At 46.7% G+C, this 71793-nt stretch overlaps 3 protein-coding genes and 1 pseudogene across 4 annotated transcripts; 3 read left to right on the forward strand and 1 right to left on the reverse strand.

The window, feature by feature from the left end:
* The first annotated feature begins 21193 nt into the window (after window positions 1–21193).
* Window positions 21194–22812, forward strand: LOC123126120 (scopoletin glucosyltransferase-like; annotated as a pseudogene).
* Window positions 22813–31715: 8903 nt separating this feature from the next.
* Window positions 31716–37386, forward strand: LOC123121173 (uncharacterized). The gene is made up of 3 exons (XM_044541099.1): window positions 31716–32823; window positions 36281–36380; window positions 37068–37386. Exons 1-2 carry the CDS (start codon window positions 31716–31718, stop codon window positions 36331–36333), a joined length of 1161 nt encoding a protein of 386 aa, XP_044397034.1. The 3' UTR covers window positions 36334–36380; window positions 37068–37386.
* Window positions 37387–41790: 4404 nt separating this feature from the next.
* On the forward strand, window positions 41791–44586 carry LOC123126121 (uncharacterized). 2 transcript variants are annotated; one of them, XM_044546514.1, is made up of 5 exons: window positions 41791–41860; window positions 41947–42152; window positions 42246–43458; window positions 43668–43767; window positions 44275–44586. In XM_044546514.1, the coding sequence occupies exons 1-4, from the start codon at window positions 41818–41820 to the stop codon at window positions 43718–43720; spliced, it is 1515 nt and encodes a 504-aa protein (XP_044402449.1). In that variant the 5' UTR covers window positions 41791–41817; the 3' UTR covers window positions 43721–43767; window positions 44275–44586. The 2 variants fall into 2 exon arrangements, with proteins under 2 accessions (XP_044402449.1, XP_044402450.1); XM_044546515.1 differs by having other exon boundaries at window positions 41792–41860; window positions 41950–42152.
* A 9982-nt stretch (window positions 44587–54568) lies between these two features.
* Window positions 54569–57145, reverse strand: LOC123126122 (uncharacterized). Its single transcript, XM_044546517.1, has 3 exons — window positions 55872–57145; window positions 55621–55767; window positions 54569–55104 (listed from the first exon to the last, which is right to left on the reverse strand). The coding sequence occupies exons 1-3, from the start codon at window positions 56778–56780 to the stop codon at window positions 54775–54777; spliced, it is 1386 nt and encodes a 461-aa protein (XP_044402452.1). The 5' UTR covers window positions 56781–57145; the 3' UTR covers window positions 54569–54774.
* Between the last annotated feature and the right edge of the window lie 14648 nt (window positions 57146–71793).

Raw genomic sequence — 71793 nt, forward strand, 5'->3', positions numbered from 1 at the left:
GGGGTCCTAATGGAATCTAAGAGATATTAAGGCCTCCTTTTAATAGAGAACCGGACCAAAGCATTAGCACTTAGTGAATACATGAACTCCTCAAACTACGGTCATCACCGAGAAGTATCCTGATTATTGTCACTTCGGGGTTGTCGGATCATAACACATAATAGGCGACTATAGACTTGTAAGATAGGATCAAGAACTCACATATATTCATGAAAACGTAATAGGTTCAGCTCTGAAATCATTGCACTCGGGCCCTAGTGACAAGCATTAAGCATAGCAAAGTCATAGCACCATCAATCTCAGAACATAGTGGATACTAGGGATCAAACCCTAACAAAACTAACTCGATTACATGATAAATCGCATCCAACCCATCACCGTCCAGCAAGCCTACGATGGAATTACTCACGCACGACGGTGAGCATCATGAAATTGGTCATAGAGGATGGTTGATGATGACGACGGCGACGAATCCCCCTCTCCGGAGCCCCGAACGGACTCCAGACTAGCCCTCCCGAGAGAGATTAGGGCTTGGCGGCGCCTGCGTATCGTAAAACGCGACGAAACTTTCTCTCTGATTTTTTTCTCCGTGAAACGGAATATATAGAGTTGGAGTTGAGATCGGTGGACATCCAGGGGGCCCACGAGATAGGGGGCGCACAAAGGGGGAGGGGGCGCGCCCCCACCCTCGTGGACAGGGTGTGGGCCCCTGGCCTTGATTCTTTTGCCAGTATTTTTCTTATTTTCCAAAAATAATCTCTGTGGATTTTCAGGTCTTTCCGAGAACTTTTGTTTCTGCACAAAGATAACATCATGGCAATTCTGCTGAAAACAGCGTCAGTCCGGATTAGTTTCATTCAAATTATGCAAGTTAGAGTCCAAAACAAGGGCAAAAGTGTTTGGAAAAGTAGATACGTTGAAGACGTATCACGCGCCTCGGAGAGCATACAGACCAGCTTCTGGAAGTCTCTGTTTGCGTGCCTACCTGGTTGCAAGAAGTCAAAGCTGGGTATGCCAATGAGCCCCAGTGCACTCGTATCCTTGCTGCTGCTGCCGTTCAGGCACATGTGAAATCGCCTTTCACTATGTGAGATGGACTCATTCGCTACAAAGGGCACGTTTGGATCGGCCATAACAATGAAGTGCAGCAACGTCTCGGTCATTTAGGAGTGCAAGCCACATACAGTCGCCTGATCAAATTGTTTGCCTGGCCTCGATTGAAACAGACCGTGAAGCAGTTCTTGGCTCGCTATGAGGTATGCAAGCAAGCAAAACCTGAGCACGTTAGATACCCCGAACTGCTGCAACCTCTGCCGGTACCGGAGCAAGTTTGCAAATAGTGACTCTTGATTTTGTTGAAGGATTATCCAAGTCTCATGGATATGACTCAATTCTGGTGGTGGTGGACAAGGTTACTCTGTACGCACACTTTATTCCTTTGAAGCACCCATTCTCTGCGATGGACGTGGCAAAAGCATATGTGGACTTTGTCTTCAAGTTGCATGGGCCTCCTGATGCCTTGCTCTCGGACTGGGACAATTTTTTTACCAATAAAGTGTGGAGAGAGCTCTGCCGTCTAACTCATACTACTCTTCACATCTCTTCTGCCGGACATCCCCGACAGATGGAACCACTGAGAGGGTAAATCAATGCATGGAGATCTATTTGCGTTGCTTTGTGCACAACTGTCCCCAACGCTGGCAAGAGTGGCTTTCGCCGGCAGAATTCTGGTACAACACGTCCTATCACTCCACTCTCAAAGCTAAGCCATTTGAGGTGTTGTACGGACATCAGCCACGGTTCTTCGGCATTCACAACATGGCAGATGCAGCTGTGACTGATTTGGCGAAATGGACAAAGGACCGAGCCACTGTTCTAGCGCTGTTGTGTCAACACCTCAACCGAGCTCGCCAATATATGAAAGAGAAAGCTGACAAGAAGCGTTCTGATCGGGTTTTTGTCGAAGGAGATGGGTCTATCTGAAGCTTCAACCATACGTACAAACCTCGGTGGCAGCCCGGGCTAATCATAAGTTGGCGTCCCGTTTCTTTGGTCCCTTTCAGGTGCTATAGAAGGTGGGGGAGGTCGCCTACAAGTTGGCTCTGCCGGAGTACGCCAAGATTCACCCGGTGATTCATGTTTCTCAATTGCGTGCGGCTCTTCCTCCGTCGAGAAGTTATGCCAGAGTTGCCCGTCTTGGATGAGGACCTGCGTCCACTTCAAGTTCCTACATCGATCCTCGAGAAACGGCTGCTGCAACGTGGACATCGTCAAGTGCAGCAGGGCAAGATCCAGTTGTCCGGGTTTCCGGCGTCCTTGGCCACCTGGGAAGACCTGGTACCTCTTCGGGCGCGTTTTCCCCGGGCATTGGCTTGGGGGCAAGCCAAAGCTAAACGGCGGGGAAATGTCACAGGAATGGACAAACGCCGTGATTACTCCAAGGCCCAGGCCGAGCCCAACCGGCCTGGGAGAAAGCGGCAGGCCAACTCACGCTGCCAAGAGCCGATGTGGACCAACTGAGTATATGTAGGTGTGCGTGGGTAGTGGGTGAGGATCGATTAAGATAAGACTGGAACCGGCCGCCTGTGGCGTTCTCCTCTCCCACCCTTGGCTCTTCTCTTATCCCCATTCTTGCTATGAACCCTAGCTACCTGTATCTTGTTCCAGCAAATTGAGATAGTGATTCCTATCATAGCTAGTTATACCGTGCCATTTACTTTAATATTCAACACTTCATATGCCTTGTAGATGCATTCAAATATGTGAGCCACAGTTTATTACAGATGACAAGTTTTCATGGAACTTCTTTTTAGAGAACAACAAGCCCCTAATACTCCGCACTCTACTGATTATTGATTCCCTCATCCTCCTCCTGTTGTTGCTGGTTCTAGTAGGATTTGCTAACTCATTTGTCTTTCTTAGCGCTGTTGCACCAATTTACCAACAAGTCATTCACGTGAGAGCGGAAAACTAACCATTACACAACTGTAACTATGGGAAGCCCTGGCATTCTAACTTGCATGTGTTCACATATTTAATCTTCGGCTATACCCACATCCTGGCATTTGCTCGTACCATAACTAATATTAATTAACTAGTTTATTTGTACAAGGGAGAAAAATAAATTTCTTGATATTCTAGGCTATACATTTAAATGTAAACAGTCAAGGTTTTGTTTATTGCTAGAGTTTGGACTTATATATAGTTGGTCAATATGGCACCGTTAAAAGGTGATTTGCTTACGAGTAAACATACTATTAAAAAAACGAGACCCATCCGGGCTAGACTAACGTGTTGGCATTTTTTTTATAAAAGAAAACTCCGTAAGCACCAAACACTCAAGTCGTGACTTGAACCCTGATGGGCTGGCTGCGAACTTCCGCGCCTTGCCAACTGGCCTACGCTCAGTTCTCAGTAAACATGCTATTGAGGAACCCCAATATGGTTGTATCCTGGCACCAATTCATATTGTACTGTCCTTGTTGCCTTGTTCTGGTATTAGATAATGTATTCTTGCTGACCCGCGAGACTTGATAAATTAAGGAACCAAAGTGACCAATAGTCCACCTTTTGGTTTTTTGCATAATACTCCCTCTGTCCCAAAATAAGTGACTCAATTTTGTATTAACTTTAGTACAAAGTTGAGTCACTTATTTTGGGACGGAAGGAGCATATAACAACCAATCAGTGAGTCAATGCTGAACTATTTTCTCTTTCAGTTTAAGCAACTAAACTCTAATGTCTGGACTATGGATGTTGCCTTCTCACTGGCTTGAGCTTTGTGTTATGTTGAGAACTTGTGATATAGAGTGGTTACTTGGTTTCTTAATTATATAGTACCCATTCTTCGTTCTGCAGTGTAGTAAAACGCGTTCATTCTGGTCTAACTTTGCTCTCATGCATGTGCATAAAAAAATTAAATATAAATTAATGCGCTGGTATTTTGCTGGACTTCTAACAACGAATGGGATCACACCAGAACAATTTTAAAAATGCTTCATGGTCAGGTAAAATACTGAGCATTGTATCCTTCATTTTGAGGTAGACACTGTCTTTATGAATTATTTAGATCTTGCAATACATGTCATTTGTTAGTTGTTCCTTGTAGCAAAATCTAATATTTTGTGCAAGGTGAGATATATAACAATCGCTTCATTTAAGTGTCACCACATTTTATCTGTTTTGTGCTTGCCAACAACCGTCACTAGTTTATTGACTCGTTCTTCTCATAGGAATTGCCCTTGGCAGTCGAAATGATCAAGCTGAACTGTTGAGCATCAGTTGAGATGATTGTGCTATTACGCCTGCTGACACGCTTTGTTGGTTAAAGAGGTGATATGACATCTTCTTGACAATGCGTCTATTATTTTGTTTGCAGTCAATGGATTGATATTCTGTAAAGGTAAAGAAAATTACTTAATCGGCTAGTTTGACCATATTCGTATTTTCTCTTGGATCTGTGAAACACTTCCTCCTGGATCTGCACAGTAGTTCATTATACTGATGTGCTACCACAATGCAGTTTATTATGCCATGAAATTTTATATCATTTTTTCGATGGGCAGTGCTTCGGTACAACCCCCCTAAAACGTATAATGGATAGGATGGTCATTTCACATTGGGTATAGGAATACCCCCGATGCAGTACGTCCGCCCGCGTATATGCCGCACCCGTCGCCGTACGCCCGAACGCGTATGCCGCACGTGTCGCCGTACGTCGCCGCCGTACGCCCACACGTCTCCACGTTGGTGTCGACAGTTATGAAAAAAAAACGTCACGGGAGCCGCCGACGCCCGTCGTCGTAACCCTAATCCCTAAACACATCCATGCCATCTCCACGTCGCCCCCGTCTCCACGTAGTCCCCGTCGCCCTCCACAACGCTCGGGTCGCCGCCCAAACAGGCTGCCGCGCGTCCCCCGGCGCCGTTGCTGCTGCCACCGCGTTCCTTTGCCATCGCCGAGATGGCCGCCCAACCGTGATCTTCGTCGCCGCCTTCCTCCCCGGACTCCGCTTGTACCACCGGCCATCATCGCTGACGGCGGGCGCTGACGGCGACCAGTGTGGGTGACGGCGGGCGATGCTGTCGGGCGGGGAACGACCAGTGTGGGCGGCGGCGGCCGATGCGGCTTCAGGGATCAGATCGGGCGCGTCGTCGACACGTAGGAGGCAAAAGTGCATGCACGACGTGATTGGGCACCAATGTCCGTGATTGTCGGGAATATTCCCTCAGATAGCAACGAGTCGTGGAGATATTTTTGGCGTCAGGCCCGCGGCGATTAGTTTGCAATCAATAAACGCGACGTGATATAACCGTCGGTCGTGCTTTAGTCCCACACCGGTCGACGTCGACGTCATTGACTTATTTATATATTTTCGTAATCCTATTTTACTGAGCGTCTGTCTCCAATGAACTTTATTTGGAGGAGATGTAGGGTCATTAGGAGTCTTCGCCGGTCTCAAACTAGCGAAGAGTCCTACTGACAGTGCATCTTCTTCAAAAAGATCACATTGATGATAGTCGTATTTATTCATTTACAATCAACATTTATCGAATAGAGAAAATGGATCATTGTGATAATTTTTTCTATTTCGCATCCACCAAACAGGCACATTTTTTTTCCACGTGCTACAGTGACCATGCAGGGCATGCATGCCACATTTTGTCGCGTTTCGAGACTATACGGATTTTCTACGATTTTCCGGGCCGAAAACCCCTAAAATACTATCCGGACGTGACGCAACGTGCGTTCGTTGTCGGATTTCGTTCATTTTTGGCGTGGGGTACCCGGGTGGGGCCCCACACGCGCTGCCAATAGTTGGGTGCATTCCGTGAAACCACCCAGGTACTTGGTGTGGAAGGCGGTGGTTTCGGTATGGGCGGAGGGGACACTCGATCGTACGTCTCTCCTTCGCATCCGGCAAACGGGCTCATTTTTTTCCATGTGCTACAGTGACCATGCATGGCACGCACCCCAAATTTTGTCGCATTTCGAGGCTCTACGGATTTTCTACGATTTTCCGGGCAGAAAACCCCTAAAATACTGCCCGGACGTAACGCAACGTGTGTTCGTTGTTGGATTTCGTTCATTTTTGGCGTTGGGTACCCGGGTGGGGCCCCACACGCGCTGACAAAAGTTGGGTGCATTCCATGAAACCACCCAGGTACTTGGTGTGGAAGGCCGTGGTTTCGGTATGGGCGGAGGGGACTCTCGGTCGTACGTATCTCCTTCGCATCCGTCAAACGGGCTCATTTTTTTCCATGTGCTATAGTGACCATGCAGGGCACGCACGCCACATTTTGTCGTGTTTCGAGGCTCTACAGATTTTCTACGATTTTTCGGGCCGAAAACCCCTAAAATACTGCCTGGACGTGACGCAACGTGCGTTCGTTGTCGGATTTCGTTCATTTTTGCGTGAGGTACCCGGGTGAGGCCCCACACGCGCTGTCAAAAGTTGGGTGCATTCCATGAAACTACCCAGGTACTTGGAGTGGAAGGCGGTTGTTTTGGTGTGGAAGGGTCTTTCTGGGAGACCCTTTTTCCTGTACCCTTCAAACATGCCCAAATTTTTTGTATCGCCTTGTATCTATATGAGAATCATGCTTGCCAATTTTCAGTGCATTTTGGGACTGTTTGCATTTTCTACTATTTTTGCCGTCGACAGTCCTAAAACACTGTTATTAATAAAAATTATTTCGTACTAACTTTTCCAAAATAATTACGAATTCCCTCTTCTAATTTAATTTTTTTCCTCTTCCTTTCTTCCTCTCTTCTTCTTTTCTTTTATATCATTTTTATTCTTCTTTCAATTTTCCCGACAAACTTGTAAATTTTAATTTCTTTCAGCTAACTTTTATTTTATAAAATGATTCAAAATTCAAAAACTTTTCCACAATACTTCATAATAATTTTCATCTAAAATTCATTCGAACATAACGATAGTGCTTTAAACCTTATGATAAACGGTTCATTTTACATTGGAACATAAAGAAACTTAATTAAATAGGACCTAATCGAAATTAATCAAACATAATAGGACCTAATCTACTCGTCGTCGGAGGCGGCGAGGTCCACGATCTCGCCCGCACCGCCGTCACCGTCGTCGTCGTCGCTGCTCTTGCCGCCGGCGTCCCAGTCGACGGCGTCGTCCTCCACCGGATCCGTCTGCGGCGGCGCCTGCACCGTACCCATACCCGCCGACGCATCCAGTGCGGCCTGCAGCTCGGCGGCCTTTGCTGCCGCCGCCATAGCCACCGCAGTGTCTAGTGCGGCCTGCAGCTCGGCGGCCTCTCTGGCCTCCGCCGCCGCCGCCGCTTCTGCCTACGACGCCCGTAGGGCGATGAGGTAGCCGGGGCAGTCGTCGGGGTCGCCATCCTCGCGCAGCGCGAACTGCTCCGGCGGAATCTCGACGGCGGGAGGGGAGGCGGGCCCGGCGAGCGTGGGTACCGGACGGCGGGAGGAGCTTGAAGACGGCGTGGCCGCCGGAGGGCGACGGCGTGGCCGCCGGAGGGCGACGGCGGGGCCGGCGCGGGGCAGACGACGAGCCGCCCGTCTCCCACTCCCGACGAGCCTGCCCGACGACCTTCCAGAAATCTTTTCCCCTCCAAAACCTAATGCGTCCGACGATATTCCAGCAGCCGCCCTCGTGCCGGCGGAGCTCATCCGGCGTCGCGCCGGGCCCCCTCGTCGGGTATCCGTCGGCGGTGATGCGGAAGATGTGCGGCAGACGGCAGCCCGGCGGCACCATCAGCCTGAGCCGGATGAGCTCGTTGGTGTCCGGCGTGCCCAGGCTCGTCGGACACGAGCCGCTACTGCCGTCAGTGCCGCCGTTGCCGCCGGATGCCATGGATGCCGCCGGGAAGGGAACGCGTCGTTGGTGGAGTGAGGGCGCGTCTGGTGGAGGGCGTCGGTGGGTGAGGTGAGTGGGGGTGGGGGAGGCACACGGGAGGTGGGTTGTTTTAAGGACGGGTGGGGACGGCGGTAGGTGACCGATGCACCGGCTTAACGCCGGCCTTAATGGCGCATCGGGGGTGGCGGCCGCCTCGGGAACTATTTCTTGACCGACGCCACGCAACCGTCCGTCCACACGTCACGTAGTATTTTATTTTCTCCTTTTTTTTCTTTGACCGAAGCCATGACGCCACGCAACCGTCCCTCCAGAGGTTGCGTCGTCTTTATTTTATTTTTTTCTTTGACCACGACTGAACGTCGTCGTGCGTAGACGGGCGGGCGCGTGTACGAGCAGTCGACGTACAGGACCCGACGTGGGTACAGCCCCGTCGCGCAGGCGGCGCTTTTTTGTGATGAGACGATCCGTTGTTGTATTTAGGGGGTTGTACCGAAGAAGGAGTGCAATATCCTTTTGCTTTATAGTTGCATCAGTCATGAGCTGCAGTCTGCATATGATAAAACACAATGACTGGAAGGTTTCAGTTCAATCCTTCGAATATGAACTCATGTTCCAATTGTGTGGATTCAATAAATCTCAACTTCTGCTACTAATCATCTTGAGCCAAAAGTATTACTAGAAATCAAATGTTGCCCATGACTGATAATCTTGGCAATATAGTGTTCTACTTGTTCTTTCTCTGTTGAGATGTGCAAAGAGACGAGAGACCAAATTTAACTGCTAGAAACCGTTTTCCTAGTGCTGTTTGAACTTATAGATATTGTTTTCTCTGTATTTCCTCTCTCGTGAGTATCCAAAATCATCTCCGCTGATGAGGTTGTTTGCTGTAGGTTCTGTTCTTTCTTCTTTGTTGCCGTGACGCAGGCACAAGTTACTCATGCTGGATGTTCAATCTTTGGTTGGTGATGCCTTAAAATGTGGGGCGGTCAATGTGTCATTAACTTCCAACACGGCAGAAATTAATCGTGTGATGTTGTCTTGAGTAATCTCTTTTAATGTTGATCTCTATCCTGTGAAATATTGTTGGTGACAAGAGCCTGTTCTCTTCAAGTTTTATTGCCCTTTGGTTGGCCATTTATTGTGCCTTCAATAATGCACTGTAGCACATTCGTGTAGAACCCGTTAGGTTTCTGTTTTTTGACAAGGTGTTATGCTTTGTTTGGAGATCACATCATGTTCTTTTCTTTTGGTACCTTCCTCCACCATGCATAATCCTGAGTTGAAGGACTACCTGGACATGGAGCCAACGGCCTCCATCGGCACCAGCACTCCCTCTAGTGTCGAGGTCCTCGTTCCTCCATTGACTACCGCCCTGACGTCGACCCCAAGGCCGGCGTGCAGGAGCTCGATGCCTTCTCTGTCAACAACTGCACCCCAGTGATGAGTGAGGCAGCCCATGGTGTCAATAGCTCCAATGCTCACCTCGTGTAGGAGGCAAACCCCTTTGATGTCTATGCTCAGCTCAGTTGTGATTCCCTCACCTCCTATGACCATAGTCGACACTTTCCTTGAGCACTCAACTCCATTGTGCAACAACACAGAGAACATCCTCGCATTTGCGTTTTCTGAAGAAGAATTGCAACTGAAAGTGCGACAGTCAAAACCATGTCCATCACCAGTGGGGGGCCATACACATGGGGCACGTGTTCAGGCCTAGGCCATGGCCATTGTTCAAGCATCATTCGGATGCAGGCTACCAAGAGGAGTCATGTTAAGGTATACATACTGTTGGGGAACGTACTAATTTCAAAAAAATTCCTACGATCACGCAAGATCTATCTATCTGATGCATAGCAATGAGAGGGGGAGTGTAACTTCATACCCTTGAAGATCGCTAAGCTGAAGCGTTTTATCAACGCAGTTGATGTAGTTGTACACATTCACGATCCGCCCCGATCAAGTACCGAACGTACGACACCTCCGCGTTCAGCACACGTTCAGCTCGATGACGTCCTCGCCTTCTTGATCCAGCAAGACGGGCGAAGTAGTAGATGAGTTCCGGCAGCACGACGGCGTGCTGACGGTGTTGGTGAAGAACAATCCCCGCAGGGCTTCGCCTAAGCACTACAGAAACTATGACGGAGGATAAACTAGAGGGGACGGGGTTGCCGTCACACGGCTTGGTCTTTCTTGATGTCTCTTTGGTGCTAGCCCTACCCCTCTATTTATATGTTGAGCGTTGGGGCCGAAACTTGGAGTAAAAGCCTCCACAAAGTTGGTTTCAACCGAAAGGCAAGAGTCCTTCTCGGACTCCAGGGCCAGAGGCCAGGGTTCCCGCGTCTGGCCCCAGACGCCAGGGACCCTAGCGTCTGGCCCCGGGACTCCGCAAAACTTCCTTTTGCGCTTTCCAAAAAACTTCTGGGCTTTCCCCTTTGGCCCAAATAAAGTGTTCTCGTACCCAAACATTTCAGGAAACATCCGGAACCCCTTCCGATGAATTCCGGAACCCTTCCGGAGACCAAACACTATTATCCCATATATCAATCTTTATCTCCGGACCATTCCGGAGTTCCTCGTCATGTCCGTGATCATATCCGGGACTCCGAACAACATTCGGTCACCAACATACATGACTCATATAATACTATATCGTCAACGAACGTTAAGCGTGCGGACCCTACGGGTTCGAGAACTATGTAGACATGACCGAGACACCTCTCTGGTCAATAACCAATAGCGGAACCTGGATGCCCATATTGGCTCCTACATATTTTACGAAGATCTTTATCGGTCGAACCGCATAACAACATATGTTGTTCCTTTTGTCATCGCTATGTTACTTGCCCGAGATTCGATCGTCGGTATCTCAATACCTAGCTCAATCTCGTTACCGACAAGTCTCTTTACTCGTTATGTAATGCATCATCCCGCAACTAAATCATTAGTCACATTGCTTGCAAGGCTTATAGTGATGTGCATCACCGAGGGGGCCCAGAGATACCTCTCCGACAATCGGAGTGACAAATCCTAATCTCGATTATGCCAACTCAACAAGTACCATCGGAGACACCTGTAGAGCACCTTTATAATCACCCAGTTATGTTGTGACGTTTGATAGCACACAAAGTGTTCCTCCGGTAATCGGGAGTTGCATAATCTCATAGTCGTAGGAACATGTATAAGTCATGAAGAAAGCAATAGCAGTAAACTAAAACGATCAAGTGCTAAGCTAACGGAATGGGTCAAGTCAATCACATAATTCTCCCAATGATGTGATCCCGTTTATCAAATGACAACTCATGTCTATGGTTAGGAAACCTTAACCATCTTTGATCAACGAGCTAGTCAAGTAGAGGCATACTAGTGACACTTTGTTTGTCTATGTATTCACACATGTATTATGTTTCCGGTTAATACAATTATAGCATGAATAATAAACATTTATCATGAATTAAGGAAATAAATAATAACTTTATTATTTCCTCTAGGGCATATTTCCTTTAGTCTCCCACTTGCACTAGAGTCAATAATCTAGATTACACAGTAATGATTCTAATACCCATGGAGTCTTGGTGTTGATCATGTTTTGCTCGTGAGAGAGGCTTAGTCAATGGGTCTGCAACATTTAGATCCGTATGTATCTTGCAAATCTCTATGTCTCCCACCTGGACTTGGTCAGGGATGGAATTGAAGCGTCTCTTGATGTGCTTGGTTCTCTTGTGAAATCTGGATTCGTTTGCCAAGGCAATTGCACCAGTATTGTCACAGAAGATTTTCATTGGACCCGATGCACTAGGTATGACACCTAGATAGGATATGAACTCCTTCATCCAGACTCCTTCATTCGCTGCTTCCGAAGCAGCTATGTACTCCGCTTCACACGTAGATCCCGCCACGACACTTTGTTTAGAACTGCACCAACTAACAGCTCCACCGTTCAATATAAACACGTATCTGCTTTGCGAATTAGAATCGTCCGGATCAGTGTCAAAGCTTGCATCGACGTAACCATTTACGACGAGCTCTTTGTCACCTCCATAAACGAGAAACATATCCTTAGTCCTTTTCAGGTATTTCAGGATGTTATTGGGCGTTGTCCAGTGATCCACTCCTGGATTACTTTGATTCCTCCCTGCTACACTAATAGCAAGGCACACATCAGGTCTGGTACACAGCATTACATACATGATAGAGCCTATGGCTGAAGCATAGGGAACATTTTCCATTTTCTCTCTATCTTCTGCAGTGGTCGGGCATTGAGTCTGACTCAACTTCACACCTTGTAACACAGGCAAGAACCCTTTCTTTGCTTGATCCATTTTGAACTTTTTCAAAACTTTATCAAGGTATGTGCTTTGTGAAAGTCCAATTAAGCGTGTTGATCTATCTCTATAGATCTTGATGCCTAATATATAAGCAGCTTCACCGAGGTCTTTCATTGAAATACTCTTATTCAAGTATCCTTTTATGCTATCCAGAAATTCTGTATCATTTCCAATCAACAATATGTCGTCGACATATAGTATTAGAAATTCTACAGAGCTCCCACTCACTTTCTTGTAAATACAGGCTTCTTCAAAAGTCTGTATAAAACCATATGCTTTGATCACACTATCAGAACGTTTATTCTAACTCCGAGAGGCTTGCACCGGTCCATAAATGGATCGCTGGAGCTTGCACACTTTGTTAGCACCTTTTGGATCGACAAAACCTTCTGGTTGCATCATATACAACTCTTCTTCCTAGAAATCCATTCAGGAATGTAGTTTTGACATCCATTTGCCAAATTTCATAATCATAAAATGCGGCAATTGCTAACATGATTCGGACAGACTTAAGCATCGCTACGGGTGAGAAAGTCTCATCGTAGTCAACCCCTTGAACTTGTCGAAAACCTTTTGCAACAAGTCGCGCTTTGTAGACAGTAACATTACCGTCAGCGTCAGTCTTCTTCTTGAAGTTCCATTTATTCTCGATGGCTTGCCGATCATCGGGCAAGTCAACCAAAGTCCACACTTTGTTCTCATACATGGATCCCATCTCTGATTTCATGGCCTCAAGCCATTTTGCGGAATCTGGGCTCATCACCGCTTCCTCATAGTTCGTAGGTACGCCATGGTCAAGTAACATGACATCCAGAATAGGATTACCGTACCACTCTGGTGCGGATCTTACTCTGTTTGACCTACGAGGTTCGGTAGTAACTTGATCTGAAGTTTCTTGATCAATATCATTAGCTTCCTCACTAATTGGTGTAGGTGTCACAGGAACCGGTTTCTGTGATGAACTACTTTCCGATAAGGGAGCAGGTACAGTTACCTCATCAAGTTCTACTTTCCTCCCACTCACTTCTTTCGAGAGAAACTCCTTCTCTAGAAAGGATCCATTCTTAGCAACAAATGTTTTGCCTTCGGATCTGTGATAGAAGGTGTACCCAACAGTCTCCTTTGGGTATCCTATGAAGACACATTTCTCCGATTTGGGTTCGAGCTTATCAGGTTGAAGTTTTTTCACATAAGCATCGCAGCCCCAAACTTTAAGAAACGACAACTTTGGTTTCTTGCCAAACCATAGTTCATAAGGCGTCGTCTCAACGGATTTCAATGGTGCCCTATTTAACGTGAATGCAGCCGTCTCTAAAGCATAACCCCAAAATGATAGTGGTAATCAGTAAGAGACATCATAGATCGCACCATATCTAGTAAAGTACGATTACGACGTTCAGACACACCATTACGCTGTGATGTTCCTGGTGGCGTGAGTTGCGAAACTATTTCGCATTGTTTCAAATGTAAACCAAACTCATAACTCAAATATTCTCCTCCACGATCAGATCGTAGAAACTTTATTTTCTTGTTATGATGATTTTCCACTTCACTCTGAAATTCTTTGAACTTTTCAAATGTTTTAGACTTATGTTTCATTAAGTAGATATACCCATATCTGCTCAAATCATCTGTGAAGGTGATAAAATAACGATATCCGCCGCGAGCCTCAATATTCATTGGACCACACACATCAGTATGTATGATTTCCAACAAATCTGTTGCTCGCTCCATTGTTTCGGAGAACGGCGTTTTAGTCATCTTGCCCATGAGGCATGGTTCGGAAGTACCAAGTGATTCATAATCAAGTGATTCCAGAGGTCCATCAGTATGGAGTTTCTTCATGCGCTTTACACCAATATGACCCAAACGGCAGTGCCACAAATAAGTTGCACTATCATTATCAACTCTACATCTTTTGGCTTCAACATTATGAATATGTGTATCACTACTATCGAGATTCAAGACAAATAGACCACTCTTTAAGGGTGCATGACCATAAAAGATATTACTCATATAAATAGAACAATCATTATTCTCAGATTTAAATGAATAACCGTCTCGCATCAAACAAGATCCAGATATAGTGTTCATGCTTAACGCTTGCACCAAATAACAATTATTCAGGTCTAAAACTAATCCCGAAGGTAGATGTAGAGGTAGCGTGCCGACGGCGATCATATCGACTTTGGAACCATTTCTCACGCGCATCGTCACCTTGTCCTTAGGCAATCTTCGCTCAATCCGTAGTCCATGTTTCGAGTTGCAAATATTAGCAACAGAACCAGTATCAAATACCCAGGTGCTACTGCGAGCTCTAGTAAGGTACACATCAATAACATGTATATCACATATACCTTTGTTCACCTTGCCATCCTTCTTATCCGCCAAATACTTGGGGCAGATTCGCTTCCATTGGCCAGTCCCTTTGCATTAGAAGCACTCAGTCTCAGGCATAGGTCCAGACTTGGCTTTCTTCTCCTGAGCGGCACCTTGTTTGCCGTTCTTCTTGAAGTTCCCCTTCTTCTTCCCTTTACCCTTTTTCTTGAAACTGGTGGTCTTGTTGACCATCAACACTTGATGCTCCTTCTTGATTTCTACCTCCGCAGCCTTTAGCATCGCGAAGAGCTCGGGAATAGTCTTTTCCATCCCTTGCATATTATAGTTCATCACGAAGCTCTTGTAGCTTGGTGGCAGTGATTGAAGAATTCTGTAAATGACACTATCATCAGGAAGATTAACTCCCAGTTGAATCAAGTGATTATTATACCCAGACATTTTGAGTATATGTTCACTGACAGAACTATTCTCCTCCATCTTGCAGCTATAGAACTTATTGGAGACTTCATATCTCTCAATCCGGGCATTTGCTTGAAATATTAACTTCAACTCCTGGAATATCTCATATGCTCAATGACGTTCAAAACGTCGTTGAAGTCCCGGTTCTAAGCCGTAAAGCATGGCACACTGAACTATCGAGTAGTCGTCAGCTTTGCTCTGCCAGACGTTCACAACGTCCGGCGTTGCTCCTGCAGCGGGTCTTGCACCTAGTGGTGCTTCCAGGGCGTAATTCTTATGTGCAGAAATGAGGATAATCCTCAAGTTACGGACCCAGTCCGTGTAATTGCTACCATCATCTTTTAACTTAGCTTTCTCAAGGAACGCATTAAAATTCAACGGAACAACAGCACGGGCCATCTATCTACAACAACATAGACAAGCAAAATACTATCAGATACTAAGTTCATGATAAATTGAAGTTCAATTAATCATATTACTTAAGAACTCCCACTTAGATAGACATCCCTCTAATCATCTAAGTGATCACGTGATCCAAATCAACTAAACCAAAACCGATCATCACGTGAGATGGAGTAGTTTTCAATGGTGAACATCACTATGTTGATAATATCTACTATATGATTCACATTCGACCTTTCGGTCTCAGTGTTCCGAGGCCATATCTGCATATGCTAGGATCGTCAAGTTTAACCCGAGTATTTCTGCGTGTGCAAAACTGGCTTGCACCCGTTGTAGGTGAACGTTGAGCTTATCACACCCGATCATCACGGGGTGTCTCGGCACGACGAACTTTGGCAACGGTGCATACTCAGGGAGAACACTTATATCTTGAAATTTAGTGAAAGATCATCTTATAATGCTACCGTCAATCAAAGCAAAATAAGATGCATAAAGGATAAACATCACATGCAATCAATATAAGTGATATGATATGGCCATCATCATCTTGTGCCTTTGATCTCCATCTCCAAAGCACCGTCATGATCACCATCATCACCGGCGCGACACCTTGATCTCCATCGTAGCATCGTTGTCGTGTCGCCAACTATTGCTTCTACAACTATCGCTACCGCTTAGTGATAAAGTAAAGCAATTACAGGGTGATTGCATTGCATACAATAGAACGACAACCATATGGCTCCTGCCAGTTGCCGATAACTCTGTTACAAAACATGATCATCTCATACAATAAAATTTAGCATCATGTCTTGACCATATCACATCACTCTGCAAAAACAAGTTAGACGTCCTCTACTTTGTAGTTGCAAGTTTTACGTGGCTGCTACGGGCTGAGCAAGAACCGTTCTTACCTACGCATCAAAACCACAACGATATTTCGTCAAGTTAGTGCTGTTTTAACCTTCAACAAGGACCGGGCGTAACCACACTCGATTTAACTAAAGTTGGAGAATCTGGCACCCGCCAGCCACCTATGTGCAAAGCACGTCGGTAGAACCAGTCTGGTGTAAGCGTACACGTAATGTCGGTCCGGGCCGCTTCATCCAACAATACCGCCGAATCAAAGTATGACATTCTGGTAAGCAGTATGACTTGTATCGCCCAAAACTCACTTGTGTTCTACTCGTGCATATAACATCTACGCATAAACCTGGCTCTGATGCCACTATTGGGGAACGTAGTAATTTCAAAAAAATTCCTACGATCACGCAAGATCTATCTATGTGATGCATAGCAACGAGAGGGGGAGTGTATCTTCATACCCTTGAAGATCGCTAAGCGGAAGAGTTTTATCAACGCGGTTGATGTAGTCGTACACCTTCACGATCCGCCCCGATCAAGTACCAAACGTACGGCACCTCTGCATTCAGCACACGTTCAGCTCGATGACGTCCTCGCCTTCTTGATCCATCAAGACGGGCAAGGTAGTAGATGAGTTCCGGCAGCACGACGGCGTGGTGACGGTGTTGGTGAAGAACAATCTCCGCAGGGCTTCGCCTAAGCACTACGGAAACTATGACAGAGGATAAACTAGAGGGGACGGGATTGCCGGCACACGGCTTGGTGTTTCTTGATGTCTCTTTGGTGCTAGCCCTGCCCCTCTATTTATATGTTGAGCCTTGGGGTCGAAACTTGGAGTAAAAGCCTCCCAAAGTCGGTTTCAACCGAAAGGCAAGCGTCCTTCTCGGACTCTAGGGCCAGATGCCAGGGTTCCCGGCGTCTGGACCAAGACGCCAGGGACCCTAGCGTCTGGCCCCTGGACTTCGCAAAACTTCCTTTTGCGCTTTCCATAAACCTTGTGGGCTTTCCCCTTTGGCCCAAATAAAGTGTTCTCGTACCCAAACATTTCGGGAAACATCCGGAACCCCTTCCGGTGAATTCCGGAACCCTTCCCGAGACCAAACACTATTATCCCATATATCAATCTTTATCTCCGGACCATTCCGGAGTTTCTCGTCATGTCCGTGATCATATCCGGGACTCCGATCAACATTCGGTCACCAACATACATGACTCATATAATACTATATCGTCAACGAACGTTAAGCGTGCGGACCCTATGGGTTCGAGAACTATGTATGACCGAGACACCTCTCTGGTCAATAACCAATAGCGGAACCTGGATGCCCATATTGGCTCCTACATATTCTACGAAGATCTTTATCGGTCGAACCGCATAACAACATACGTTGTTCCTTTTGTCATCGGTATGTTACTTGCCCGAGATTCGATCGTTGGTATCTCAATACCTAGCTCAATCTCGTTACCGGCAAGTCTCTTTACTCGTTATGTAATGCATCATCCCGCAACTAACTCATTAGTCACATTGCTTGCAAGGCTTATAGTGATGTGCATTACCGAGAGGGCCCAGAGATACCTCTCCGACAATCGGAGTGATAAATCCTAATCTCGATCTATGCCAACTCAACAAGTACCATCGGAGACGTTTGGTAGCACACAAAGTGTTCCTCCGGTAATCGGGAGTTGCATAATGTCATAGTCGTAGGAACATGTATAAGTCATGAAGAAAGCAATAGCAGTAAACTAAAATGATCAAGTGCTAAGCTAACGGAATGGGTCAAGTCAATCACATCATTCTCCCAATGATGTGATCCCGTTTATCAAAAGACAACTCATGTCTATGGTTAGGAAACCTTAACCATCTTTGATCAACGAGCTAGTCAAGTAGAGGCATACTAGTGACACTCTGTTTGTCTATGTATGCACACATGTATTATGTTTCCGGTTAATAAAATTATAGCATGAATAATAAACATTTAGCATGAATTAAGGAAATAAATAATAACTTTATTATTGCCTCTAGGGCATATTTCCTTCACATACTCAGCCATACGATAATTCATGGTTCAGTTCTGGGATCGTTATCTTATTCGGAGATGAGGATTTTATTCCAAATTCTTGTTGTGAGCTTACTCCCTTGGAAGAGGCTTTCAGTTTACAAGCTGTTGAGATTGGCAATATATAGATGAACATGATGATCCAAGGTTGCCCCTGTGGCCACCAACTAGTCCAGAAAAATGTGGCAATAGAGTGGTGAAGGAAAAATTAGGCAATGGAGGTTACACCGTGCATCTGGCAGTCGAGGCTAGTGATGAAAATACAACCCACTGAAAAATTATTCTTCCTCCTACCACCTGCCAAGCCAACTGAACATCAGCCAAGGATATGGCGGAAATTGCAAGAACAGATGCTTCATGCTCAGTTGCAGACCCTGATTGTCACTTTAATTAGTGGAGTTGCAACCATGGCCTTCTTGGAAGTTTCAACTACTAATCCTTTCGGTAATGGCCAGTGCTTTGAAGAAATGTGACCGTCAGCATCTTATGTCAGTTGAGGCTTGTAACCTATTGCTGGACAAGGGAAACCTCAAGTGTCATATAGTTCATAGAGAAATTGATTCGAAAATGCTGCAACCATCAGCAGGAATCGCTGATTCTGACACTTTGTCTCTGTCTAACTGCAGTATGGTCTGAATTACCTACTGTTGAGCTCCTTACTGACCACTACTATGCTACTGTTAGTAATATGGGTCAGCATGTGCCGATCTCTGTTAAAGACTTTGGTTCAGTAAAATTTATTGAGCATCAGTTTCTAGTTGTTAAGGAGCAAGTCAGGCAGTGGGCTGGGTGTTTATGTCTTGAGAAATTGTGGAGCATTAGATATCTTGCATGTAAAAGCCAGGAGCAAGGGAAATTATATGAGCATGAAGTACATGAGCCTGCTACTGTATGTAGTACTCATAGGCCTGAAATATTGTGAAGGATCGACACTTCCGATCAGGAGCATGAGTGCATGACGGTGCAATTGTCGTTTTTTATCCTAGGGAAATTTCAGAGGAATCCCTGTCACTTTCTGATGTGTTTGGTGGTTCAACCTATTTGCTGTTGTGAATTGATTCCAATGGAGGAGCCTTTAGTTATCTGCAAGGTTCACAACACCGGACCGGATCAAGTACTAGATAGGTCTGAACATGCAAAGAAGGGTCCTTATTTAATAGATGCAGCGCAAGCAAATTACAAGGCCCCGCAATCTCATTCCTGCTACTATATGATGCAGCAACTGGAAGGCTTAGGAATGGCTACCAATTTCAGCACTATGAAACTACAGATGCCCAGGACTGAAGCTTCAGAAACTTGTGAGTGTCCAACATTTTATACCAACCAAGGCTTATCATCAGTTGGGGGACTACTTTGAAGTTGATTCTGGTACAACGTACCCAGCATCGGATGTGGTGCAATCTTATAAAATTCGTGTTGCTACTGTTCACATATGTGAGCAGAGATCTCCTCAGAACTACAAGAGCTTGCGTCTTACTTTCAGAGATGACTTTTCCCTTCTAGCCTTGTTTGACTACGAGATTAGTAGCAGGTTTTGAATTTCAGTTTCAGAAAAAAATTCAGCAACAAAATCACCGAAATTTAGTGAATTTTAGTTTGCGTTTCGGCAAAAAGGCTGAAATATTCACCTGAAGTCATTTAAATATTGGAATTTTTTTAAATCGTTTTTGAAAATTATTTGAATTCATGTGTAGTACTGAAATTGCTGAAATAGTTTGGCCGAAAGGTAATTATTTCAGTGACTACTGAAATTAATGAAATTCAGTGTATTTCATCAAAATCTCACTGAAAGTGAAAACCACACTCTTTCGATGAAAAGACACATGGGGATCCCTCCGGGAGGTGATACATGTTATGGTGAGTACGAAATTATCACTCCTAGTTGCCCTCGATTTCGACTTCAGCAACATGAAGCTAACTGAGACTCTGCTATCAGTCCTAGTCCAGCTTTGCATACAAGTAGCTCTTGTCCTAGTCCAGCTTTGCATACAAGTAGCTCTTGTCCTGATTTCCATTCACCAGTTCTTCATGAGATGCAGTTTTGTACTTGGAGCATCCTGGCATGAGGGAAGATGCGGCGCGTGAAGGATGGATCCGCCCTGCCGCCACCCTCCCGAGGCGTGGTGGGGCTTCGCCGGCCGGCCCGGCGTAGCGGTAGCGGGCCGAGGAGGGCCTTCCCAGTTGTGGCGGCTAGGATTTCCCCGTGTCGCCAGAGAAGGGCGATGCGGGGGACGCAGGGTCACTCCAACTGCTCCTTAGGACATGACCTGTCTAGATGACGAATTGGATGGTGTTTTCTAACTCGGGACGTATCTGTTGGCGAAGGTGTTGTGCAACCAGACAGTGACCTTACACTAATTTACTTATTCAAACCATGCATTGTTCTACGGCATGTTTTCTAAATATACTTAATAATTCCATATAAAGATCAGGAACAAGACAATACTCCCTCCGTCACACAGTATAAGATTGTTTTTCAAGCTAAACCATGCATTGTTCTACGGCATGTTTTCTAAATATACTTAATAATTCCATATAAAGATCAGGAACAAGACAATACTCACTCCGTCCAACAATATAAGATCGTTTTTCAAGCTAACGTGGCTTGAAAAACAATCTTATACTGTGTGACGGAGGGAGTATTTGATTGAGCAAAGTCCATGGCTTACGAAGAGTAACGAAATTTACCTTGTTTTCAATTTTTAACTAGATCGATCACACTCAAATAAGTTACACCGAGACAAGTGTTCAAACTCTTGCATGCGAAGGCATCGAAAAAGTCAGAATCAAGCCTCTTAATAACTAGAGCAAAGTGGACTCTCGAGGACGGAGATCACCAACAACTTGCCCTTTTGAAATACAGTACTGATTGCTCCTGCTCTGTGCCGGCAAGCAGACACGCAGCTACCCTGCCATGGCTGTCAAAGGCGAGCAGCAGCCACCGCCGCACATCCTCTTCTTCCCGTTCCTCGCCCCCGGCCACCTCATACCGATCGCCGACATGACCGCGCTCTTCGCCGCCCGCGGCATCAGGTGCACCATCCTCACCACGCCCGTCAACGCTGCCATCATCCGCTCCACCGTCGACCGTGCCAACGACGCGTCCCGTACCACCGGCTGCCCAGCGATCGATATCTCCGTTGTGCCTTTCCCTGACATCGGGGGCCTCCAGCTGGGCGTCGAGAACGGCATGGCCCTTACATCCGACGTCGACCGCGAAAGGTTCTTCGAAGCGCCGCAGCTGCTCCACGAGCCCTTCGAGCGGTTCTTGGCTGACAACCGCCCCGACGCCGTCGTGTCCGACAGCTTTTGGCACTGGTCCGCGGACGCCGCCTGGCGTTCCTCGGCACCAGCATGCTGGCGCGGTCCTGCACCGAAAGCATGCTTCGCAATAACCCGCTGGAGACCGTCCCCGACGACCCCGATGCTCTCGTTCTGCTGCCGGGGTTGCCACACCGCGTCGAGCTGAGGAGGAGCAAAATGATGATCGACCCGGCGAAGCGGCCTGACCACTGGGTGCTCTTCCAGAGCATCAACGCCGCGGACCAGCGGAGCTTCGGCGAGGTGTTCAACAGCTTCCACGCGCTGGAGCAGGACTACGCCGAGCACTATCACAAGACGCTCGGCCGCCGAGCGTGGCTCGACGGGCCCGTTGCGCTCGCCAGCAAGGACATGGCTGGGAGGGGCACGGACGCGCTCTCACCGGACGCGAACAGCTGCCTACGGTGGCTGGACACGAAGCCCGCCGGCTCGGTGGTGTACGTCTCCTTCGGCACGCTGACCACTACCTCGCCGGCGGAGATGCACCAGCTCACTCGTGGCCTCGCCCTCTCAGGAGTGGATTTCGTGTGGGTGATCGGCGCCGCAGGCGCTGCCCCAGATACTTCAGAGTGGATGCCAGAAGGCTTCGCCGAGCTGATGGGCTTCATCATCCGAGGCTGGGCGTCGCAGTTGCTCATCCTGGACCACCCTGCCGTCGGTGGGTTCTTGACGCACTGTGGTTGGAACTCAACTCTGGAGGCCGTGAGCGCCGGTGTGCCGATGGTCACGTGGCCGCGGTATGCAGATCAGCTCCACAACGAGCAGCTCGTCGTGGAGATGCTTGGAGTGGGTGTCAGCATCACCGGCGGCAAGGACTACGCGTCTTCTGGGGAGGCGATCGCTGAATCAATTGTTAGACTGATGGGCAACAGCGAGGAGGGCGAAGCGATACGAGAGAAGGCCAAGGACCTCGGCATGAAAGCAATGTGCGCGGTGGAGAACGGTGGATCTTCGTACAATGACGTGGGCAGTCTGATGAACGAGCTGATGGCCCGTAGGACGGCGTAGGAGCTTCGCCGGTGGAAGAACTTCAATTTTGTCTGATTAAACCACATCTTCTTTGCAAATGAGCCTCGGACCCTGTGGCGGAGCTTGCAAGAAAAGGCTGGGCGGGCCAGACTAAAGAAGAGCATAATTTTAACCCCCTCCCCCAATTCTCAAAACAAAATGTAAAGAACAATTGAGCACTCAATTGAATGAAAAAATCAGCCTACGTAATGAAGCAATTGTAAGCAAATCAAGTCTTCTATGAGTGTGAGTAGCTGGCTACCAACATTGTAATTTGTATAAATGTACTCCTCCGTCCGGTGAAGAGTGTACATTTGACTTTAAAATTTATCCACAAAAGAGTGTACTTCTATCTTCCCAGAATCCCAGTTCCTAGTCACGGTTGCCATGGATGGCCACCGGGGGGTCACCCGCGTCGTGCGTCGCCGACCAGCCGCAAGCGCCCGACCGGGCAGCTGGCAAGGGAGGCCGCCCGTGAACCGGAGCGCCAGAAGCAGATCTGGGCACCCTCACGCGTTGCAGCCGCCACCACTACCAGCCTCCAGCCCGCACCACCTCTGCACGCGCGTCGCATCGCCGTCACACGCCACCGTCGTTGGCCCACTTCGGAGCGCTGCCAAGCTGCCGCATCCGGCCCGCGCCACATCCCCCGCGCGCGGAGACGAGAGAGCCCCGCCACCGCCAGCACCGAGCGGGCTTTGCCAGGTCGCGCCCCCCGGCGGCGGCGAGGGAGGAGGAAGAACCAGCGGTGGCGCTAGGGTTTGGCCTCCCGGACGGTCGCATGAGAAGCCCTGTTTTTCTCTACTCCCGATCTTTCATACGTACACTTTTCACTGAACAGAGGGAGTAAGGAACAATATTTTGAGTGACAAAAGAATCAAGCACCCTGTAGGACGTTGAACAAACTTCATTATTTTGATTTTGTTGAACTTTATTATTTTCTTTCTTCTGAAACGGTAATACCAATGCCATGAATTCATTCTTTCATATAAAACTTTATTATTTTGATTTTGTTTAGTTGTTATTATATTTTTTGATTTTTTTATAGTTTTCATATTCTTTTCTTTTGTAAGGATAATACCGATGTCACTAATCCGTTACTTTTTAGAAAACACTTCTTTTTGCAAAAAAATCACTAGTATATGCTTATTTAGAACCTTCCATAAGGTCAATAGACCAGTGCCATTAATTCATCCCTTCTTAGAAACCTTTGTTCTTGCAAAAATTCCAGTATTTATATGCTTATTCTTGTATATTATTAAAAAAATGCAATTTTTTGTGTAAATTGAGTATAATTTTTTACATTTTTATTTTTAAATATTGCTGCATGTTTTTTTAAAATCTGATCAAGTTTAAACAGCGCAATTTTAAATCACAAGGCAAGATTTGCTTAGGTACGCACATGCACGTAGGATCACCCAGCATACATACAAGAAACTACAGTGTGTAGGGTTCGAATTTTCACAGAATTTTGTGCTTTTATACATGGGTAATTGGGAATTCACCAGATGTTGACAACTGTTTTTCTACAGTAACAAGATTTCTTCGTTTCTGTGCTGTTTATATGGCAGACGCCCCCCCCCCCCACACCGCCCGAAATATCTCGATCTGGGTTCACCGCTTGCCGCTTATCCTCTTCCTGTCGCACCTTCCTCTACTGATTCCCATGTAAAATTTGCACGGCACCGTCTCCTCCTCTCCTCTCCATCCCATTCACCTCTCTTCTCCCTTCCGTCCTGTGCCCCGATGGGGTAGGTCGCCTTAGTCTCCGACGTGGCCGCGTCACACACAACCCCCTAATCTTCTACGCTCTACTGCTGGCGGAACTCCACCCCTTCTCCTCTTTCTGACCCCATCAAGCCCACCGGTGAACATGAGAGGAGGAGCACAAGAGGAAGAGCTGGTCCTCCGGTCCTGCAAAAAACAAAAATCAGAAAGTAACATTAGCATCAAGCAAAAATACCAACATAACAAATAAAACTAAATTACACTACAATACAGCTAAAAATACACCCAGAATTGCAATGTGAACTCAAATACAACCGCGACATAATCAAGACAATCTCTTGTTCCTAAAATGACATATCCAAACCTGAGAAAATCTAAACACACATACGGGGCAGCACAATTTTACATCAAAGCCCACACGGATGCGAAATCGAACACCGAACTAGCACATACAGGTACAACAGAGGAAAAGCAAGAGCACTTACATGCTAAACAAATAAGAATTGCAAAATACACTAAGAATTACAGTGTAAAACGCCTAAGAATTACACTGTAAAACTCCTATGAAATACACTGTAAATCCATTGAGCATTACACTGTACAATCCACTATAAATTACAGTGTAAAACCCCTAAGAAAATACACGACAAATCTACTAGGAATTACAGTGTAAATCCACTAAAAATTACACCGTAAAAGAATGGGAAATACACTGTGAATCCATTCCAAATTACAGCAAAACATCAACTGACAAAGAACAGAACCACAATAAATTCAGAAACACAACAACTTCTACTCACTCATTCCTATAGTCCTGTATCCACATGTAGGTGGATGTGTGTGAACTGTATTGCAAAAACTACAACCACGCAACCAAGTGGATGTCAGCCTAGGGGAAACCTACATGCACAACCTAGGGATAGATCACTATCGCATACTACTACAACTAAACAAGCCAATCTAATCAAACAACCAGCCGAATACATAACAACACCGCAGTTACTGATCAATCAAACTATCAGTGAAACCCCCTCGTGGAGCACCCTTGCAGTCACCTCGCCCCGCCATGGACTAGGACAAGCGGCCTTTGAATGTCAAACTAGAACTACCTCCCCCCCTACCATAGGCCACTCCGCCGCCGAAATCCGCCATGGAAAATGAGAATCAAACCCAGAAAATGGCGCAACCTCACACATCTACACGAATGGCTGCAGGGGAAATACACACAACAACACAATTTGACTATCAAGATCCTAAAACCTACCATTCAAATATGCGGAAGAAGAGAAAATCGACAAAAATACTGAACCAGGCGAACAAAATCGACGGGAGGGGAAACATTGGGGCCGAGATATCCTATAGACAACCGACGGGAGGTCGAGCGGGGCGCGGAGGCAATGTGGGGAGCGGGACAAAGAGCGCAGGCAAGTCACCACCAACAACCGCGTCGATCGCCGAGAGGGAGATCCAAATCACCATGGCTATTTCTCTAAGCCTCTGTTCCGGGGGATGCCTGTGTGAAATGACAAAGAGGAAATCACGAGGATGGGAAGAGAGAAAGGAAGCATGGGACGCGGGATAGAGGGGAACGTAACGGGTCAGATAGAAAATTTGAGATTTGAGCGGCCAGATAAGACAAATCAGCGCCTAAAGAGGACCCAAAAAAAAAACATGAATCACAACGCATAGAACGCACGTCTCAGAAAACAGATGAAAGCGAATAATTTTCATACGGATGAAAATTAGCAATTCCGTAAGCTTAAACCAAATCTATGACCAAACCTCCCTCACTACGAAAAAAACAAGCGCGCGTGCTGTGGAGCGAACGTTCGCTCTTTACAATTTCCCATGTAAATCAGCTTCGCCCAAATCGACACTGAAACTGTTGACCCCTGAAATAGTTTAGGAAGGTTTGCCACGATTGGACTTTTCCATTGCATGTTAATATATAGAAAAATATTACAATCCTAACCATAAATGGGAGATCACAATAACAACAATTCTCCTCAATTTAGCTTATTAGGAGATATGTCACGATACGTGACATATTAGTCTAACAGTCCCGCGCAGTCACAATGGGAGGAGAGCGGACGTTGAGACTGGACCGAAAATCCAGAAACAACGGCGATGGTAATCCCTTTGTTAAGATGTCAATGAACTGGCAAGACGAGGGAACATGTAGCACGCGGACTTGACCAATGGTGACACGATCGCGAATGAAGTGGAGGTCGATCTCCATATGTTTGGTGCGCTGATGCTGAACAGGGTTTGTGGATATGTAGACTGCGCTGACGTTGTTGCAAAACACAACTGTTGCAGGAGGGGACGGTCGGTGATGCTCGTGGAGAAGTTGCCGAATCTAACTGGCCTCAGTGACAGCGTTGGCCATGGCGCGGTACTCAGCTTCGGCGCTGGAGCGAGAGACCGTGTGTTGCCGCTTGGACGACCAAGAGACGAGGTTGTCACCGAGGTAGACACAGAAGCCTGATGTAGAGCTTCGAATATCGGGGCCACCAGCCCAGTCGGCGTCGGTGTAGGTGACCATGGAGCTCGGCAAGGACGAGTAGAGCTGGAGTCCATGAGACAACGTGCCCTTGACGTAGTGTAAGATGCATTTGATGGCCGCAAGGTGCTGCTTACGAGGGTCGTGCATGTGAAGACACACCTGCTGAACGGCATACGCTATGTCGGGGCGCGTGAAGGTGAGGTACTGTAGAACCCTAGAGAGACTTCGGTACTCAGTGGGATCGGCCACGGGAGGGCTTGCGGTGGCAGCAAGCTTGGGCGACGTGTCGACTGGTGTCGCGGCGGACTTGCAGGCAGTCATGCCAGCCCTATCCAGAATCTCCGCGGGGTACTTGTCTGTGAAAAGTGACAAAACTGACCCTTATGACAAAGTTTAGCACAAAATAAACCCATTTTTCTAAAAGTTTCACAAAATGACCATTTTGCACTACGCCCGGTCCCAAACAGCACGACGCCCTAGAAAATGGCGCCATGCGTTAGAGTTCAACGTGCCACGCCGGCGGTCGTATGACGCCCCAGATGAGGGCGCCATGCTTTCGCCCAAGGCGCCATGCCTGCATGCAAAAAAGGGAACGCAGACTTGCTTATTAGTAGCTAGCTCGAAGTGTGCAAACGTATGGGAACAAGCTGCTCGGTGCAATTTTTTTTAACATAGTACAGACGCGAGCGCTCATATACACACGCATACACTCATCCCTATGAACGTGTATACGCACACCCTACCTCTAAGAGCACCTCCGAAAGACTGTGCTCGGTGCATTTTCCGGCCGTTCCTCTGAGCCTCGTGATCCGGTATAGTCCATCAAATTTGCAAAGTACAAGTACTAGTACATTTGGTATAGTCCATCAAGTAAAGGAGAAGATGGCAGCTGGTTGGGTCTAGAGGGTAAATAAGAGAGAACAACGTGAGGTCAAAGGGAAAGGTCATCTCATCGAAAACAACGTGACGAGAGATGATGATGCGGTGGGTGGTGAGATCCATGCACCGATACCCCTTATGGTGAGAGGAATAGCTGAGAAAGACACAGGCACTCGAACGATCCGAAAGTTTATGTGGCACAGTGGAGGCGGTGTTAGGATAGCAAAGGCATCCAAAAACGCGAAGCGACGAGTAATCGGGATGGATGTTGTGTAGGGCAAAGTAGGGAGAGGGTGCGCTGATGGTTTTTGTGGACACACGGTGTAGGACGTGAGTGGCGGTGTGGAGTGCTTCGACCCAAAAACGAGATGGTAAGGTAGCCTAAAATAAAAGAGAGCGCACGATGTCATTGACTGTGCGAATGATGCGTTCAGCTTTACCATTTTCTTGGGAGGTGTATGGGCAAGAAAAGCGAATATGAATACCGTGCATGGCAACGAGAGAGTGGAGTTTGTTATTGTCGAACTGACGACCATTAACGCATTGTATGGACACGAGAGGCAAACCAAATTGAGTAAGAGCGAACGCACGAAAAGCAGAGAGCGAGGCGTCGGCGTCAAACTTTTGGTGGAGTGGGAATGGTCCTAAAAAATGCGTGAAATCATCAAGAATTGCTAGAAAATATTTATTTCCAGAGGCACTCAAAATCGGTGAAGTCCAAAGATCACAATGAACTAACTCTGAATGGATGGGTGGTACGACTAGATGAAGAAGAAAAAGGCAAACGTACATGTCGTCCTAGCTGACACGCATGACACAATGTACTGTTATTTACTTGTTTAATACAAGGAAGAGAAATATGCCGCGAGAGACGACGGTAAGCATCATGTCCCGGATGACCAAGGCGACGGTGCCAAACATCGTGAGGGACAGTGAGCATGGTGAGGGCTCCAGGTGTCGGAGGACATGAGAACGTGTAAAGCTCCCCCATACTATTGCACCGAAGAATCTCGATCCGGGAAAAAAGGTCCTTCACAGAAAAACTAAAAGGGTCAAAAGCGACAATGCAATGATTATAGGTAGTGAATTGACGAACAAAAACGAGATTTTTGATGATATGCAGAGTGACTAAGACATGGCGTAAATGAAGAGGTCGATTAGAAAAAAGAGAGGGAAGGGAAGAATGTCCGGACGTGGTGACGGGGACGGTGGAACCGTCGCCAATAACAACATGATGGTACATAGGATGAGGAGAAAGAGAGGAGAGGATACCGGCATCGGAGGAGAGATGAGCGACCACGTCGCTACCCATGACCCGCTCAGGGGTGGGCTGCTGTAGCGTCATGTTGGTGAAGTGTTGAGCGAGGGCGGAGGTGTCCCATGACGGCACCGTTGCAGAGGATGCAGCGGCACCATAGGGGGTGCCATATGGGACGGTGTCATAGGGGACGCCATGGGTAGCTGAAGAGACGGCCACGTAGGCGTGGGCACGAGGGGCCGGACCCCGTGCAAGGAGGCCACCGGTGCTGTTGGCGCCATGCTGCATGGGCCACATCTGGATGGCACCGGTCCAAGGGTCGTATGGCGTTGGCATAGGAGGAGCACTGCTTGCATGCTTGTAGCCCTTATTTTTGCCCTTGCCCTTGCCATAACTAGTGACGTGGGGTTGTGATGATTGGCAGTAGGCCGCCACGGCTGACCACCACCGACAGCTTGAGGATGGCTGCCCCTGCCTCGGAGGACTAACTGCCTTTTGTGGGAGGAGTGGAGGCGGGCCCCTTGGCGGTGTAGAAAGCGGAGGCGGAGGTGCTGTTGGAGCGCCGAGTCACCTTCATCTCTTGGAGCAGCAACATGTTGCGGAAGGTGAGGAAGGAAGGGAATGGCGTGAGGAGTGGGGTGATGTCGGTGACGCTGTCGAAGCGCTCACGAAGGCCCTTGGTGACGTTGGTGACGAGTTCCGCGTCGAACACGGGTGCGCCGACCTCCGCAAGGGCATGAGCCGCCGTCTTTTGCAGGTGAAGATAATCCGCAACGAAAAGTTCCTTCCTAGCTCGAGCTGTGTGGCACCCCGTATCCTCACCGTCCTTTTTACTTCGTGATCTGTGCCTACTCTTGCTGTGGACAGAAGTAGTGTCAGATAATTATCAGAGGGTGTTGTACTTGTCTCGGGTGTGGACTCCTGCACGCATGCAGCTCTGACGCACTCTTTCTCTCTCTTTGTCTCTCACATGCAGCTCTGACAAAGAAGTGACATTCTCTTGTCTTATTTTTCCAAAAAAAGGCAGATTTCTTGTGTCTCGTCCTCTCTCACGGCTCTCTCTTTATTTTCTTTCAGAAAAAAATAATCAGATAACTCTCACTCATTCTCTCTTCAGCTTCTCAAAAACGATTCCTCTCTCTCTCTCTGCACAGTGCTCTGAGATTCAAAGGGAGACAGGTGATGTTTGTGAAAGAGGATAGGAACAGAGAGAGGTGCTGCGTGACTGTGTGAAAGAGAAAAGAAAAGATACAGAGGGGTTGTGAACAGTGACCGAAGATGCGGTGTGCGCTGTCTCCTCTCAACTCTGCATGCAACTTGTTCTTTCTCTCCATATTTAAATCTCTCTATGAACTCTGCATGCACACTGCAGCTCCTTCTCTCCATATTTAAATCTTAAAAGTAGGACAAGACGTTGTCACAGGCCTTCAGGCGGAAGATGCAAACAAAATTGGTCGGCTTCAGATTTGCAACAAATCACTCTGACGGCCTGCAAAACTGGTCAGCTTTTGCACGAATCTCTAGAAACAGGGTATGTGGAGATAGAAGGTACCACGGAGCTCGTCCTACAAAAAAACATGCTCAATCCGCAATGGACCGATCCTCCTGCTTGATGCTGTGGAACTCCTGAGCGAGATAAATCTCACGGCTCTTCTTGTTGTCGTTGAAGAGCTCGAGGACGGAGGTCCAGACCTTGTAGGCGGTGGCGGTGGCAGGGTCCGTGGGGAAGACGATGTCCATGGCCATGGAGTCGTAGAGCGAGCGAAGCACCATGACGTCGAGGCGGAGCCACGTGGGGTCGGAGGAGGCCGTCGCCGTGGTGAGGTCATCCTCAAGGGCATAGGTGGTGAAGGCGATGGTGAAGAAGGTCCTCCACTTGGGGAAGACAACGCTCTTATACTCGAGGACGACGGGGACGAGGGACCAGATGCTCTGAATGGCAGTGGCCTGCGCCCAAAGGGCGACGTGAGGGTGGGGCTCGGTCGACGGCATTGGGAAGAGGAGGAAGATGGGCGCCGGCGGCGCTGGGGTTGGAGAAGGGGTGGTGGCGGCGCTGGGAGGAGAAGTGCGGAAGCGAGAGAATCGCTAGGCTGATATCATGAAGGAGTTTAGGAAGGTTTGTCACGATTGGGCTTTTCCATTGCATGTGATGTATGGGGCGCGAGATCAGCCGGGCGCGAGATCAGCCGGGCGCGAGCCGCCATATTTGACGCATCAAGAGACCGAGTGTTACCCTCCACCATTGCAACATATCCCTTATTGCGATTATTTTTTGCAATAGACATCTTGTTTCAAAATTTTCAGCAACATACGTCTTGTTGTAGTTTTTTTTTCTGTAATAAACGTCTTGTTGTGGATTTCTTTTTAGATTTTTTTGCAACAACCGTCTTGTTAAGGATTTATTTTTTTTCAACCGAGGACTTGTTGCAGGATTCTATTTGTATAAAACGAAGCCGCATCGCATCGTAGTAGTTGTTCATCGCCAAGATTTGTAACAAGTGATTGCACTTGCTTTTATTCCGAGGACGCATGCCATGCAACAGAGGCGACAGATGCACCGTGATTATCAGCCGACTGATCGCAATCGTTTCCCTTAATATATAGATAAATATTACAATCCTAACCATAAATGAAAGATCACAATAATAACAATTCTCCATGATTTGGGGATATGTCACGATACTTGACATATTAGTCTAACAACCCCCACACGCAAGTCCCATGGACAAGCTCGCCGTCGACTGCCGCAACGCAGATCCGCCACCTCCGCTTCCCCCGGACGACCTCCTCCTGGAGATCCTAGTCCGCCTCCCGCCCGAGCCGATCCACCTCTTTCGCGCTTCCTTCGTCTGCAAGCACTGGCGCGGCCTCGTCCACGACGCCTGCTTCCTTCGCCGCTTCCGGGATTTCCACGGTGGCACGCCTCCCGTGCTCGGCTTCTTCAACGAGGAAGGGCCTCCCTTCTTCGTCCCTACCTCCGGCGGCTTCGCGCCCTCCGCAGCCACCGTGTCCCCCGGTGACTGGTGGGCCCTCGACTGCCGCCACGGCCGCGCCCTCCTGGACATCTGCAGCATCGGGACGCTGCTCGTCTGGGAACCCATGACCGGCGACAAGCGCTACCTGTCGCCCCCCGCGCAGGTCTCTCATGGGAGCTTCGAGTACAATACCGCAGTTCTGTGCGCAGCTAGCCACACCGACCACGGCGACTGCCATTCCTGCCCTTTTCTCGTGGCGTTCGTGTTCAGTGACGACAAAGATTTCATCACTTACGCATGCGTCTTCTCGTCCGAGACCAGTGTCTGGGGTGAGATCGCTTCCATTGTTATACCAGATGCATTAGTTCAGCGAAGGCAGACAGCTCTGGTTGGAAACACAATCTACTTCGTGTTGGATGACGATGTCATCATTAAGTTTGATTTGGATAAGCATAGGCTGGGCCTAACTGAGGACTTCCCATCTGACACTCTAGAAAGCTACTATCGACAGGTTGTCATCATGCCGACAGAGGATGGATGGCTTGGTTTGGCTGGAATCGAAGGATTCAATCTCCATCTATGGTCAAAGGTGTCGAGCGTTGACGGGGTGGTAACATGGACACATCAAAGGGTCATTGATCTCAAAAAGCTTCTTCCGCCGGAAATAGTGGTGGCATGTATGGTTCGAGATCTTGGAGCGGAGGCAGTTGCCTATGCGGAAGATGCTGATGTGATCTTCATTGTTGTGTGTCGTACCATATACATGATCCATCTCAAGTCGATGAAGGTCAAGAAGATCTCAGAGAGATTGATCAACACAAACATTTTTCCTTACACAAGTTTCTATGCTCCAGGTACCGCCATTACTTCCAATGTCAGAGTTCACTTTACTATTCCAAACTGTATCCGCCTTGTAGATGCTTTCAAATATATGAGCCATATTTCATTTACAGATGACACATTTTCATGGGACTTCTTGTGAAAGAACTGCTTATTAAATGATGAGCCATTAATACTCTGCACTCTACTGATTATTGATTCCCGCATCCTCCTCCTGTTGCTGCTCGTTCTAGTAGGATTTGCTCATTCATTTGGTTTCCTATCACTGTTGCACCAATTTCCCAACAAGTGATTCACGCGAGAGCAGAAAATAACCCTTTCACAACAAAAAGATTTATGGGAAGCCCTGGCATTCTTAATTCCATGTACTTCAATTTTTTACTCTTCATCCAGACCCACATCCTGCCATTTGCTTGTATAACTAATACTAACGAACTGTATATTAGTACAGTTGAGGAATCAATTTACTGATTTGTACAGTGGAGAAATCAATTTCTTGATGTTCAGCTGGGCTATATATTTAGATGTAACAGTCAGGATTATGTGTATTTCTTACCAGTAATGTACTTGAGGAACAATATAGTTGTATGACTGTATCGTGGCACCAATTTATAATTGGTCTGTCCCTGTTGCCTTGTTGTGGTATTGGATAGTATAATCTCACTGGCCCAAGAGAGATGATAATTAAGGAACCAAAGTGACCAATAGTCCGACTTCCGTTTGTGTTGCCTAATACTCCCTTCCTAAAGAGATATAAGAGCGTTTAGATCACTATTTCAGTGATCTAAACGCTCTTATCTTTCCTACTTATAAATGTTTGAGCTGGTGGTGAGTTCACATGTGGGGCCACATAATAAAAAAAATACACTCCTCTCTCCAGTAGAACTAGCAATCTTCAAGACATATATAAATAATTGTACTATACTCGCAAGTGGGATCTGACACAAATAAACAAATATAATACTCCCTCCGGCTCATAATATAAGATGCTTTTGCAAGCTAACATAGCTTGCAAAAACGTCTTACATTATGGGACGGAGGGAGTACTACTTTAACATGAAACCAACACTCATGTAGAAGCCACAAATAACAAATGCAAAAATGTGATTTCAACTCAAAGTTGTGATTTTGTTTTAATTTCCCTTCCCAACCAATTTTCCAAGTCCTATATCATATCACAAGAGAGCGAACAAATTGTAATGCCCATTCTCCCGTGTTTCAAAATCATGCAAAGGATCCACAACGGTCAATTCAAATTCTCCGACACCTACCGTGTCCCTCTTGCCGTATTTTTGCTCTTTTTTAATATCAAATTGTGCAAGACACTAACCTTTTTCGTAGATGGCCTTAACTCCTCACCTTTTTATGTCTCGGTAGCAACGCACGGGTACAGTGCTAGTATTTCTTTAGAGCATTTCCAACAGGCGCCCAAAAACTGCTCCGCACGCTAAAATTCAGGTTTTTTGGGCGCCGGACAGCTCCAGCAAAAGCTGTAAAATAATGCGCGCGCAAAAAAGGGTTGGGCGCACGCTGAAAAACGCTATCGCAAGCTGCAAATTTGAGGGGCCGGATTGCGCGGGGCGCGCGTTTTTGGGCATCTGGTAAACCAATGTTGGGTCCGACCCGCTAACAGTGCTACAGTAGCGCGCGAAACTTTTGTGCTCCTGTTGGAGATGATCTTACAAAGGGAGTATATAACAACCAATCAGTGAGTCAATGCTGAACAATTTTCTCTTTCAGTTTAAGCAACTGAACTCTAATCTCTTGACTATGGATGTTGCATTCTCAATTGCTTAAGCTTCGTGTCATGTTGGCAGCCTGGGATTTAGGGTTGTTACTTAGTTTCTTATTTCTCTGGCCGCATCCTTTGTTCTGAAGTGTAGGAAAAGGTGTTCATTCTGGTATTCCTTCTGTCTCATGTGCATACAATACTTAAATACGAATTACCGAAAAAGGGTTTCCCGCCGCTTTGTATTCCAAAGCAACCAACACCGATACATGATCGCTGGGACGAACAACACAACAAGCTCAAAGGAAAAAGAAGAAGAAGCAAATGCCAAAAACGGCAGCTCGACAGAGCGCGGATGAACTGCCACCGCTACGCCCACCAGAGACAAACCACTACAACCCGAGCCTCCGGACCACCGCGTACAAAACATCACCTCCAAGAAGGAAAGCGACGCCGACGACGCTGCTGCCCGGACATGTCCTAGGGTTTCCCCGGCACGCGGAGGGAGGTGGGGGATGGATATCACTGACACCCTCCAGGAAGGAATGGTGGCACCCGCAGGTGTCACTGCATCGGGGCCGGAGACCGGCAAGGATTTCTCCCGTACTCCAATCCCCACCGCCCAACAGACCGGAGCCAACCAGCCAGACCGCCACCCACCACCATGCGCCATCACGGTTGCGCCGTCACCCACGCCGCCTCACTTCGAACACCAACACGAGGCCAAGAGGACCGGAGAGAAGCGCCCCGCAGAGGGAGAAGCAGCACCGAAGCCGAACGGGAGGGAACCACCTCCACCGCCATCGTGCAGGAGGCCAGAGCCTCCGGCACCGTCGCGGTAGCCGTCCGGACGTGGCAGCAGGGCACACCAGGCCACCCCTGGCCCGGCCAGGCCCGCAAAGTCCCAGCCGCCCACGCCGCTCTCCCGCCTCCTGGAGGCCACGCCGCCGGCCCGTCCCGCCGCCGGCCCGCCCAAACCCAGATAGGGCCCGAAGGGCCCGGATCTGGGCCGAGCGGGCTGGTTCAAGCCGCGCCGCCGCGCCACCCCGCCGCCAACGGCGACGCCGTCGCCCAGTCGTCCACCCACGCCGCGCCGGGATCGCCGCCGCCACGTCGGACCGCCGCCGCCGAAGAGCACCTCCCGGCGCACACCGCCCCGCGCCGGGGAGCACCGAGAGGGGAAGGGCTGGAGGCCGCCGCCGCCAGCGACCCAGGGCCAGGCCAGGCCGTGGGTGCCGGCGACGGCGGCGGGGAGGGAGGGAAGGGGGGGCTTAGAGGAGGGGGCGCCGGAGCGCGGCCGGTCGCCCGCGGGGACGACGCGGTCGCGCGAGAGGAGGTTTTCTGCCCTCTATCATACACCCTCTAGAATGCCATTATAGAGATTATAAAAGGAAAAGGCAGAAGTGAAGATCTTAAATATGAATTAACGCACTGTTTTTTTCCTGGACTTATGACAACGAATGGGCTCACACCAAAACACTTCTAAAAATGCTTCCTGGTCAAGTAAATTACTGAATATCGTATCCTTCCATTTGGGTAGATAGCTAGTATTCTACAATGTCTTGATGAATTGTTGAAATCTTGCAATACATGTCATTTCATAATTGTTCCTTCTAGCAATAGCTAGTATTTTCTGCAAGGTGAGATATCTAACGATCGCTCCATTTAAGTGTTGCGACCTTTCATCGGCTGTTTTCTTGTCCACGTTTTTCACTAGTTATTGACTTATTCTCTTCTCATAGGAATTACCATTGGTGCTGGAAATGGTCAAGCTGAACTGTTGAACAACAGTTAAGATGATTGTACTGTTACATCTGCGGACACGCTTTGTTGGTTGAAGAGGTGATATGACATCCTCTGTTACTGTGTGTCTATTATTTTTCTTGCAAGAAATGGATCGATATTTTCTGCACTGCTACGCACAATACAGCTAGAATTTTGAATAATGTGATCTAATTCTGTTTCTGTAGCCCTTATATGTGACCGTATATGGCATAGTTTGACCTTTTTCACCAATTCTCTTGGAGCTGTGAAACACTTATCCTGGATCTTCACACTTCTTAGTTCTTTATGCTGATGTGCTACCATGATGCAGTTTATCATGTCTAACAATTTTATACCATTTCTTCGATATCCCTTTGGTGCATAGTTACATCAGTCACGAGCTGGAATCTGCATTTGAGAAAACACATTGACTGGAAGTTTTCAATTCAATCTTCAGATATGAACTCATGCTCCTGTTGTGGGTTCAACAAATCTCAACTTGCTACTAATCATATTGAGTACTGAGCCAAAAGTATTACTAGAAATCAAATGTTGCCCATGACTGGTAATCTTGGTAGCACAGTGCTTTACATGTTCTCTTCCGGTTGAGATGTGCAAAGAGACGAGAGAACAAATTTAACTGGTCGAAACTGTTGTGCTAGCTAGTTCTCTTTGAACTTGCAGATATCGTTTTCTCTGTAGTTTTTCCCCTCGTGATCACGAGTAGCCAAAATCGGCTCCACTGATGAGTTTGTTGCTATGCAGATTTCAGTCGAGCGCTCAATGTGGCTGTAAGCAAAACGCAAAGAATTAATGAGCAACTGCAACGGTGTTTGGTAAAACATGTACATCATGCTGTGAAATATTGTTGATGAGAAGAGCCTGTTCGAGTTTGATTGGCCTCTGGTTGCCCATTTAAGGCTTCAATAATGTTCGGTAGCACATTCGTGCTGAACCAATATCTTAGGTTTTTCTTCAGAGATTCCTGTGGCCTGTGTGCTCTATGCGCCCCCGGTAAAAATTGTCACACTTTGTTCTTCTCTTTTCGGGGGGGTACCCTCACAATGTTGTCTACTAATGCACAAAGATGAACCCTGCGAATGCGATGGCATCGCAGTATGGCAGCTGCTATATACGTACCTGGGAAGTAGATATGCAATTTTTTTCCTGCAAATTTGAATTCTAGGTTCAGATGAGTGCATATGATTTTTGCTGGCATAAAATCGCCCGGACGCCACGCGCTGTATCTCAGCCATTTTGTTTATGACAGAACCATGTGAAGTCAGGCTTTTAGCCGGACTTTGAGCGTTCGGGTTCATATCTAAGACTAAGGTGCATTCAGCTTCAGAAATACGTCCGACACCTTCACCGCTTGGAAGCAGCTCAACTCCTTCCTCTGCAACGTGGTTCAAGGTGATTTGCAGACGCCCTCGTCAACGCCAGCGAACACGATTAACACAGATGGGCTTTGCCACGTCAAGCAGGTTTGAGTTCAATACCGATTCATACGCTGGCCTGGAATATACATATAGCTTTTGTTTCGTGCAAAACCCTCGACACATCTTTGTTCCTCCCAGCCACCGAACCCATGGAAGCAGGGACGATCTCGCCGGCGGCCGCCGCTGCACTGCTTCTCCCGGACGACCTCCTCCTGGAGATCCTCCTCCGCCTCCCGCCAGAGCCCATCTACCTCTTTCGCGCCTCCTTTGTCTCCAAGCACTGGCGTGGCCTCGTCCACGACGCGGGCTTCCTCCGCCGCTTCCATGAGTTCCACGGAAAGACGCCACCGGTCCTTGGATTCTTCCACAACCAGCCACGGCCTCAACGGTTTGTCCCTGTCTCCGACGGTTTCACGCTCCCCACCGCCACGATGTCCCACAACCACTGGTGGATCCTCAACTGCCGCCACGGCCGCGCCCTCCTTTTTGACTGCGAGGAATTCGAAACGCTCCTCGTCTTGGACCTCGTGACCGGCGACAAGCGCTACCTTCCGCTCCCACCGGCCTATGAAGCTGACCGGCATTGGCACTACAATGGCACGGTTCTCCGCGCACCAACCCACGGCGACCGCCACCCTCGCCCGTTCCTTGTTGCGTTTGTGTTCAATAACCAGGCAGATTTCATCTCCGCCTGCGTGTACTCCTCCGAGACCGGCGTATCGATTCATGTTGTACCATATTCGTTAGTTCAGTTCCGGCCGCCAGCTCTGATTGGAAACAACCTCTACTTGTTGAGTCACAGTAGCATTATTGTGTTTGATTTGGATAACCATAGGTTGGATCAAATTGAGGATGTGCCATTTAGCGAGGAGACTATCATCATGCAAACAAAAGATGGACTTTTTGGTCTTGCCGGACTTGGTGAATTCAAGCTCCATCTGTGGTCAAGGGTAACTAGCACTGATGGGGTGGTATCCATGGTTTTAAATAGCCCGCTATAGCTCCGCTATAGCGTTTATAAGAGGTCCCGCGCTAAGAGTCTTTTGTTCAAACACTTGAGCAAACATTTAAAATAGCTCGCTATAGCTCCGCTATAGCACGCTATAGCATTTAGAAGAGGTCCGCCGCTAAGAGGCTTAGCGCGCTATTTAAAACTTTGGTGGTATCATGGACACATCATAGGGTCGTTGATCTGAAGAGACTTCTTGCAACAGAAGTAGTAGCGGCGGCACCTACGGTTCTAATGAAGCTGATCGGCTATGCTGAAGATGCTGATGTTATTTTCATTGGTGTGTATTGTAGCATCTACATGATCCATCTCAAGTCCATGCAGATTGAGGAGGCGTCGGCCAAGGTGCCCTACGTATATGTTTATCCTTACGCAAGTTTCTACACTCCTGCAGGTACTCCCATTATTTCTGCTGTCACAAAGTTCACTTAATCTTCCAAAGTGTATCTGCTTTGTAGATGCTTTCAAATATACGAGCCATATATTGTGCATTACAGTCACAGACGACATTTTCATGGAACTTCTTTTGAAAGAATTGCTTACTGAATGATGAGCCGGCCATTCAAATTTCAAACTTTGCACTCTACAGATTATAATTGCTACCCACATCGTCCCGCTGCTGATTTGTTTATCGACTTGTTCTTATCATAGGAATCACCACTTGTGCTGGAGATGATCAAGCTCAATTGTGAATGGCACTTGAGATGATTGTGATGTCATAACTGCTATCACCCCTTGTTCGTTCAAGAGGTGAAGCAACATTAGTATTATCTTTTAGTACATGTGCATATATTTGTAGAGTAACGGATCAACATTATCAGCATTCTTTCTATTATCTTTTAGTGCTATACAGAATGCAGTTTGAACGTATACTGATGCAGATTCTGTCCTATGTGCGCATCAACTATCCGCTAAATGTGATGTTAACTCGTGGCCGAAATAATCATTGTATGCTATCTTGATTTGTATACATGTTAATGAACTGCAATGGTGCTTTGTCAAATTTACATCACCATGAAGGCGTGAAATATTTGTTGTTAGAAGGGCCCGTTCAAGTCCCGTTGCCTGAAGTGGTTCATATATATGTGCCCTGAACAACATTGTGCTGAATTCACCAAGTTCTTTTACAAAGGAACTGATGATACAAAATAAATTAGCAAATTAAAATTATAGCTTCCTGTGCTTTCACTATGCAGTGCAAAAGACCAAATTTTCAGATATTCTTGAAGACATGTGATGTTTCTTTGTTTTCGAGAGAATTCTTCTTTTAAGGTACTGCACCATTTGACTTCAGATAGTAGCATGTTTCGTCATGGTTGATCATGAGCCACTAAACCAATTTTGTGAGGCTTCTCATTGAGACTCATTTGTTGGGCCAAAGCCGTCGGCTCTGGTTGGAACACACTCTACTGGGTGTTTGATAGCGATGAAATCATCGAGTTTGACTTGGACAATCATAGTTTTGGTCTAACTGAAAGGCTTCTGAATGAAGCGTGTTGCAGTTACCAAAGATGTATTGTCATCATGCCAACAGAGGATGGATGGCTTGGTATGGCGGGAGTCGAGGATTCAATCTCCTTCTATGGTCAAAGGTGTTGAGCATTGACGGGGTGGTAACATGGACACATCAAAGGGTCATAGATCTCAAGAAGTTTATTGCACTGGAAATTATTGTGTTTATTGAGTTTTGAACCCTGAACCTCTTGGTTGCAAGCTTATGCACCTAACCAGTTCACCCATCAGACCGATCAGATGGAAGAGACCAGGCACCCTCCTAAACATGGACCGAAAGTGAGTTGCAATTTAATTTCGCCAGCCAGGTCTTGAACTCAAGATCTCTTGACTCTGATACCATGTTCGAAGGGATTGGTGGAATAGATTGATTATATTATTTGAGCCTCGCCGCCCCGAGGTCCTCCCCGCCGTCGCCCCGACCTGCGCTCTATCGCTGCGTTGCCCCTTCGGGCCATAGCGCCGTGGCACGCGGTCTACTTCGCCGTCCATGAGCGTCGACTTCTGTGTGGCATGCGCCGCGCCGCCTCCCTAGGTGCCGGAACGCCACTGTCCGCGTCGGTCTTCGTCACGCTGTTGGGTTCTTCCTCGCCTACTTCGACCACCGCCGTCGCGCTCCTAACCTAGCGGCCGCTGCCGCCGCTCTTCTTCTAGGTCCACGGCGACTTCCTCGACACCGGCTACCCCAACTTGACATCGACCATGGCGTCCCTCGCACGACTACATCATCCTAGGCTCTCGGCTACCTCGACATCGGCACAAAGGGCTACCGCCTTGCTTAAGTAATCTCGTCGATTTTCGCTCAGCCACAACTTCCGTGATGCATCGACCGTTACGACTGGGGGGGGGGGGGGGGGGGGGGTCTGTCGGTTTACCTTCGGATTCTTCTCTAGTCTCACCGTCTGTATCGCTACCGTTGTGACTGGGGGAGGATGTTGAGTATCGTGATTAGATTGGAAACATATGAAACATATGATAGACTAGGAAGTATTCTAGCTTGTCTTGTACTTCAAAAAGATCATGTACTCGTATATATATGCCTACAAGGCTCAAGCAATATAACCAATCGATTCCACCAATCCCTTCTAACACTTTTTGATTTTGTTGTTACCAAGATGGGCTCAAAGTTTCCGTTGGGCTTGTCAGCTGGTGACTGAACACACCCGTGTTTTTTTTATCAGGCCCATCGTGTTCACGCGTGTGGGGTCTTGATTTGTATAACGAAATGGATTAAAAGCCACATGGAGATGGAGGGCGTGAGAGATGGTCAAACAAGATGAATAGCTAGCTCTCGTCAGCCTGCACACTATCTTTGCTTCTTTTATTATTTTCGATTTTGTGATGCGCGCTCAATAGTGCAGTTGTGTATATATAATACTCTATCATCATTTGAGTAGTCGGTGCAAATTGGCAATCATGCAGGCAAGTCAATGCTGCAGCTTCTAAACAAGCGTATCTGTAGATATGTTTACGTATTATATACTACTATTAGATATTATCTCATTCTCAAGCAAGCTCAAAAGGACTCTCGTCTCACCGGGGCAGGGCAAAGGGGATGGACTCCGATCAGACATCGCAACCGCCGCCGCCGCCGCAAGGTCTGTCATCTGTCTCTGTCTCTCTCTCCCATCGATTCCCAAGCCAATTCGATTGCTGACCAAGCCTGCCTGGAACTTGGTAGCAGCAGCAACACCAGATGCCGGCGGCGGTGAGAAGCAGCTGGCCTTGGAGGCGCCGCCACAGCCGGCGAGAGAGGACTACGTCCAGAATGCCGTCAAGTTCCTCTCCCACCCCGAGGTCAGGGGCTCTACTGTCGTCTACCGCCATTCCTTCCTCCAGAACAAGGGCCTCACCAATGATGAGATCGACGAGGCCTTCCGACGAGTGCGAGTACACAATATATCTCGATCCGCTTGTTCTTCTTCCGATCCCCAATCTCCATGCCTGTTCTAGCTACTTAACTTGATCTGCTCCACTCTGCAGGATCCACAGCTCACCACCGCTTCGCCTTCCACACACAACCTTGACCGATGTTACTACTACAAGGGAGTAACAAGAAACCGGATGAAACCGTTGACCTCCCACCCACCCGCGGACACACTTCCGCCCCCGGCACCCATGGACGAGCTCGCCATCGATCCGCCTCCTCCGCTCCCACTGGACGACATGCTCATGGAGATCTTCCTCCGCCTCCCACCGGAGCCCATTCACCTCTTCTGCGCCTCCTTTGTCTCCAAGCACTGGCGCGGCCTCATCCATGATGCCCGTTTCCTCCGCCGCTTCAGTGAGTTCCACGGCAAGACGCCTCCCATCCTCGGCTTCTTCACCAACGAGACACGCACACCCCTCTTCGCCCCCACCTCCGACGGCTTCACGCTCTCCACCTCCACCATGTCCCACAGGGACTGGTGGGTGCTCGACTGCCGCCGCGGCCGTGCCCTCGTGGACAACCTGCGCACGGGGACGCTCCTTGTCTGGGACCTCATGACCGGCCACAAGCGCTTCGTGACACTCCCCACGCAGGCCTGTCACGGGCAGTTAAGGTGCAGCGGCACGGTTCTCTGCGCCGCTGGCCATGCCGACCACGACTGTCATTCGTGCCCGTTCCTTGTGGCGTTCCTGAGGAGTGACTACACAGATTCCATCACCTCCGCCTGGCTCTACTCTTCCGAGACCGGCATTTGGGGTGAGATCACTTCAATTCATACACAAAATTCATATGTTTATGCAGAGCAGACGGCTCTGGTTGGAAACACACTCTACTACCTGTTGAATCATGGTGGGATCATTGGATTTGATTTCGATAAAAATAGCTTGGATTTAGTTGAGGCCGTGCCATATAGCTACTCTAAGATTATCATCATGCCAGCAGAGGATGGACTTCTTGGTTTGGCCGGAGTTGATGGATTTAGTCTCCATTTGTGGTCAAGGGTAGTAGCTAGCATTGATGGGGCAGTATCGTGGACACGTTGTAGGGTCATTGATCTGGAGAAGCTTATTGCGCCGGAAATACTGGCAGCGTGTATTGTGCCAGTGGAGCCAGCTGCCTATGCTGAAGATGCTCATGTGATCTTCATTTATGTGAACCATGGCATGCGCATGTACATGATACACCTCAGGTCCATGCGGATCGAGGAAGTGTCACGGAAAGGGGCCTGCCGGTCAGGTTTTCCTTACACAAGTTTCTACACTCCAGGTATTTCCATTGTTTTGATGTTGCATAGTTTACTTTAACCTCCCAAACTATATCTGTCTTGATGGTGCATATGGTGTACAATGTCTTGATCAGTTATTTAATTTTGTGCTACATGTGATTCCTTAACTGTTCATAGTCTTGCAGCAAAAGCTCTTCAGTTGTTTATTGCCCACAATTCCCATTGGTTTGTTGACTCATTCTTCTCACAGGAATCACCACTGGTGGTGGAGATGATCAAGCCGAACTGCTGAACATCAGTTGAGATGATTGTGATATTATGTCTATTGACACGCTTTGTTGGTTGAAGAGGTGATATGACATCCTCTGTTACTATGTTTCTATTGTTTTGTTGCAAGCAATCGATCGATATTCTCTGCAGTGGTAAAGAAACTGCAGTGCTGCGCACAATACAGCTAAAAGATAGAATAATGTGGCCTAGTTTGACCTTATTCGTCTTTTCACTTGGATCGATGAAACACTTCCTCCTGGAGGTGCGCAGTCATATGAGCTAGAGTCTGCATGAGAAAACACAATGAGAAAAATCAGTTAGGTTTCAGTTCAATCTTCACATATATGAAATCAACTGGCTACTAATCATGTTGAGCCAATAGTATAACTAGAAATCAAATGTTGCTCATGATTGTTTTACATGTTTTTTTTTCTTTATTCAGAAGAACAAAGAGACGAAAGAACAAGTTTAACTTGTAGAAACTGTTTTGCTAGTGCTGCTTGAACTTGCGGGTATTGTTTTGTCTGTATTTTAGCTCCTCATGGTAGCCGAAACCAGCTCCGCTCATGAGACTGCTTTCTGTGCAGGTTCTGTTCTTGGTTGCCGTGATGCAGGAACGACTTTCTCATGCTGGCGGGGCAGTAATATGTCGAGGGCTCAATGTGGCTGTCGACAAACTTCTACTCCTTGACTAATGTGTCGCTTGCCCTCAAGACGCGTGGAATTAATCACATGCTCTTGTTGTCTCCAATGATCTCTGTAGTCGTTGACCAACTGCAATGGTGCTTTGTAAAATGTAGTAATGTACGTCATCCTCTGAAGTATTGCCCATTTGTATCTTTAATAATGCTTCCTAGCACATTCATGCTTAACCAGCCCGTTAGGTTTTTCTTCAGATATTTCTATGGCTTGTGTGCTATGATCCCCCGTAAAAAAAAAGTGACATTCTGTTCTCTCTTTTCTTTTGGTACTAAGGCCACATGTTGTGTCATGCGTTAAGTTGAACTCTGCTAGCGTGATGGCATGACAGTATGGCAGCTGCTATTCGCCATACCTGGGAAGTACTACTGATTAATTCTAGCTTTAGAAGGATATATGTTTCTTGCCGGCACAGAGTAGAGTAGAAAGCAAAAATCTTCAGATATTCTTGAGGATTCAGACTTGTGAACCACACGATGTCTTTCTGTAAGAGAGAAGTAATGTTTCAGGCTTTTAGCCTGAGAGTTTTCGTCCAACTTCTGTTTGAACCATTATCAAACCAAAGCTACATGTCCACTTTATGCAATTTATATACAAGATCAGGTGTTAATATTATTGCCGGCTAATTAACTGCATTCAGGTTCAGTTCAGCTATATATGTGTTTGTTCCGCTAAATTTCTGATGCTAAGCTACCAACATAAATAGGAAATCAGTTCCTAGGGCTAATTACAAATGGATTTAACCATGTTTCCGCATGTTTTCCTTCCCTAATCCTAAGCGACTAGGGCAAACTCTCCTCTCCAGGCTTTACCGGCGAGCCTGTGGATTTGCCTCCCCATTGCCCACCGTTCCGGCGGCCGTTGGCGGGGAGAGGAATCACGGTGTCTTTCCTCCTAGGAGTAAAATTTGGTGTAGCCTTCATCTTGTGTTTAAGAAGTTAGGGGGCAGGAAAAAACTCTCGAGATGGAAAGAATTAACTGCCCCCGCGTCGTCCGCTCGGGCGGCGACTAGATCCGTTTTCTCCGGCAGTTTTCCTTGGGTTCTCTCCTCGCCGCCGCCGGTTGGCGCCGTCTGGCTCGCCCGCGTGGCTGACGACGGCAGTTGCGTTCCTTCCTCCTGGAAGGTTGGGCGGCATGTGGGCATGTGGCGAGGTGCAGGCAGCGGCCGGATGCTGTGAAGGTCGGAGTTGCAGCGATGGCGGCGCTCCACGCGTAGCTGGATCCGAAGGAAGGATGGCTGTAGGTGGCCATGGCCAGATCGGCACTATGCTGCTTGCCGCCACCAGCCCATCATTCATGGGCACGCCATATTTCAATGGAAGTAGCCACTCGGTGCGCTGTTAATTCCTTGGGAAGAGCGTGGGAACTGATCCTCTCTTCCCCGCCATGGAGTGGAGGTTGAGGCGGTGGCCATGCGCAGTTGTCGCGGCTGTCGCCCACGTCTTCACTAGGAAGCGCGGTCATGGTGGTCTTTTGCTCTGGCTCGGGCGAAAAGTCGGGTGGCAACATAATTCTGGCCAACATACTGCTCATCATCGGCCGGACAGTAGTCACCTGAGAAGCTTCAAACTGTATGATCTGCGCCAACAAGTGAGGACAATGGAGCTAGTGGAAGAGAGCAGTGTTGTCGTCTCATGCAGATCAGCCTTGGCTGCCACTTGTGAGGATGGTGCAGGGCCTCCGAAGTTTCCTAAACTCTGGATTTGGCAATGCAGCAATCTGTCCTCCCCGTCAAAGACTTCTTCGGGTTGCGCGAGTGGCTCTTGTAGAGTCTCGTCAGCCAACCTATGCAAACATGGTCATCGCTTGTCATGGGGACCGTGCGCATATGCGACTATTGGGATGGAGGCAAGTGGACGAGACAACATAATTTGACTTTGATTGGGTGGTACTTCTCGAGTAACCACTCTTGAGCTCTGGGGTGAAAACTCTAGTCTGGACCTAGTTGTTTATGCCTAGCAAATGACGACATTCTTGCGTAGTAACCATGATGATGGAATTGCTCGGAGTTTGCTAGGATTGGATCTTCAGGGTGAAAACCCAAGATCCGACCTTCCGTGGTTGGATCCAGCGACGGCGTCGCTTCTATGTCGTTCCCTTTCGGGAGGCACATTTTTTGGAGAACCCTTCTCATACTCCTTGTGTTGTCAAATTTTTGTTGGCGCGCTTGGTCACTGTTGTTCATCGTCAATCGCCGTTCTCATTGCTTCTTTTTTTTCCTTTTCCATCCGCCTAGGCATAGCTTTGGTCTTATATGACTTTGCTCTTTGTCGGCGTGATCTTGTGTGTGTGTGTGTGTTGTGTTGGCTATGTGCATCCTAATTATGCAGAGGTCAGGTGTGTACTCATTATATTTGTATCCCTCGATGCTATGCTATGAGTCAATAGAGAACACCCTTTATCGAAAAAGAAGTTAAGGGGCATGTATCTCCGTATTTGAGAGCACATGATATGCCAATGGGTCCTTGTATAGTGAAGGTTTAATTATCTGATTAATTGGCATTCATTGTTTCTGATTAATTGTACTAATTATTTTCTCAATTAATTGTATAGTACTAATTTTAGCTGTCATATATTCATACAGCCCAATGGAGGATAATTTGGGCACCTTATTAAGAAGACATTTTGAGCATATGCCACACTTATCATGTGGAGGGGTGTGACAGTTGAGGCAATTCATATACCACATGGAACATGTGTGATATGTAAAATATATCGAGAAAGCTAAGTACCTGCCGACTGGTGGTTAGCGACAGGCACGCACACTTCCGTCATCGACTTTGACTATACCCGGTGACCATCTCAGCCAGCCGCATGTTTATGTTTGGAGGTCGGCTAATTTTGTAGATACTTGATTACCGCGAGTAGGCCACTGCTATAGTGCAACCCTCCATCTATAGTGCAGATATGGCGAACATAATTTATCATTTTTTCCCTCTCCAAATCCTTTTGTTCACCAGATCCGATTTTCTTGCTCTCCTCCCGATCCATTTTTCCCCTCTCCAGATCTTTTTTCGTTCGAGATTTTTTCATGCAAAAATTGGTGTGAACAAGAGAGGATTCGATCCTTGCAGCACTAGTGAGCCAACTCAACTAGCCTACCACCTAACCTACGATCCCTTTCTTGAACAAAAGAAAGTAAATGGGCTATTTAACATGTCTCCTCTACTACGTATGCATAAAAACGAGTTAATTTAGTGTTCGATTTTTTCCGCGCTTAGGTACCCCATTCCTGCTAACTTTACCGACCGGGGGGGGGGGGATGAAATATCCTCCGTTAACTTTCGTGTAAATAACATGGTAACTCAAAATTCATAGACCTGATAACTTATGTACCCCGATCCTAAAAACTTTGTCGGCGAGGGTGGGGGTGGGGGAGTTGTTGAAACATACCACGGTAACTTCTGTGCAAATAACATGATAACTCAAACATGACTACCCCGGTCTTGATAACTTGGTCGGCGAGGATGGGGGTGGGGCAAGTCGCTGAAACATGCCATGGTCACTTCTGTGCAAATAACATGATAACTCAAACATGGCGGACCTGATAACTTATGTACCCCGGTCCTGATAACTTGGTCGGCGAGGATGGGGTGGGGCAAGTCGCTGAAACATGCCACGGTAACTTCTGTGCAAATAATATGATAACTCATACATGGTAGACCTGATAACTTTGTCGGAGGGGTCGGGGTGGGGGTGTCGTTGAAACGTACGACGGTAACTTCTATGCAAATAACATGATAACTCACACATCGTAAACATGATAAATTATCTACCAGTCCTGGTAACTTTGTCGGAGGGGCCGAAGTGGGGGAGTCGTTGAAACAAACATACCACGATAACTTCTATGCAAATAATATGATAACTAACACATCATAGACATTAAATTATGTACCCGGTCCTGGTAACTTTGTCGGTGGGGTTGGGGTTGGGGGCGAGTCATTGAAACATACCACGGTAATTTCTATGCAAATAACATGATAAGTCACACATCATAGAAATGATAAATTATGTACCCAATCCTGATAACTTTATCGGCGGGGATAGGGTGGGAGGAGTTGTTGAATCATACCACGATAACTCTTATGCAAATAACATGATAACTCACACATCGCAGACTTGATAATTTATGTACCCGACCCTGGTAAATGTGGCGACTGTGGGGAGGGGTGGGAGGGGGGCAACCCCGGTAATTTATATGTAAATAGCTTGTTAATAGACACATACTAAGCTGATAACTCACATACAAACGCCATTATAATTTTTTGACCTGAATTTTTTTGTTGAAAAATATACACCCGGTAATTTCTATGTAAAAAGCATGATAATGTATACATCACAGATTTGATAACTAATATCTTACATTTTAAACACCATGGTATCTTTCATCCAAGGGAAAAAAGTTTTTTAAACATTTTCATCGGTAATTTATGTGTTAAATTACCATACTTCCTCATGCCTTAACCTTCTCGTACTGTAGTTATCAGCCTTATCATGGTATAGTTATCATGTTGCTCATACCATAGTTATCACGCTGGTCATGCCAAAGTTAGCAAGCCAAACTTTATTTTTTTTCTCATATGGCAGAAATAAGAAAGGTACAAATAACATTGTTTATCTACAATAGACAACAACAAAAGGTGGCTTAGTTGGTTATTAGGCTCAATAGGTATTGCATAGACCTAGGTTTGAATCCTCTTTCAAGCACTTTTATTTTATTTTCATATTATGCGGTGAAAAACCAGAAAAACCCGCCAGCGATTTACCACGGTTTTTGAGAGAAGAAAAAAAAAATCAGTGAAAAGCGAGTGTGGGAAGATAGTGAAGCACAGTCCAAAATATATTTATATGGCCGGTTTGGATGAAAGTCTATGGGCCACCGCCTCGACTGATGGCTAGGCATCCCACACAGTGATAATACTTTGTCTAGCTGCTGGGAAAATAAACACAACTCGGCCTCAACGTGATCAAGTCATATTCGTATGACGTGCATGTGTTATATATGTGCGCACACCTCTTTGGCGGACGGAATTGCAGGCAGAACACAGCTGCAGCGGTGTGGCAATCGTCATCGAGGAAAGACTTGGCTGCACCGGAGGATGTTGTGTTGGCGTGATTGCGCTACCACCAGCATGACATGGCGTATCCTTGCAGGAAGCCAAAAAATGAGATTGGGTGGCCTTGTCACGGTAACATATACAGTTCAGAGCTTGAAGTGTTTGTCGGAATAAATATAGTATAGTCCTCGTCTGCACTGCAGAGGACGTTGCTCTTGTTCGTGAGCGCGCAAGGGACGCGGCTGGCGGTAAGCAGATGACGGCACACGCATTGGCACCGTCATTGGAGGCAAATTTGACAATTTTGATTTGTGGATGAAATCATTTCACAAAATGAACTGCTCCTAAAAAAATTTCACTCAGCTGACCCTTTTTAGTGGCGCCCGACACGAAGGCGCCACACTACACTGTGCAACGCCTCACAGATAGGCGCTACACACCTGGCCAGCGTCGCACCCCGAACTGCCTAAAAATTACTAAGTCAAGATCAAAGCCAGATCCAATTTATTGAAACCCTAACTGCAAGCTCCAACTACAGCTGTACAAGAGGCAGAATCCTCACCCAACTGAACTCTGATGGTCGCCGGGGCAGAGAGTGGAGAAGCCTGAGGCGAGGAATTTGGGAGCGATCCTCGAAGACTCATTTTTTCAAACTCGTTCTCGAAGACGCGTTTGTTTCGCGAGAGGAGGAGAAACCAGAGTGTTTGTGTTCTGTTTTGGAGGCCTTCTACAAATTTTATCGGATGGATGCACGGGGTGTTTTCGCTAAAATGCAAGTTAAGTAACTCGGGTCATTCTTATCCTTAGATTCCATATCGGACGGTCCAAATGGCACAAAGGCAGGCACACCATCACCACCAACTGGCTTTTTTAAGGAGTAGACATATAAAATATATAGACCTATGTCTATTAATTTTTTAACACTAATGATCGTTATCACGGGCGGTTGGCAGCTACTGCAGCCAATGCACTTGATCTCCGGTTGGAATCCGAAATCCATATATTTATCTTTGTTTTTTCTTTCCATCTTCTGCTGACACATGGAACCCATCCACATGTGCTTCCGGCCATCCCGGACCTTTTTGCGCCACATAGGAAATCCCGGTTTGGATAGAACCGCAAGGTTAAAAGCAAACCGGATTAGAGAGGACAGGGTACATATTTCTGGGATTCGGAGGTGAGGGTTCATTCTTGAGGGACTTATAACTTCAAGGTCTAAATCATACTTCACTTCATTTGATTAGCTTTTGGTCTAGCTAGCTAAAAAACATTCCATTGAAATAAAATACAAATGTGATGAAGTGCGCGGGGAGGAGGGGGGCAATAGCCCCCTGCACATAATGTATTAGTGTTGGTATTTTGTTCTGCAAATCAGAACTTACCTTTCTTTTAATCATTGTTTTGTTAGATAGCTCATCATTGACCCCAAATGGTCAAATTTTGTCTTTCTTATCTATGTATATCCAAGAAGACATAACCCGTATGTCATCCAGTTCTAGGTCAGGAGCAACGCATTGGCACAGCAGAGCGCTCCCGTGCTAACTCCAGGCCTCATGCTACCTCATACCTCAGGCAGGTGGTTGCCTGGTGTTTGCCGACGCAGAACTGCCTGAAGGTGGGGTCGATGATGACACCCAACACGGTAGGGGTGGGCATAAAATTCTTCGAACCAAAGACCGAACCGATACTGAAACCAAAAAAACCGAATTTTTGGTTTCTGTCGCTGTTACAGTAAATTTGGTTTTCTAGTATACTAACCGAATTTAATGTGGATTGTCTTGGCATGGTGATTGGGGATAGGGCTGGTGGCGGCAATATACCTGAGCGAGGTGAGGTTGGGGGAGGAGGCATCGGTGAATTGGTGTAGATCAGTACAGGGGCGGAACATCGGTCGGCCTTCAGCTCGAGCTCGCCCCGGGAGGTGGAGGAGGAATTGGTGTTCTGGGATGTAGGGTTGTGAGAATGGGAGGACTGAGAGCATGGGAGGCAAACCTGAGAGTGTAGGGGTGTGTGCTCGATCGGTGGGTGATTGCAGTGAAAGCCGGCGCCGTTGGTTCTTTGGAGACATGGGGGGGGGGGGATCTTCGACGAGGTGGTGGCAAGGGAATGGGTGGAGCACCTTGGACGAAGCACGGCGAGGCGGCGGCAGGAAAATGGGCAGCACGCAAGGGAAGTGAGGAAGGATGGCTAGGCGGCGGATGTCGTTCTTCTTCTTCTCCTCCTCCCGTCTTTGTCGATGAGATTGAGCGAGAGCTTCAATATGTTGAGCCAGTTTTGCCCTCTTGCCGCGCGCGAGAATATTTCCTCTGGTGGAGTAGCAACCACATAGTGGAGGTGGCTGATGAGTTTCTGTTTTGGACTATCATGCATGTATGGGTGTGACCAAGAGACGTTGTGAAAAGGACCTAAAGTAGTTGTTCTAAGCCCGAGCTCATGTGAGCTCGGTAAACAGTAAAATTAACAATAATTGTTATTTTATAAAAACTCTAATTTTTTTGTGTGAAACATTGACAAAATGTTTGTTGGCTTGCAAAATTTCATCACCATATGACATTCGTGCAAATCATGGCCAAAAAAAAATCAATGCCCCAAAATGTTATTTTCAAACAAATTGGAGCATCGATTTTGTTATTTTCCACGATTTTCATGAATGTCATATGATGTTGAAATTTTGCAAGCCAACAAACATTTGTCAATGTTTCACACACCAAAAAATTCATAATTTTTTGAATTTCTTTTCATGTTTTTTGATTTTACTGAGCTCGGGAGTAGAACATTCGCGTTCCCTAAAGTGGGGGAAAGTACGTGTAGGACGTATCCCACACAACTCTGGAGAAATTGAGGGAATGAGCTAGCTCTGCGGTATCCACTACATCGATCAATGATTGATTAATCTTACATTGGACACAACATGAGTATGAATGCACAGATGCAGGGCCCAAAATTCTGAATTACTGTGCGTGGAGCACACTCTCACTTTATTGTATAATTTCAAGTCTGTTTTATTTTGTACAATATTTATGCAAATATCAAATACCAATGCTAAAAACGTAATGGGGTAGTAAAGCAATAAACTAACCTCATGTTCAACCTCTACAGCATTATCATCACAAACATCATTGACATTAACATCTGCAGTTCGATTTTCAGAATCAAGTTGAGAGTCTCTCACAAAGTATCTATCAAGTACACTAGTTTGAGATTTAGCCTCAACTTTCGGTCTTTGTTTCTTCTTACGCTCTTCAGCACCAGAATTATACTTCCTAATTCTAGTAGTCATGATGAAGATTCAGGAAGAAAACCTAACAGAATGCAGGTGATCAAATGAAATGTAATTAGTTTCGAATAGCAAGGATTACCGGATGAGTAGATCATTCAAATACAAGAACATAAATTGAAAAGAAAACCTTGCTCTTGGAGATTAAAACATAATCGGTAGTCCAAGCGTGGGGGTGTTCCTGAATCCTGATTGAAGCAACGAACGGCACTGCGGTCCGTGGCTGTTGCGTCCTCGGGCAGCAATCTGATCAGCCGATGGGATCGGACTGGAGGCAACTGCGGCGACACCATTAAGTAGAAGGAAAAAGTCCAAAACAAACCTTGAATTTCTAGGTGAAAGCTAAATCAAACCTTGAACTCCCAATCCCTGAAATCAGCACACCAAACTCTCTAATCCCGGTCTATTTTGAACCTTGAGAGGATTTAGCTCGTATTTGTTGAACTGGGCCGGCCCAGTAGCGTAGTCGCTCGCGGCGCTCTGCTCTAGTTTTTCTGTTTTATTCACACATGTCTAATTTTACTCAGCACCCAATGTACATTTTTAAGGCACACATGAAATATTTTTTGATAAACTTGGACATTTTAAAATACATTTCGTACATTCTAAAAAATACATGTTTAAAAAAAATCTTAATACATGGTAATATTATTCCAAATAGACATTTTACATTTTCTTAATGCCAATAAGCATTTTATAAAACTACACGAACATTCTTTTCATTGTTCAACATTTTAAAATTGTATACACTTTTTCAAACACATGTGACGTATATATTCTGTTAAGGGCGCGACACATTTTCTTACAACACGCAAACACTTTTTTTTACATTGTACACACTTTTTCTTAAAATCGCATGAACACATTTTTGAAACTCGTGAACATTCTTGAACCGTTACATTTTTTTGAATGTACGAATTTGTTTTTGAACCACACGAATATTATTTTACACTGTATAAACCTTTGTTTGAAATGGCCCGTACATTATTTAAAACTCGTGATATTTTTTAGATGTCATAATTTTTTTATCACACCTTTTTTCAGATTTCAAAATTTGTTCCTATTTTTAAAATATTCAAAAAGCTTTCGCACTTTAAAATTATGTTCAGTTTCAGAAAATGTTTATGTTTCAAAAAGTGTTCTGACTTTAATTTTTTGTTCAGGTTTCAGAAAGTGTTCGAACTTGAAATTTTTGTTCCGGTTTAAAAAAATGTTTATGTTTTAAAAAGTGTTTGCTTTTTTCAAAATTGATTGTTTTTTAAAAAAATATTGGTTCTTCAAAAGGATTCAGAATTTTCAAAAAGTTCTACCACTTTATAAAATGTTAGGGGATTTCAGAAAAGAATACGTTTTCAATACTTCTTTGCCCCTGAAGAATGTTTCCAAAGTTCAACACTTGGGTTCTACTTATGTTTTGTGTAGTGGCTAGCAGAATGAGGTCAACCCTGCCAGATCCTAAGTTCGACTGCACGGAAGTCATCTTTGATTTGGAATTATTACATCACGCGTTAAGAAAAAGAAAGAACTTTTACGCCGCGTGTTAAAAAAAACTCGCTTCCTATCTGGTGGGCCGGCCCAGTGAGCAGCAGACAATCTCGGATTTGAGCTGCCACATGGACAATTTCTGTTTGGAAAAGCCCTCAAGGTTTAAAATAGACCGGAATGTGCTGATTTTAGGGCTTTAAAGTTTAAGGTTTGATTTGGCTTTCGTCTAAAAGTTCAGGGTTTGTTTTGGACTTTTCCCTTCTGAAAAGGGAGAGCCTCAACAAGTCAAAGAGTTTCAGTGATGCCCCCAGCAGATACAAAACAGCATGCAGTAGGTGCACACCAATCAAGTACAACAAGTCATGGCAGGCAATTTTTCGGTAAATTCAAAGAGAGAAACATGCATCCAGAATTCCAGATTGCAGCACACAAATAATTCAGCTACTACATTGCGAGGTTCACACGAACCAAGTATCCTAAGGCCTTTGACAACTAGAATTAAAATTACGACTGAAGGCGTGCAAAAGCCTGTGAGCGCTATGAGACCCATCATTCCTTCACCATATCTTTCAGCGCATTATTATCTCCACGGACGAGGAGGATTCATGGGCAAGTTCCTCCTTAACCCGACGTCTGCTTGCTTCATCCACCTGGGATTTTATTTCACAGTCGGTGCAGTCCTCGCATGGGGGTTCTCCAAGCAGCACGATTTTCTTCAACCCCACAGCTCGTTCCATGACTAGCCTTATATAATTTGTGACCTTGCCTTCCTCCTCGAGCCCTTGAATCTCCAGCCATTTCAAGTTGAAGTGCTTGAAACCATTGGATGGTCCCCACACCACGTTCGTCTTCTCCGCACCTTCCTCGGACACTTTGGCGCATGGTCGAGCTCGAGATAACTTCATGCAAGGACATAGAAAATAAATACGGCGTGTTAATTAAACTTGACACCAACGCATACAGGACGATGTAATAACAATTGATATTAAATATATCTACCATTTATAAATTAGCAACATACTCAATATTAGTATCTAAGTTTGGACGAACTTGCATGAACTAAATCATAGGCCAAGTAAGACATGCGAATATGCTTCAGTTACTCTAAAATGAGGTACGATCTAACATGATATTTTTCCGTCTTGCATGGACATTGTCCCTCTGCAAATCTTAAATGGAGCATCAGAACTACCGTTGGCATTTCACTATAGTTCATATACAATAATAATATCCATGTGTTCAATATATCCCAATTACTATGCGACCTGTATGCACTACTTGCAAGATTTGTGATAGATTAGAGTTGGTGAGTGTTTGTAAATCAGATTAGCTTTGCTGGTGTATTGTTAAAGCTGGTTGTTCGAAAACCCGTCATACTAGACAAATTACAAAAGAAGGTAGAGTAACAGAGTTACATGAAACTTCTGCAGGGCAGGTGCAGCTTCAAGGATAAACAGGGTCCAGCTCAGATCACACTCAGGAAAGATACAGAAAAGCCCCACATCCGTTAGGTTGCTGAATATAACAGCGAGCTGGTTCGGTTGTTCCGGCTGAATCCAAATCTGCAAGAAGAAAAGGAACACAAATATACAACTGAAATTGGTAGAGAAGAACATATGATCTGTGCGTAGAAGAAATTTATATGGGACAAAGAAATTAGCTTTACCATTTGGTGGCAAAAATTGAGATGCAATTTCGACAAGTTCGTTGCACTCCTTGACAAGCACTTGCTCAGCAGGAATGGCGCCTTCCACACCTTGGGCTGACGAGTGAGGCTGACTTCGCAAAGCTCGGGAACATAGCCGAAGCGAACCGGAGGGTTCTTCAAGGACCAGTGGCAGTTCACTTTACTGAGCTTGGGGACAGAGATGAGCTCGATCCTCCTGCACACAAAGTGGATGAACTCGAGCTCCTGGAGCCCAGAAAACGGTGTGTCAATCTTGAGGACAGAGTGGCGATGAACTAGTCTGCAGGATATCAGTGTGAGGCACTTGAGCTTATCGCAAGCTCTAATGAGGTCGTTGACGTCTGAGTCCCCGAAAGCAAGGCCCTTGAGGGATAGCCTTGTGAGGCACCGGAAAGCATCCTGGTAGGCACGGGAGAAGGACATCAATTGCTGCCCGAACTCGGCGAGCTGCGAGGGAGTGTATTCCCCGGGCAGCAGGGATATCAGAAATTCGAGGGATTCGGTCCTGCCGCAGCTGAGGACGTCCTCAACGGTGCGGCCGATGGAGCTCAGGTGAGGGGCCGAAGGGTAGAAGCAGAGGCGGAGGTCCTTGATGGCATAGCTGCGCTGGCATTCGCAGTGGCGCTCGGCCGGAGGGCACACGGAGAGTAAAGCGGCCGCGAACGCGTCCATGGTCTCGGCCAGCGTGGCGCGGCGGAAGTGGCGGATGCCGAGCGCCACGAGCGAGAGCTGGTGAGGGAGGTGCCGCCACCGCGTTGAGACTGCGCCGGCGCGGACGGCGTCGCGCAGGGCGAGGCGCTCGAGCGTCCGGAGGAGGAGTTCGTCGGGGAGCGCGCTGATTCTGTCCTCACCTCGGCCGACGTTGAGCTTCAGCGGCGGCGATTCCATGGTCGGGATTCGGAGGCCGATGGATGGAGAGGCGCGCTCGACGCGGCGGCCTCCTAAGCTCGGCTTCTCACCCCCGGCGTGCGGGCCGTCGGTCTGGACTGCACGGGGAGCGGCACATCCACCACGCGGCCAGATCGATGGATCCTCCTCCTCCTCGTCGACTCCCCCTCCGGCGTGCTGCTGGCGTGCTGCTAGTGGCTCAGAAGCATGGTTAGCTTCGATTTGGTGGTTGCTTGGATCATGGGTGCATTGGATTGGATTGAAGTGTATTTGTGCGGCACTGGATTCCTCTCGGCTGCTGGACTGGCGTGAGAGAAGCGAGGAGCACGGGAGGGTAGCAGACTGAAAACTTCGGAGGCAGTTGGGCTGGTGTCGTCCTGGTTTTCCCGGTGGCGAGCATGCATGGCCGATGCTCTCGGTGGTGGTCGGCAACGAGGTTCCTGGCCAGACGCGTGGTTGGCACTCTTTGTCGTCGTGGCAGTTCGACTCGAAGCTTTTGACGCGTGTTGATGTTGATCTACACGTGTATCTTCGGGGCCTGATTGTTATTTTTCCTTTATTTAAGGTCTGTGGTGTAATTCGAACGGTAATATCAAACCTCTTGGCTTCTGCTTTTTTTGGGTTAACCAAGTTTTATTGCTCAAAATCTACATGGCGTGAGATACATGACGTATCATGCAGTAGACAACCAAACATGCCGGCCCTGATTCAATGAGTGAGAAAGCTTAGCTAACCTATCTGCATATGCAATGGCGTAGGCAGGATATCTCCACGCCCCGGGCCAGCCTCTTTCGCACAGTGTATACTGCAGCTATGGTCACTAGTAGAAAAAGGGCCTATTGTCCCGGTTGGTAAGGGCCTTTTGTCCCGGTTTTTGAACCGGGACTAAAGGGTCGTTACTAATGCCCTAACCCTTTAGTCCCGGTTCTTACACGAACCGGGACAGATGGGCCTCCACGTGGCCGGTGCGGCGAGTCCGGGCAGGAGGGCCTTTGGTCCCGGTTGGTGCCACTAACCAGGACCAATAGGCATCCACGCGTCAGCATTTTAGGGGCTGGGGTTTTTGTTTTTTTTAAGGGGGGAGGGTTGGGGGTTTTGGGGGTTAATTTAGGTGTTTCATATATTGTGTTAGCTAGCTAATTAATAGAGAGAAGTGTCCTCTCTTATCTCCGTGCTTGGTCGACGCTACGTACTATATACGTATACAGAGGACTAGACACGCTAGGTAGTAAGAAAATGATGGAAACAGAAGATCGTCATGAACATATGCATACAGAGAGAAGTGATATCGACCACCTCTCCTTCTCCGAGAGATTGGTCGAACAACAAGTTCTCGTATATCTATCCGACACTATTGGCTACATATATACAATAATTATCTCTTACAATATAATCTCCTAATTATATACGAAGTCAAGGTCCACATGGTATTCTCCGTCTTCACCGATCACGTGGTCAAGGAAGAATGCCGCCAATTCCTCTTGAATTGCTCGCATACGATCTGGTGCTAGGAGTTCATCCCGCTTCCGAAACATCTAATTTGAAGAAGGGGGTCAATACATATATATATATGAATAAACGAAACTCAACACAAATGATGGTAATAAAATATGTGAATATTATTGCTTACGCACTTCATATTGTTCGTCAGAATAGCCCCGCTCACAGGTCGTGTAGCGGATGGACTCGCAAACGTAGTATCCATAGTAATTATTCCCGGATTCCTGCCACAACCACTTTACAAGAAATAGAGGTCAATCAAACTGATAAGCAAGCATGCTAAATGGTATTGATGAAACTAGCGCTTGAATCACTAGGAGATGCGCGGAACATGCTACTATAGTACGTACTTTCGGGTGTTTAAATTGCAGCTTCTTCGGCAGTCCCGGAGCTTTTTTGGTGAATTTTCTCCAAACCCTGCCAGACAAAGAAAACAATTACTTGATATCAGGAAATGAACAAAGTTGCTGATATGGTGGATAATGATCGATTTAACTTACTTCTCGAGCATTTGAGTCATGTCCGCATAGTCCTGGGGATCTTTTCGTCTCGAGTCTAAGACGGTTACTACTCCCTGCTCAAATTTAATCTCTAGGAGAATATAGTGAAAGCTGCGCACGCCTGCATAAGTCATCAATTACATTACTATAACCTGGACTAATAAGGGAAACCGAATATGCACAAGACATTAACACTCACTTGAAGTTGTAAGGAAAGAGTATTATATCTTTGTTTTCATTTATTACCAACGATCGTAGCAAGTTGGCCTCGGTATTTCGGCATGATATTTAACCTCAGTTGCATCTATGAGATTTGTGTTAATGAACCCAATATCATCGATTTGTCTTTTCTTCAATTCGGCGATCTTCAATCTGCATAATATAGTGAAGATAATTATAAATACATGCAATAAAAGAGCTGACCTATATAGAGAGACTTAATGACAGAAGTAGTACTACTTACACACAGTAGCAAGTGATCGTTGATTTATCGAGGGCCTTTTGATTGAAAAACTGGAAGAAGTCCTCAAATGGAACATTCAACAGTTCAATTCCAACGAGGTCATGCTCCGGTTTAACTCTCAGCGTCAAAGTATCCCTCCCCCCAGACTCTCTGCAGGTTTTCATGTACCAATCATGTAATCTTCGCATCATCGTTGTTAGAGATCTTTCATCTTTGACGAGAGGCTTCCCGTAATGGTATTTGTGTTCGTCCACCTCCAAGATATCATAATGTACATCGTCGGGCAGGTAATCTCCAAGATTGCTATAACCGGGCACCATCCTCGGATCATTAGCGACGATGTCGCTAGACACCTTGAGCGGGGGGCACGATTGGTTCGCTTGTTCGCCGAGCTAGGCAATTTTTTTCCCAGCTTGTCGTTCTTTTAACCTTTGATCACTGACAGTACTTCCCGACCGCTCCACTTTGGCAAATGTCTTTCCAATAATGCGCTCATAGTTGCCATTCGGCGGAGACTTTGGTGGTTTTGTCAGGGCAGCCAGAGTGCGCTTCGCTTTCACCGGATCTGCCTTCTCCTCCGGGGGTGGATGTTTATTTGCTTTCACCCCTTCAAAGAAGTTCGTCACTTCGGCTCGCACGATCTTCCTGGTTTCCTCCTCGGTCCTCTCGTATGGTAACTTCTCTGGAGTCTTCAGAGAAGGACCGAATCTGTATTGCCTCCCGCCTCTGGCTGTACTGCTAGACGCCGGCAGAGCAGACAGAGCGGCTGCGGCTGTCTTCTTTCCTTGCTTACGAGGCGGAGGAGAAGGACTACGACGCGCCGGAGCAGCCGGAGCGGCGGCGGGTCTCTTCCGCCCTTGCTGACGAGGCGGAGAAGGAGGAGGCTGGCTGCTCTGGCGCGCCGGCGCAGGCGGAGAAGGAGGCGGAGTGCCGCCACGCGCCGGAGAAGGAGGCTGAGTGCCCTGATCACTCGCCGGAGGAGGAGGCGGAGGAGGAGGCGGAGTGCCGCCACGCGCTGGAGAAGAAGGGTGAGTGCCCTGATCACTCGCCGGAGGAGGAGGCGGAGTGCCCTTACTCGCCAGAGGCGTCCAGTTCGGAAGGTTGATGAGCTCCTTCCGCCATAGGCATGGAGTCTTCAGAGCAGAACCCAGCCGAGTCTCCCCTTCACCGGTAGGGTGGTCAAGCTGGAGGTCCTCAAATCCCTCCGTTATTTCATCCACCATCACCCTAGCATATCCTTCTGGAATCGGCCGGCAGTGGTAGGTTGTGCCGGGTTCAGGAGGTAAAACAGAGCCAACAGCCGCCTTGACTTTAAAGTTCTGCCATTGCGTCATAAGGTGGCAATGTTGAGACTCCGTGATAGCATCCACGGGGTAGCTAGCAGGAGCCGTCAAGACAGGCTCCGGCTGAAGCAGCTCGGTGGAAGCCACGCTGCTTCTCCGCTGAGATGGCGGGGTAGCTTCGGGGGTAGTTTCGGCATGTCGATTGGCGTCTTGTTCCTCTAGCGCTTGAACCCTTTCGTGCAGCTTCTGAATTTGGGTCTGCTCCACTTTTTTCCTCCTCTCCTGGCTTTTGTAACCGCCTGCGTCCGGAAAACCAGCCTTCCATGGAACGGAGCCTGGCGTGCCTCGTGTCCGTCCAGGGTGCTCAGGATTCTCGAGGGCCATTGTGAGCTCATCGTTCTCTCTGTCTGGAACGAACGTCCCTTGCTGTGTTGCATCGATATAGTGCTGAAGCCTCTTGACTGGTATTCTCAAAAGCTCGTCCGTCCAAACGCACTTCCCTGATACAGGGTCCAAGGTTCCGCCAGCCCCGAAGAACCAAGTCCGGAAACGGTCTGGCCAGTTCATTGTCTCTGGTTCGATCCCTTTATCAATTAGATCATTCTCAGCCTTGGCCCACTTAGGCCGGGCTTTGAGGTAGCCACCTGACCCCGTGCGATGGTGAAGCTTCTTCTTCGCAGCATTCTTCTTGTTTGTCGCTGACATCTTCTTACTCTTTTCCGATGTGGGCCACAAATGCCAGCCAGTGATCTCTGATCTTCTCATACCGGCCGATGAATTCTGGTGTCTCTTCTTTGTCGACAAACGTTTTCAGCTCATTCTTCCACCTCCTGAATAGGTCTGCCATCTTCTTAAGAGCATGAGACTTGATTAATTGCTTTTTAACTGGCTTCTCCGGATCCTCCTCTGGCGGTAGGGTGAAATTTGCCTTCAGCTCAGTCCAAAGATCATCTTTCTGCATATCATTTACATAAGACACCTCAGGGTCTTCCTTCTTAGGCTTATACCATTGGTGAATGCTGATCGGGATCTTGTCCCTAACAAGAACCCCGCACTGAGCAGCAAATGCTTCCTTTGTCCGGATGGGTTCAATCGGTTGGCCGTCGTGCGCGATTGCTGTGATCTCAAACCTTTCATCCGAGCGCAACATTCTCTTCGGGCCTCGTCTCTTTACCGAAGTTGTGCTCGATCCGGAGGGCTAGAAAAAAGAAAAAAGACGAGAGTTAATTAATATGTGTACATACCAAAACAATGAATGCATCAATTAGCTAGTCAGCATAGGCTTAACTAATATATTTACCTGGCCGGACTCTGTTCGGTCACCGGAGCCGTCACCACGGGCTCCTTCTTGCACCAGCATTGGGTCACCGGAGCCATCATAATCATGTCTTTCCTCCTCCACTCTTCGATCACCGTAGCCTGCTTCTTCACCCTGTTCTTCCAGACCATCATTGTCGTTAAGATACGACAAGATATCACCTCCGGCTAAGATTATGTCCCCCAACACCTCTTCTGCTTCCTCGTCTCGTCCGTGCTCCATTGTTTCTGCAAATATTACAACATGGCAATTATTACACAAACATGACAGCAGGTGGATATATTAGTGCAAACGTAGACCTAGCTTATTCCGGGTTTGGGGTGGCCTCGGCAACGCTTCAAGGGTAGGGGCGCAGCAGGAGGGGGTAGGAGACCGACATCGTTTTTTCTAGGGTTTGGGTGTCCTCGAGAGTTTTGGTCGAGCGAGAGGGCCGGGGGGTGCTCCCGTGGTATAAGTTATCACGGTCGAAGTTATCCGGGAGGGGGTTATATCGACAACGACATATCCGATAAAAAATAAGAAGACGAAGAAGAAATAAAAAGAGGAGAAGAAGATATTAATAGAGGAGAAGATTGAAGAAAAGAAAAGAAGAAATAGAAAGAGGAGAAGAAGAAAGGAATAGAGGAGAAGATCGAAGAAAAAAAGAAGAAAAAAAAGGAGAAGAAGAAAGGAATAGAGGAGAAGAAGAAAAAATAGATATTTCTATTTTTTCTTCTTTTTTCCTCTTCTTTTTTATTTCTCCTCTTCTTCTCCTTTCTTCCTCTTCTTATTTTCGTTTTTCCTCTCCTTCTTTTTCTTCTTCTTCCTTTCCTAGCTAGATATATAAAACTTTTCTAAAAATGTAACTCTTGCATATATAAAACTTTTGCATGGATCATCATTTCTCATATATATCCATCTATAGCCACATACATATATAAATGGAAAAAAATGCTATGAACAAAAATACATATATACTTGGTAAATATTCTATGAACATCGTTTCTCATATATATCAATGCATACATCCATGGATCATCATTGCTCATATATCCATAGTCATATATAAAAACTTTCTGTATATGAACAAAAAACTTTCTATGAACAAAAAAACATTTTTGACATATTTAGCACATTCTAAATTTTCCTAACTCTTTTACAACCACAAAAATTCACATCATTAACTCTTTTACAACCACAAAAATCTAACCATCATTTTGACATTTTTGACATATTTAGCACATTCTAAATTTTCCTAACTTTGATGTATTTTTTACAAACTTTTCTAAAAATATAACTTTTGCATATATTTATTTTTAAAACATCATTACAATTGAAAAAATACATACATACATACAAAAAACATGTAAAAAATACATACATACATATATGAACATACATAAAAAAATACATATATCTAAAAAATACATCGGGCGAGGGTGCGGCGACGACGATGGGCGCGGGCGACGGCGACGGGCGCGGCGACGGCGAGGGCGCGGGCGACGGCAACGACGGGCGCGGGCGACGGCGAGGGCGCGGGGCAGGGGCGGCGCGCGTCAGGGCAGGGACGGCGCGCGGCGACGACGTCGGGCGAAGGCGTGGCGACGGCGAGGGCGCGGGCGACGGCGACGACGGGCGCGGGCGACGGCGACGGCGGGGGCGGCGGGCGGCGTCGGGGCAGCCTCGCGGCGTCGATGTCGTCGAGGGGTCGTCAGGGGCAACTGCGAGATGAAGATGAAAATTTTCACAAGTGTTGGTTATATACCCAGAGCTTTGGTCCGGTTAGTGCCACCAACCGGTACCAAAGGTGCGCATTGGTCCTGGTTCATGGCACCAACCGGGACCAATGTCCTGCGCCTGCCAAAGCCGCGGTGCGGTGGGATGTTTAGTCCCACCTCGCTAGCCGAGGAGCGGCAGGACCTGTTTATAAGCCCTGCTCCGCCATCTCCATTGAACTCCTGAACTGTAGGCCTCTGGGCCTAATCTTGCACTGCTATGCCTGTGGGCCTGCTGGGCCTTCTGCGGGCCTGGATCCTGGCCCATGGATGGGTTTCTAGTCGTATTCAGGCCGTGGTGGCCAAGTAGGTGGCATTTTTTATTTTTTGCCAGTTTTTTTGTTTTCTTTTTTGCTTTATTTATTTTATTTTGTTTCTACTTACAACAAAATACTTATTTATTTTATTTTATTTTGTTTCTAATTACTTATTTATTTTACTTTATGATAATTCTTTTTGCTATTAAAGTTTCTATCAAAAAAAGTTCTTTATGAAAATTCTTTTCGCTTTTAATGATTTTGAACAGAAAATACTTCGATAATTTCAGTTGCATCAATTTTGTATGATTTTAGTTTCAATAATACTAGAGGTTTCTTATAATGTTTTGAACAGAAAATACTTTGCTAATTTTAGTTTCATAAATTTTATTAAAGTTTATTTTATTTTGTTTCTACTTATATATTTTAATAAAGTTTGTATTATTTTGTTTCTAATGACTTATTTATTTTATTTGTTATTTTTCATGCACCATTTTTCATGCATTTACTAATTAGTTTGAGCTATAAGACCCTAAAATTAAAAGCATTTCAAATGAACTCTGAAAAGGTTGAAAGTTGGCATGGTATCATCATTTCATCCACATAGCATGTGCAAGAAAGTTGAGAGGGTTACGGCAAAAACTAGATGCACTTCGTGTACAAAACGGACAATGGTATCATACTCGTTTGTTACAAAGTTGGCATGGTATCATCATAATAGTTGCGGGAGAAACTCTTCACTTTTTCTTCGCTTGTGTCATTTGCTTATTGCGCCGTAACCATGGATAATCTTCATCGTTTATCAGGATGCTTGGGTCAGCCTTGACTTTGAAGGGAGGAATTTCATGAAACTTTTCATAATCTTCAGACATGTCTGTCTTGCCCTTCACTCCCACGATGTCCCTTTTTCCTGAAAGAACTATGTGGCGCTTTGGCTCATCGTATGATGTATTTGCTTCCTTATTTTTTATTTTTCTCGGTCTGGTAGACATGTCCTTCACATAGATAACCTGTGCCACATCATTGGCTAGGACGAACGGTTCGTCAGTGTACCCAAGATTGTTCAGATCCACTGTTGTCACTCCGTACTGTGGGTCTACCTGTACCCCGCCTCCTGACAGATTGACCCATTTGCACTTAAACAAAGGGACCTTAAAATCATGTCCGTAGTCAAGTTCCCATATGTCCATTATGTAACCATAATATGTGTCCTTTCCCCTCTCGGTTGCTGCATCAAAGCGGACACCGCTGTTTTGGTTGGTGCTCTTTTGATCTTGGGCGATCGTGTAAAATGTATTCCCATTTATCTCGTATCCTTTGTAAGTCAATACAGTCGAAGATGGTCCCCTGGACAACGAGTACAACTCATCACAAACAGTGGTGTCACCTCTGAGACGTGTTTCCAACCAACTGCTGAAAGTCCTGATGTGTTCACATGTAATCCAGTCGTCACACTGCTCCGGGTGTTTGGAGCGCAGACTGTTCTTGTGTTCATCGACATACGGGGTCACCAAGGTAGAGTTCTGTAGAACTGTGTAGTGTGCTTGAGACCAAGAATGCCCGTCCCTGCATATTACTGAGTCCGCTCCTAGCGTGCCTTTTCCAGTCAGTCTCCCCTCATACCGCGATTTAGGGAGACCTATCTTCTTAAGGCCAGGAATGAAGTCAACACAAAACCCAATGACATCCTCTGTTTGATGGCCCATGGAGATGCTTCCTTCTGGCCTAGCGCGGTTACGGACATATTTCTTTAGGACTCCCATGAACCTCTCAAAGGGGGACATATTGTGTAGAAATACGGGCCCCAGAATGATAATCTCGTCGACTAGATGAACTAGGACGTGCGTCATGATATTGAAGAAGGTTGGTGGGAACACCAGCTCGAAACTGACAAGACATTGCGCCACATCCCTCCTTAGCCTTGGTATGATTTCTGGATCGATCACCTTCTGAGAGATTGCATTGAGGAATGCACATAGCTTCACAATGGATAATCGGACGTTTTCCGGTAGAAGCCACCTCAATGCAACCGGAAGCAGTTGCGTCATAATCACGTGGCAGTCATGAGACTTTAGGTTCTAGAACTTTTTCTCTGCCATATTTATTATTCCCTTTATATTCGACGAGAAGCCAGTCGGGACCTTCATACTGAGCAGGCATTCAAAGAAGATTTCTTTCTCTTCTTTCGTAAGAGCGTAGCTGGCAGGACCTTCATACTGCTTCGGAGGCATGCCGTCTTTTTCGTGCAAACGTTGCAGGTCCTCCCGTGCCTCAGGTGTATCTTTTGTCTTCCGATACACGCCCAAGAAGCCTAGCAGGTTCACGCAAAGGTTCTTCGTCACGTGCATCACGTCGATTGAAGAGCAGACCTCTAGGTCTTTCCAGTAGGGTAGGTCCCAAAATATAGATTTCTTCTTTCGACATTGATGGTTGGTCCGAAGAAATCGACGATGGCCCAGGTACACATTCTTCCTGCATTTGTCTAGGTATATACTTTCAGTGTCATCTAAACAGTGCGTGCATGCGTCGTATCCCTTGTTTGTCTGTCCTGAAAGGTTACTGAGAGCGGGCCAATCGTTGATGGTTACAAACGGCAACGCGTGCAGGTTAAATTCCTCCTGTTTGTGCTCATCCCACGTACGTACACCGTTTCCATTCCATAGCTGTAAAAGTTCTTCAACTAATGGCCTTAGGTACACATCAATGTCGTTGCCGGGTTGCTGAGGGCCTTGGATGAGAACTGGCATCATAATGAACTTCCGCTTCATGCACATCCAAGGAGGAATGTTATACATACATAGAGTCACGGGTCAGGTGCTGTGATTGCTGCTCTGCTCCCCGAAAGGATTAATGCCATCCGCGCTTAAACCAAACCATATGTTCCTTGGGTCAGCTGCAAACTTAGCCCAGTACTTTCTCTCGATTTTTGTCCACTCCGACCCGTCAGCGAGTGCTCTCAACTTCCCGTCTTTCTTACGGTCCTCACTGTGCGATCGCATCAACTTGGCATGCTCTTCGTTTCTGAACAGACGTTTCAACCGTGGTATTATAGGAGCATACCACATCACCTTTGCAGGAGCCCTCTTCCTGGGGGGCTCGCCGTCAACATCACCAGGGTCATCTCGTCTGATCTTATACCGCAATGCACCGCATACCGGGCATGCGTTCAGATCCTTGTACACACCGCGGTAGAGGATGCAGTCATTAGGGCATGCATGTATCTTCTGCACTTCCAATCCTAGAGGGCATACGACCTTCTTTGCTGCGTATGTACTGTCGGGCAATTCGTTATCCTTTGGAAGCTTCTTCTTCAATATTTTCAATAGCTTCTCAAATCCTTTGTGAGGCACAGCATTCTCTGCCTTCCACTGCAGCAATTCCAGTACGGTACCGAGCTTTGTGTTGCCATCTTTGCAATTGGGGTACAACCCTTTTTTGTGATCCTCTAACATGCGATCGAACTTCAGCTTCTCTTTTTGACTTTCGCATTGCGTCCTTGCATCGACAATGACCCGGCGGAGATCATCATCATTGGGCATTGGTTCCTCTTGATCTTCAGCAGCTTCCCCCGTTGCAGCATCATTGGGCACATCGTCTGGTTCCTCTTGATCTTCAGCAGCTTCCCCCGTTGCAGCATCACCGTATTCAGGGGGCACATAGTTTTCATCGTCCTCTTCTTCTTTGCCGTCTTCCATCATAACCCATATTTCTCCGTGCCTCGTCCAAACATTATAGTGTGGCATGAAACCCTTGTAAAGCAGGTGGGTGTGAAGGATTTTCCGGTCAGAGTAAGACTTCGTATTCCCACATGTAGGGCATGGGCAACACATAAAACCATTCTGCTTGTTTGCCTCAGCCACTTCAAGAAAATCATGCACGCCCTTAATATACTCGGAGGTGTGTCTGTCACCGTACATCCATTACCGGTTCATCTGCATGCATTATATATAATTAAGTGTGTCAAAAACCATTACAGAACATCATGAATAGATAATCAAGTGACCAAATTAATAGAAGTTCATCATCACATTAAAACCAAAGTACATACATAGTTCTCATCTAACAACATATAGCTCTCCAGAGCATCTAATTAATTAAACCATACATTAAAACTATGTAAAATATTTCAATGCCAAAACAAATGCGATCATAATCGCAACCAAGGTAACAATTGATCCAGCGGCATAATGATACCAAGCCTCGGTATGAATGGCATATTTTCTAATCTTTCTAATCTTCAAGCGCATTGCATCCATCTTGATCTTGTGATCATCGACGACATCCGCAACATGCAACTCCAATATCATCTTCTCCTCCTCAATTTTTTATTTTTTCCTTCAAGTAATTGTTTTCTTCTTCAACTAAATTTAACCTCTCGACAATAGGGTCGGTTGGAATTTCCGGTTCAACCACCTCCTAGATAAATAAAATCTATGACACGTTGGTCGGCATAATTGTCATAAACAATAAATGAACCAAATAGTTATAAAAAGATAATATATACCACATCCGAATCATAGACAGGACGAGGGCCGACGGGGGCGGATACCAAAACCATCGCACTATATAATAAGAAGGAATAATAAAAGTAACAAAATTAGACAAGTATCTATCTGAAGTAAGAATTTTTTCTTTCTTTCAGAAAAAAGATAAGAACAAGAGGCTCACCACGGTGGTGCTGGCGACGAGATCGGCACGGGCTGTCGACGGCGGTGAAGACGGGGACGGGACGTGACGGACCGCTAAACCTAGACAAATCTCGGGGAAAATGGAGCTTGGAGGTCGAGTTTCGAGAGGAGAAAGATTAACTAGTGTGGCTCAGACATTTCATCGAACACCTCATGTGCATAGGAGGTGAGCTAGAGCACCCAAATGCCCTCCCCTCGACGGCCAGAAAAAATAGAGCACTGTGGAGTGCTCTGCTGCGGCGATGGGGTATATATAGGTAGCTCATTTGTCCCGGTTCATGGCTAGAACCAGTACTAAATCCGGGCCTTCTGTCCCGGTTCATGCCAAGAACCGGGACCAATGGTTGTGGGCCAGGAGCGAGGCCCATTAGTCCCGGTTCGTGCCTCGAACCGGGACAAATGGTTCCATACGAACCAGGACCAATGCCCACGAGGCCCCGGCCGGCCCCCTGGGCTCACGACCCGGGACGAATGCCCCATGGGTCCCGGTTCGTGACTGAACCGGGACTAATGGGCTTGCCATGCCCGAACGAAAACCCTGTTTTCTACTAGTGAGTGCGCTACTGTAGCTACAATATACGAAGGATTTCTTCTCCACACCCAGGGCAGCCCGGGGCGTGGCTACGCCCTTGTGCATATGTGTTCGAGGCTCTACCTTCAAAAATAAATTTACAATTGAAAGCTAAAGATCTAAGCTTAATCTAGCTAAAAATAGCTCTGTAAGAACCACGACTGCCTTTGTCAATGTCATTCGCCACCTGTTTTGAGTCCAAGGCCATGATAAAATTATGGAGCATAAGATCTTGCGCTAGGAATAAACCCTCCGACAAGCAATCGCTTCCACTGTCGCCACATTAGTTATGTCAATGATGACCAGGGCTAAGCTACCCATGAAGTTACCCGTCTCATCTCGATACACCGCCACCGCTACACTCCTTGCATGGGCTCTAGAAATTCCTGCATCAACATGGGCTTTGCAAATCCCCGCTACGGAGCTTTAGGTCTAGCCACTATAACTCCGGCTTCTGCCTTTAAATGCAAAGCAAGGAAGGCCTCCTTGGAGGGCTAGATTTTGCCAAAAAAAAAGAGAACATTTTTCTCTTGTGGAATAAACCCCTCTCATTTTCACTAGACTAGTTATCGTGTAAGTGTGCATCTCTAGTTTAGCGAACCTGTGATTGAACGGTTAGGAGGATAGTGGTGTCTCTAGCCGACTAGGGTTCAAGTCCAAGACTTGACACCCGTGCTCGTATTTTTCTAGATTTATGTGAGGCATTCCGGTGATGTGTGTTCATTGGAAGGAGACACTCCCGTCGAGTACGAAGGGGTCTGTGGCGACTTCGTCAATCTCAAGATGATGTGTCGGCTCAGTTTCACGAAGGTACTCATAGGGGTAGCGTGTGCGTGCATGCGTTGATAGGGATGAGTGTACGTACGTATGTATGAGCGTCTGCAACTGTGTTGTGTGCAAAACAAAGTTTGGTTGTAATATTATTTACTACCTCCGTCTGGGTTTATTAGGCCCCATTATATTTTAAGCCCAAATTTAATCGTGTATTTGACTAAAAATATATAAAATATATAGTATAAAAAGTATATTATTGGATTTGTATTTCAAAGATGTTTTTTATGGTATAATTTTTGTGACATATAGTTTGTATTTTAATAGTTAAATTCATGGACAAGCTTTGGCTCAAAAGAAAAGGGGCCTAATAAGCCTGGACGGAGTAGAAAATTAACCATAATTAGTTGTGATTCTGAAGTTAATTGCTTTTAGTGCAATTAGTGCCATTTCCAAACTACTATTAATAAAATTAACATGTTACCAAATTACTGCATCCATGCAAAGTTGTACTTTAGCAACACTTATTTTGGGACAGAAGGAGTATTTATTATGTGATGGATACATTATTGAAGCAGCATGAGACATTGGATATAGATGATTTGGATGGCTCGGATCATTTGGATCCGTTTCATGAAACAAGCTTTCGTCTGTTTATCTACTATATCCCTAGATCCAAAACATCATCATATTCAGTTGAAAAAAAACATCATCATATTCGTCTATATCCCGATGCATTGATAAACGTGTTTGATCTAAAACATCTGTTCAACTATCTCTATTGCGCCCCACTGATCAAAACTCTCTTTCCCAACATGTTTAGCCTCAACACGGCGAACGTTGAGCTTGACTGGATTTGGATGCCGATGGATGGAGACGCGCTCAAGGCAGCGGCCTCCTGCGCTTGGCTTCCCACCTCCGGTGTGCGGTCCGTCGATCTGGACGGACGGGGAGCTGCACCTCCACTGCACAGCCAGATTGATGGATCCGACTCCTGCTGCCTCCTCCCCCTCCTCATTGACTCCCCCTCTGGCGTGGTGCTGCTAGTGGCTCGAAAGCATGGTTAGCTTCGACTTGGTGGTTTCTTGGATTTTGGATGCATTGGATTGAACTGGATTTGTGTGGTGCTGGATTCCTCTCGGCTGCTGGACCAGGGTTAGAGATGCGAACACGAGGAGATCGGGAGGGGGGGAGACAGAAAAAGCTCAGGGTGTGTTTGGTTTGTGCCCCAACTAGCCCAGCCAAAAAATTGGCATGACCAAAGTGAGAGCATGACCAAAATTTTGGTAAGTTATCATTGTTTGGATTGTAGCCAATGTACTTACCAAAATTTTAGTAAAATCACTAAGACTTCATTTGGTTTGCCACTAGCTGAGCTGCCAAATGTCCCGTACGAGTAACTTGGATCGATTAGTGATTGATTTGATTTTAATTTGGATGTACCTTGAGCCAACAAAGAAAGAGACAATTAAAAATAAGTTTTTTGTAACATAAAAAATAATTAAATATAATGTGCCAAAAAATAAACGTGCAAGAGTATTAGTAGTTGTTTTGAGAACATTTGTCCGATAGTAAAAAAAATTGATCAAAAGAAGTCCGGCAGCCAAACTAAAGCAAAAACGAAACGAGACCCACATACAGAGCGGGCAAGAGCAGGCTGCCAATTATTTGGCCAAAACTACTTCACAGCCGATACTTCATGAATGATTTATGCATGATTCACAATCAGATGGATGAGCTGCACTTCATTCTATGATCTGACGGCTGGATGTGAGGCATCGTGCAACAATCGTGCATGCAGTGTCATCTGCATAGCAGCCTTTTTATTTGGCAAGCGTTTTCCGCGCCCTTGTTGTGCCCACGAATTGGTGAGATAACACGGGGCATCCCGGGCAGGCGGGACGAGCC

This window comes from Triticum aestivum, chromosome 5D (assembly GCF_018294505.1).
Source record: "Triticum aestivum cultivar Chinese Spring chromosome 5D, IWGSC CS RefSeq v2.1, whole genome shotgun sequence".
Classification (NCBI taxonomy): Eukaryota; Viridiplantae; Streptophyta; class Magnoliopsida; order Poales; family Poaceae; genus Triticum; species Triticum aestivum.

What these genes read in the sequence shown, in the direction of transcription:
- LOC123121173 (XM_044541099.1), top strand. Translation starts at nt 31,716, where the DNA reads ATGGACAAGCTCGCCGTCGACTGCCGCAACGCAGATCCGCCACCTCCG. An exon ending in CACAAGTTTCTATGCTCCAG is followed by an intron (nt 32,824 to 36,280) that starts GTACCGCCATTA and finishes CTCTTCTCATAG; the next exon opens with GAATTACCATTGGTGCTGGA.
- LOC123126121 (XM_044546514.1), top strand. Translation starts at nt 41,818, where the DNA reads ATGGACTCCGATCAGACATCGCAACCGCCGCCGCCGCCGCAAG. An exon ending in ACCGCCGCCGCCGCCGCAAG is followed by an intron (nt 41,861 to 41,946) that starts GTCTGTCATCTG and finishes ACTTGGTAGCAG; the next exon opens with CAGCAACACCAGATGCCGGC. An exon ending in CACAAGTTTCTACACTCCAG is followed by an intron (nt 43,459 to 43,667) that starts GTATTTCCATTG and finishes TTCTTCTCACAG; the next exon opens with GAATCACCACTGGTGGTGGA.
- LOC123126122 (XM_044546517.1), bottom strand. Translation starts at nt 56,780, where the DNA reads ATGGAATCGCCGCCGCTGAAGCTCAACGTCGGCCGAGGTGAGGACAGA. An exon ending in TCAATTTTTGCCACCAAATG is followed by an intron (nt 55,768 to 55,871) that starts GTAAAGCTAATT and finishes TTCTTCTTGCAG; the next exon opens with ATTTGGATTCAGCCGGAACA. An exon ending in CTGCCCTGCAGAAGTTTCAT is followed by an intron (nt 55,105 to 55,620) that starts GTAACTCTGTTA and finishes CCTTGCATGAAG; the next exon opens with TTATCTCGAGCTCGACCATG.